The sequence below is a fragment of the Tinamus guttatus genome, unplaced genomic scaffold (assembly GCF_059628265.1).
Source record: "Tinamus guttatus ecotype Peru unplaced genomic scaffold, ASM5962826v1 Tinamus_guttatus_pri_ptg000025l, whole genome shotgun sequence".
In the NCBI taxonomy this organism is placed as follows: domain Eukaryota; kingdom Metazoa; phylum Chordata; class Aves; order Tinamiformes; family Tinamidae; genus Tinamus; species Tinamus guttatus.
In genome coordinates, this window is record NW_028288559.1 from 740,199 (window position 1) to 806,462 (window position 66,264).

At 40.4% G+C, this 66,264-nt stretch overlaps 1 protein-coding gene across 2 annotated transcripts; it reads right to left on the reverse strand.

The window, feature by feature from the left end:
- Window positions 1-32,305: 32,305 nt before the first annotated feature.
- ICE1 (interactor of little elongation complex ELL subunit 1) lies at window positions 32,306-57,832 on the reverse strand. 2 transcript variants are annotated; one of them, XM_088525940.1, is made up of 20 exons: window positions 57,726-57,832; window positions 57,284-57,342; window positions 55,616-55,651; window positions 55,165-55,182; window positions 54,372-54,483; window positions 53,426-53,502; window positions 52,777-52,814; window positions 51,866-51,948; window positions 51,557-51,596; window positions 51,407-51,466; window positions 49,577-49,666; window positions 49,435-49,488; window positions 46,579-46,949; window positions 41,203-45,957; window positions 39,800-39,968; window positions 38,133-38,293; window positions 35,930-36,120; window positions 34,533-34,639; window positions 34,135-34,233; window positions 32,306-33,236 (listed from the first exon to the last, which is right to left on the reverse strand). In XM_088525940.1, the coding sequence occupies exons 1-20, from the start codon at window positions 57,795-57,797 to the stop codon at window positions 33,055-33,057; spliced, it is 6,774 nt and encodes a 2,257-aa protein (XP_088382066.1). In that variant the 5' UTR covers window positions 57,798-57,832; the 3' UTR covers window positions 32,306-33,054. The 2 variants fall into 2 exon arrangements, with proteins under 2 accessions (XP_088382066.1, XP_088382071.1); XM_088525945.1 differs by lacking the exons at window positions 49,435-49,488; window positions 49,577-49,666; window positions 51,407-51,466; ... (7 more) ...; window positions 57,284-57,342; window positions 57,726-57,832 and having other exon boundaries at window positions 46,785-46,943.
- Window positions 57,833-66,264: the final 8,432 nt, after the last annotated feature.

Below are 66,264 nucleotides of genomic sequence, written 5' to 3' on the forward strand. Positions count from 1 at the left end.
TTCAATAAAATCCAACAGTTTCTTGACAGTCCTCCTGGGACATACTCTGAAGAGTAACAAGCCTCCTTCAGACTTCTACCACCCTGTTATAAAATGTAGCCCTAGGGTACTGCTTAGGGCACTGTCTCTGTAGGAAGGACAAGTGTGATTAATGTTGCCTTATAGATTGCGTCTCCAGACAGCACTAAGATCAGTTTATATCTCCAAATATCTCTGAAAGACACAGATGTCTTCCAGAGACATCTGTGGTGAAATAATCTGATACTGCTGGGGAAAAAAGGAAAAAAGAAAGGCAGCCCATCTATCATGGAGCAGGATGAGTGTAGAAACTGAGTCCTGGTAAGGCCAGAGGTCATTATACAAAACTGTGAAGGTTGGGGTAGAATTAGCCACAAGCTAGGCTTGGTCTGTGAATATTGATGGCTCCTGAAAAGATTATCCCACCAGCACTTTGAACAGGCACAAGAAGGCAGGAATGACTAGGCCATCCCACTGCATAAAGACATATATACCTACTAATATTCTGCAGTAATGTTGTATATGTGGAACCCTTCCTGTGAAACTGGTTTGGCTAGTTCACTCAAGGAGACAGATGCAACCGAGACCCCGCAAAATTTGGCGTACAGATGCCATTTTCCTTTCCCTTTCCCTTTACATTGGGGTTCAAGAAGAAAGGCTGAGCTGATCTCCTTGGTTTCCCTTTCCTCGTCCCTCCTTCCTCATCCTTCCTCTCTTCTGTAGTTTGAGGAACACCCTTGCATCGATGTACCTCCAGGATATCCAGAACCTATTTGTGAGGATCTGGATGTGTTTTCTTCTTCCTTTATGGACCCCATCCAAGGCCTACCTGCCTGCAGGACTTCCTTACCAATCTACTACTGGCCTTCAGTTGTCCTACTGCTAGTCTTTATAGCTGTCTTCAACACTATGCAAAGGAAGGAGGTTGGATGGGCACTGAGGGATTATCCTGCTGACTGTGAGACCTGTTTCTGCTCCATTGTTCACTTAACCTCTGGGCAAGGCACATCTGAGAGTCATCCACTCCCTCGCTGGGCACTTTCTGGTAACAGATGCTGTCAAATGCTCTCTTCAGTGTTCCCTTCCAGTCCCCACATTTGAGTTCTCGGTCCTCAAACGCTTCGATTTTTAGTGCTGGAACATGCCCAAGGACTGTAGACTCCTCCTAGGAGGTCCGCCAAAGAACCTCCCTGTGCAAAAAAAGAGAGTTGGATATATGAGTTGGACTGAGAGACTGCCGCATCTAGTTGCAGCCCAACAGGATGACTTTGCAGTATTGCTGAAGCAGACTGCGCTTTGAATGATGCTACTAGACACAGGCAAAATTGCCTGTGAAAATGGAAAACCAGAGCAAAATGCCAGCTTAAAGTGTGTTAAGTGGCAACCTGGCCTGCAAAGCAGGCTGCTTAATGGCTTCCTAGAGAAGGAATAGAGCATGTCAGTGGCAGCACATCAGGTGTCTAGAACAAAACAGAGATGTGAGAAAGGTTGTGAGTGGGCATTCATACATTAAATTTTCATAGCAGCCGAAATTGCATGACCAGGACAGAGATCTGTCTATTGCTTAGTGGACTGCAGTCACTAAGCAACTAAGAGGACATTTTACCCTGAAGAATTTTAGAAAGTAAACCGTGATGAGAACAGAATCAACAGATCACTGCCAAAGGGAAAGGAAGAAAGAAGCAGTTGATGGTGAAGTGGCATGTCTGACCTCAGCAATTTAACAGCGGGATAGAAGTCTCCCAAATCTGGCAGTGGAGTGGGGAGAAAGAAGGATGGTAAACAGGGGATCCTGCATTATGCTTCCCAGCAATGCTAATACCCACCAACCACCATTTTGAACTTTACCATGCAGCTAGTGAGACTGCTGGGGCTCTCGCAAGTGGGAGGCAGAGCTGTCAGAAACACGGCACGTGCGTCGTGGCGATAACATCAATGACGGCACCATCTTTGAAATAGTGGTGTGGTGGACATGTCAGTACGCCTGCAGAAAGGCTACTAGCCGCTCCTCTCCAAGCTAATGAATGTATGGACCACCTTATTAATCCTACAACGAAGGTACTGTTGGCTGGTCTCCAGCAGGAGGTTTGGTCTACAACCCTGCCATAAGAAAAACAAAACTTAAAATAGATGAAAATCCTCATTCTTTTTCTACAACTGGGCATCTACCACATATTTTGGGGCTTCTGCAGGGACTTCAGCAAGGAAATTTTGCCTTTGTGGCAGACGTCACCAGAGATTTTAATTTATTTTGAAGTGACTAGGTAGCCTTGGTGTGCTATTGATGACCTAAAGAGCTTTATCCCAAATCAAGCAAAGAAATTATTAAATTAGGTCTTCCATGACCAAACTAAATTCTTCCAAAAGCTAAGTACAAATGACTGACAGATGCCACCCACTCATACTCTTTTTTATAGGAAGGTGGAGGCATAAGTACCATACTCTGAACCAGTTCTCTTGTGCTGAGTTCTGTGCATAAGCTAGGAAGCTATATCCCAGAAATGTATATTGATTCCTTCAACTGAACACAGCCCACAGATCCTGCATATTCCTGCCAGTGGAAGTAAGTGTGAGGAAGCCTTGTGTGTTTTGAAAATCCACTTCTGCTATTTGAATGCCTCTTCCTTGTGAATCTAGGCCTTTTGCCTTTCCCAAAATGTACAACTGAAATGTCTGGAGTCTGGCCCTTACTTCATGAACTTGAGAGAAAGGGATTTCACTGATGTGAAATATATGTGCATATTCGATATTAGGTACCTCTAATAAATTTGCTCCAAGATAGCTTTATTTAAGAATAATTCACAGTATCAGCACCTTAAGTCAATCTCTCATTTCTTCCTGATGTATTTTATTCAACCAGGAGCTTGGCTGTGTCAGCTATTTTAATTAACACTTTAAGCTAAGCCTTCACCATCTGTTCTCCTTTATAATTACAAATGTAAAGAGAATCTCATTCTCAGTAGTGTCATTAAAATTCAATACATTAAAGAAAGGATGTAAAATGCATGCCATTTTATTCATTCCAAGGGCACTCATTTACTATGTTCCTTTTCAGTGTTTCTCTCTCATTTAGGATTGAAAGGACTGAGCAGTGCGAAACAGTGCCAAAATATTTCCTTGACTGAGCTCTTGGGACTTCCTTTGAAATTGCTGATGACTCACATGAGTTTATGAATCACTTAAAAGAAATACATACTGTAGCAATATTATTTTGGGCCAATAAAAATCACTTTCAGGAGGATTTCGTGGATTTTTTTTTGTATCAAATTCCACAGCTTCATCTGTTGTAGGAGAAAGGGGTATTCATCAAGCTCATAGAAATATAAGCAGGAGTTAGACTACTGAAAGATGCAAAAAAGAATCACAGAAGTAAATGAATTTCCTTTAAGTATTGTGGCACCTTTACTTCCAGTAATGCTGCAGGTGCTTGGAAACCTGCTCACTTGGGGTTTCTTTTGTCCTGCATTGACCCAGCAATCTGCAGAGCAGTCAAATTACCCTTTCCATCAGCATAGTCAGAAGATAGCTTCCAAATAGAGGGTTCTAATCATTCTTAGGTACCCAGTTCCTCAGAAATGCCTCAGTGCTTCCCACATTCTCAAACCACCGTTAGCACATTATCAGACGTGCACCAAGAAGACAAAGCTGAGAGAACAGTCAATAAGCAGTTGGAACCATGGCGGGGGAATTCTTTCTGCAACATCAGTCAAAAAAATGTTGTACAATAAGCAAAGAATTCTCTCCTTATACATTCTTCCCATTACATTCAGGAAGAGTTTGTGTTCTGAACAGTCTTTACTGATAAAGAAGAGCATCTGTGAGAAATAATTCTATTATCAGTTTCTCTTGCTAAAAGAAAACCAGCAGAGGACTGCGAATACTGTCCATTTGAAAGGCACTTTCCCTGGCACTTACCCAGAGCCCTCAGAGATTTTTTTTTCCACTTGTTCAAGTACACAGAAAGAGATGGAGGCTTTGAAGACTTTGTAGACCCTTCATAGAAAGGGAAATATATATGTATATATTTAATAAAATGAGTTATACTGGCTATTAAATTTCTACTGTTTTGGGATGTAAACAAAGAAGACCCAAATACATATAGTATCCAACAGCTATTCAACAGAAATATTAGGATTACAAGTGTTTTAACTTGCCCATGATTAGAGTCTGAAAAGAAACAGAAACAATATACTGGAAATTAATTCAGGTAAAAAATTATGCAAATAATTTTAGATTCTTTATTGGCCCAAGTTTCTATAGCAATTGGTCATTTGTGATATAATCATGTTCTATTAATCAAACTAGAAAAATGAGACATATCAAATGCCAGTAATAGCTATGATGTTTTATCTCTTTAGTCACAACAGGTAATTTCTAGGCTGTTACACATTTCTGTTTCAGTGTGCTAGAATAGTTGGGAAATATCTAATGCCATTCCAAATTTTCTTACAAGAGTGAAAGATGTAAGGTAAAGACTCTAGCACTCCTGATTTTATGCCTTGTAACTTGTGGACCTCTGTCATACAAAGAATGTCAAAATTACACAAAGCTTAACTCCAAAATTCTTCTGTTCAAAGTAGAGCTTTGGAGAGATGAGTTTCAGACATCCCTTCTAACCCACTAGCTTCACTGTTCATATCAGTGGAAAAAGTCATCCTAATGCAATGTTCAGAGCTATTCCGTTAAGATACACCATCAGGAACAGGAGCTGAGATCTTGCTCCTGCCCACCAGCTGTCTCATAGGAACTAGGTCCCGTCCAAAAGTGTGGACTCAAGGCTGTCGCTGTTCTCACTCTGGTGTGCAGTCCCTTGACCATTATTTTCTTTCCCACCAGATGGTGACATGGTTTGAGAAGTTGATCAAATAATATGTCTTGGAAGGGATGTTTGGAGATCAGCTGGTCCAGCCTTCTCCTCCACCCAGCCTTCCAAAGCAGGGACAACTTTTATCAGGTTGTTCAAGGCTATGAGTGAATACCCAGTTCTGAATGCTTCAAAAATGGAAAGTCCGTAACGCATATGGGCCACCTGTTCCAGTGTTTGACTGCTTGACAGATGAGGCTGGTCAGTCTATGTATTCCTACCAGTTCTTTGCACAGATGGTGGTACTTTTGTATAATTCAATTTTGTTGTGAAATATTTCTGTAGTGCTGCAAATAAATTTGTATTTCCTAAATATTGTATTTCCTAACAAATTTCCTAAAAGCTAATGTGACCTGTCTTTCAGACTGGACACCATCCTTACTCCTTTGAGCAATAACAGCATTGTCTAAATAATTTGTGTGTTTACTCAACATCTCAGCATGGCTATGTCAGCTATTATAATAAGATCTCCATAATTCCTCTCAGTGAATCTGAGCCATGCTGATTTACCAGAGACTATTCTCAATCAAGGCTGAAGAACTGTAATGAAAAGTACACTTTTTTTTTCTGAGTTAGTACAACCCTATTATCAAAATGCTTGTACTTGAATGTGATAAAAGGAGAACAAAATCTGAAGACTTTCTAAAAGCTTTCCAACCGTGAGTCACCAGAAGGAATTTACTGGCATCATTTTGTTCTCCAGCATATATATATAAGCTCTTACAGGATGTTATTTTAGTATCAATTGGACATTTTGTAGTGTGTTTTTGGTAAAATTTCTTGTTTTCCTGAGTGTATGGGAATACTTTAAAGGTAATATAGTGATGCTGCTCTTTAGTGCCACTAAATGACTGATTCGATAGCCTGAAGAGTAGTTGACCTATGGACTGCAGAAGTGCCAATGAAATTGGACCATAGCTATAGGAATATGGATTTATATATAGTAAAAATCCTAGCCATGTATAAGATACCAGGGTTATGTACTTATGATTCCTCTGCATTGTATGAGGAATTTTAGGCACCTTACAAAATAGTACAAATGGTATAAATTACAGAATGTTGATCAAGTAATTATTTGAAGCTAATAAGAGAATTAACAGTGTCTTGCTCCGTGAATAACATATGGCATGTGATTGATGCATTTTTCCATTTCTGAGTATGGGCATCTAACAACTATGTTCTATGTTTTTTTTTTTTTTTAACATGATTTTTGAAAGTGCCAGCACTGCTTCTGAACACCTGTTTTATCGCAGTTAGAGCTCAAGTTCAGAATGGCATACTCTGGTTCAGGAACAAGCAAGGTTGCAAACAGCTGAAGTCTGGGATTCTGTGGCCTGAGACATTCCTCAGTAGCAGGAATTCCTGATTCCCCTCCTACAAGCTTCTCTGTTCCTGTGTTTGTTCATTCTAAAACTTTCTAACAGAAAACTTTCTTAGAGACCAACAATCAGGACTGTTCTTGCTTTTTCTCCTGTTGGCTCCATGCATTTTGCATTATTCTCCACACAGCATGGAGGAATATGTCTCCTCTCTGCAGCCTTGAGGCCACTTTTATGGGCAAAGTGAATTTGGAACCTTTAGGACCCCTCCACACCACATTGTTCATGAGAGAAAGATGGATGTTGATACCACTTTCCGAGGCAAATCTAAACACAGAAGGGGTCTTAGCTACTTCTTGTTAGTGTGGGCATCCCGGTTCTTAACTAGGAGATATTTTAGCAGAAGATGCAGAACTTCTTCAGTGTAGCATTTTTAAAACTTTCAAGTTTATCTAGGAGATGACTACTGAATTTCAAATGCTTTCAAGTTCAGTTAGCTAAAGAGGAGATGTTTTCTCATTCTTAATTATGAAGGCATGAACCAAATATTCATCTATATATTGTAACAGACAGTGAGATCCTCTCCTGTTGTTCTTATTTATGTAATTGCAGTACCATTGGAGTTGAAGAAAGTTACCCTTTTCTTATGGCCAAATTTACTTCCTGTTGAGAACCTTTTAATTAATTCTAACGTTCAGGAGATCAAACATCAGAGAGAGGCAGAAGGGACTCTTAAGGTGTCATTCTGCCCATGCTCTCTCCTGTTGAAAATTACACCTAGGAGAAAAGGAAGCCAATATGTAGAACCGAGTGATTCATTACAAGTATTTCAGAACTCTGAAAGCACCTATGATTAAAGCTTTTAGAAATGTATTTTTCTGGAAAGAATCCTGTGGTTCAGGTCTTCCAGTGTGGGCAGACTCAGTTTCACCCAAAACAAAAATGAAGACAACAGCAACTTTAAGGAATGTTAAAGTCTTCCACATTTCTAACTGCCCGTGAGCTAATCAATCTCAAGAATTTGCATATTTGCATCCATTTTCCTTAAGCTTTTCGAACTGGCAATTGAAGACTGCGATTACGTAGATAAATCTCAATCTGTGTTCCTGGTGGATATGGCAGTTGTACATTGGCAAAATTGTCCTGAAGCGAGTTAAACTTCCTAGTGATTTTGGCCATAAAGGGAAATTTCTTAGTGGCAGTCCATGGAGAGGCCTCCCAAATACATGCAAGCTCCTCTGCAGTCCAAAGACCAAGAGAGTATTTTAATTTGTTTTAAGCTTTTCTTTCTAAATCACAGAATCACCAACCAGACCTGTGGTTAGAGAGTCAGTGCTTGAGGTTTTGTTGTGGGGAAGTTAATAAAATCACACATATGTTCCATCAACATAGTGAGTAGTTGAAGGACAATTTTCAGATGTGTGTGTGCTTGTATCGTTGGTTGTTGATGATTGTTTTAGAAGCCCCAACAATTTTAGAACCCATTTTGCCTCTTAGACAAATAGCCCAGACATGCTTGCATAGTATGTCTATCACCATTAAGATGTACTTACATCACTGTTGTGTTTGGAAAACTCTTGCAAGTCTGCTTGCCATTGAGCATCCACCTGTGTCACAGTTACCTTGTTTCTTCTAAAGGTCTTTCTTGCCACTTTATGTAAACTGCAAGTGTCTTGGTTTGCAAGCCAGGTCTCCACTTTTCTTCTGTTCAGATCAGCAATTCACATTTCAGGAGGAGGAGATTTTTATCCTTAAAGCTTCCCACCTCACCAGGGACATAGTAAATGGCTACTTAAAAAAAATGATTTGCTTTTGAGACTTAGGAAGATTAACCTATGCTTAACGCCACTGTTACATTTGGAAAACAGTTGCCTAGCCATCAAATCTGCCTGCCATGAGCATCTGCTAATGCTGCAATCATCTTGTTTCTGTTAAAGTGCTTCAGATCAGCAGCTTGCCTCTTAGCTTCTTCAAGAAGGGGATTTTCACCCCTCTGCTCCAATCATCCCACTTCCCCAAGCATCTAATAAATGTCTTGTAGCAAAGGGGTGGTGCAGACGTGCCCACTAGCATGCTGCTAGACCACATGCAAGAAATCAAACATTAGACAATCTATTTAAGAAGTCATGGTCAAAGAAACTTAATAATTGACTATTAGGGGTGATGGTTGCCACACTGGCATATCTCTAAGGATAAAGAAACACATGGTATTGTCAGAAGCTTTAAAGGCTCTCCCAGATGTGGGCAAAAGGATCTTCCAACCTTGCCAGCTGTCTCTGACACCCGCCTGCAGGTTGAGTTTCTAACTCACTGCCTATCTGTCCTTTCTTCTCATACTTGTGGACTTTGAGCTGTCTAAATCAAGCTGCATTGCTCGGGCTGGGTGATGGCGTCTGGGAGTCCAGCACAGAGGATTGCCCTCTCCTTCACATGAGAGGAGAAGTCTGGGAGTCCAGCGCAGAGGATTGCCCTCTCCTTCACATGAGAGGAGAAGGCGACATTCTGCATGTGGCCAAAATCAAACCCCAACCCTAAATTCAAGCCCTAGCCTGATCCTAAACCCAAAAGGAACCCTAACCCTAATCACTATTCCTAAGCCTAAACCTAACCCTAATGCAAACCCTAACCCTAAATAGCATCTCTAACCCTAACTCTAACCTTGAACCCTAAGGCCTATCCGTAACCCTAACCATAATCCGAAACCTAACCCTAAATCTAACATTAACCCTAAACTCAAAATGGTGTCCCGAATCCAAAATCCTAACCATAACTGCTAACCTAAACCCTAACCCACAACCTAATCCTAACTCTAAACCCTAATCCTAAACTTCCCAATCCTAAAAATCTCCAGCTCTAAATCCTAAATCCCAATCCTAAAATTGGGAATCCTAAATCCTAATTCCCAATCCTAAAATCCCCAACCCTAAAGCCTCACCCTAATGTAATCTTACACCTAAACTGAACCCTAATCCTAAAACACCATCCTCAGCCGTAACTCTAACCTACGCATAACTGATTTAGATTAAAAGGCTCTGTCAAATTTTGGAACTTTAGACTTCTTTTTCCTCACAAAGTGGTAAGGGATGTTATAAATGTCACCAACTCCAACAGGTGCCAGGGCCCTGGAAATTTCTCCTTTACTGACTCTGGATTCCAGAGGGCATCCTAAGACCTGGAGATCTCTCCACCCGCAGCCACTGGATGCATTTGCTGCTTTCCCATTTGTAGTTGCAGTTGGTAGCAAGGCTGAGTGTGCATGCCAGAGAGGCACACACACCTACATGCACACACAGAGGATGCAACCCATCTGATCACACAGACTGCTAAAGACAAGCTGCTGCCTTTAGCACCACCCAGAACTCACTTAAAATTTAAGTATAGAGAGCCCAGTCCCATTCCTCTTCTCTGGCAGTTGGGATTGCAGTTGGGAGAGTTGAGACTGGGATGTGAAGAGGAAAAGCACATCCTCACTGCATACCCATTTTCACAGACCTGCTGAATAGCTGCAGGGCTTCTCGATCTGTTTAATACCCATTTGTCAGCTAGTGGCTGAAGAGTTTTTGTCTTTGTTATTGTCTCTATCATCATTTGTCCATCAATATTTTGATGGACACAGTGTGTTTAATGGGAACACTCAGGAGCACATCCAAGCTGTACATGAAGCCCCAAATCATCATCCCTTTTTCTCATCACTTTGTGATCTCTCTCCTTACCATTTTGAGCTAGTTGAATATAATTACACAGTCAGATCAAAACCTGTTCTGCTAGGGAATCCAGACGCATGCATATATGGTGCAGGTGTTCATCAAGTTGATTTTGCAAGTTTGAAAAATTCAGGAGTGAAAATTACAGTAATCTTCTTTATTTGCTATCTTGCATTTTCTTTTAAAATTGGGACAAAGTACGAGTTACTATTAAAAAAAATCTATATTTAAAATCTGAAATCCAGAACTTTCATGAACATTCAATGTTTATAGTGGGATTATCTACAAACTGCGTGAATCAATAATTTCATTTATTGATGACAGTATTAAGGAACCCTCATTACACAGCTGTCTATCTAGTTTTACAACTTTTCTAGACTTGGGACTCAGGTTTAATACAAGAATGATTCGGAAGCAAGTGAGGCAAATTGGCATCCCATGTGATACTGAGCATTCAGAATACAAAACAAAAGACCATATATTCTGCAAATGAAAATATCTTATTATTGAAAAACTGGCTATAGGCTATATTTTTCACATATACATCACCTGTGTGCTAGTTTATTATTGTTACATTCACTAGCTAGAAACATCGTAGATCAATGAAACATTCTTCACGAGCATTTTTTCTTACCAGGGAGAATTACTGTATTGAGGCAAGAGATTTAATTAATTCTGAAACAACTAGAATCCTTTGTCACTAAAAAATAAAAAATAGGTTTTTTTTAAAAAAAACCACAGGAATCTGCTAAACTTTTGCCTGGAAAAAGATTAGAAAATTATGACCTCTCAAACTAACTGTCTAATATGCTGAAATAAAGAGAAAAGGTAGAATTTGAACAATGAAAAATACATTTTTCTCTTTATTCACTTCAGTTACTGTGGTTTTATATCAGTGCAACTTAAGCAATTAAAAGTGAAAATGAACTGAAGGAAGAGAATACTGATTCAGTCTCTGTATCTCACCCTTGTAGTTTGGATGAATAACAAATTGGAATTGCAAAATAATCATCTAGTTCTCCTTTTTATTATAAATTTAAGAAGTTATCTCTCCTAACAAAGACTTAAATAGGATGCTCAAGTATTAAGCTGTGAGCTCATGCAAGGAAACAATGATGTGTTTTGTTGATAGCAGGTCCATTTGCAGGATGTATTCCCTAGCTGTGTATCATTCTCCAGATATTGTATCTGTTAATTCCTACCAAATTTCCATGAGAAATGGATCATTACTGACCTTGCAATGTAAGATAAGAAAGAAGATGACAGAAAGAAGAAAGAAAAATAATTTTCTCTCCATTCTAAATTTATCCACTCATATCCATTCACACCTCTCTCCATATCTAAAGCTGGAGAATGACCTTTGATCAGTTGTACTCTTCCCAATGAAAAATATGTGTTTGTTTAAACTGATTTTTAATATAAATCAGTCTTGTGCAGGATTTCATACATAGATTTCATATGTGTTAATAAGAATAGGCAAAAATTTAAAACTGCTGGTCACTTCTGACTAATTCTTTGCTGTTTGTTTTGGAAAAAAAAAAAAAAAAAAAAGCATCTAATTTTACCGCATTAAGCATCTTTTGCTTTGAGTTGATTTTATTGAACTGAAAAATAAGAAAATACAAAATCCAGTCTTGTGTGTTCTTCAAGGATGCTCTTGCCCTATTTGAGGAGCTCAGGAAGCTGAGTCTCAGTATTGAAGTTCAGAAACAATGTTCTTACTCATTTATAATTTCTAGTTACTTTTAGTTAACAATTCAGTTATATATTAGTTAAAAATGCACTTCTGAGAAAAAAAAAAAGGCAGAGATATTTTTCACTTGGGAATAAAAGGAGGATTTTCAAGCACGAATCAACACTACTCAATCAGTAAAATACACACTACTTTCTAGAATAAGAAAAACCAAGCACTGATGAGTAGAACCATGATACCAAGAATATATATTCATATATATGTATTTATATATATCACTAACACTGAAGCTATAAGCTATATAAGCTATAAAGCTTATAATGCTGTCTCGCAGTGATATTTTTCTCCTTCTGCCCTAAACTATCTACAATACCAAGCTCACAATCTTATTTAAGAATTCGCAGTCCTCAGCATTACGTGTCCCTCAGAAACATCTTGGAATATATGCCTCTGCTAAGCTGTCCTGCAGAAGATTTTTTAGAGGGGAAGCTACAGTGGAACCATCTGTTTCCCTTTTCTTCCTTCTGAAGAACTTCTGAATCTAAAGGCATAGCGTCTGTAAGAAAAGTGCAGAAAAACACTCCTGGCACAAATCTACAACACCCCAAATGTTAGTGCCTACTCAGGTCATTTCAGTTATTGATATATCTTTTCCCTCACCTCACTTGCTGAAAAAAACTGATTTTTACAAGGTGAAAGTCGTGTTTATTTACTGTGTAAAGATAGCTAAAAAATGCAGTACAATGCTCATTTTAACAGTATAATGACCAACCAACCTGCACAGATTGGACTGGAGCTCAATCTCTAGCACAGAGATTGAGCTTCAAACAAGCCATGTAAGTAACCCAATATCTGTCTTTTTTCATGCATGTCAAGGAAAAATAAAATAAAAAAAAAAACCCTCTATTTCACGATATAACTGTTCCAAGGAAAGGGTAACACTGTGGACAAACAGCTCAAATTCACAGAATCATAGAATCATAGAATGCTTAAGGTTGGAAGGGACCTCTAGAGGTCATCTAGTCCAACCCCCCTGCACACGCAGGGTCACCTAAAGCACGTGGCAGAGGACTGCGCCCAAGCGGGTTTTGAAGATCTCCAGAGAAGGAGACTCCACAACCTCTCTGGGCAGCCTGTTCCAGTGCTCTGTCACCCTCACTGCTAAGAAATTTTTGCTTAAGTTCATGCAGAACTTTTGGTGCTTCAGTTTGTGGCCATTACCTCTAGTTCTGTCAGTGGCCACCACTGAAAAGAGGCCAGCACCATCCTCCTCACTCCCTCCCTTGAGGTACTTATATACACTGACCAGGTCCCCTCTCAGCCTTCTCTAGGTACATCATCAACACAGTGAAACATAATTTCATTAAACAATACTACAGGATAGATTAATCTTTTGTATTTTTTTTCTACTGCTCTTCAAGCTGATCCTTCCTGTAGGACTGTAGAAGATGTTAATCCCTTCTCCTGAGTCTCTTTGCTCCCATCTTGTCCCTATGTATGCAATATTAGAAATACTCATATGAGCAAGTGTTTCTCCAGGATAAAAATATTAGCATCATTGACTAAGGCAGTCTCTTCAGACAAAGATCATAAAAGTTTTTAATATTCAGATGAATCATTTTTCTCTTCATGGCTGTATGACTAAGAAGCCGCATTAGAATTGTGCAAGTGCCCACATAATAGCCAAGAAGATTGATCTTAATATTATCTTAGTATCAGTTGAGGAACTGCATGAGAGAAATCTAATGTTTCATATCCTAGCCATGACTTCTGGTTTTCTCGCATAGGGAACACCACAGTAATTATTCGGCAAAGATCTCTAACCTCACTATCTGGTTTGAAAGATTGTTCAGACATCTCCTTCATGGATGGTGTTACAGAAGAAGTCATTGTATTACAAGATCTGACCAAAGAGGCTAGAGGCAAGAATACTAGAAGTTTTTGTTAAATACATTTATATTGTGAACGACTATAGCCAGTATAATAAGCTGTAAATACTTTTATATCTTATGCTGATGATTAATACGTCCTCTTGAAGAATCACACAGACCAAATGAGCTGCTGGCTGGGTGCTGCTTTTTTTTGGTGGAAGAAGTAGAATCTCAATTCATTATTCTCCTTCTCTCAAGCACATGCTTTCTTTTATACTGTTTGTGTTTTACAGCTCAAATGTTAGCACCTTTTGCTTCAACACAGATGGTTAATTTATGACAGTCTTACTAGGTTGTGTATATTTGGTGAGCTTATCCTGGTTTCAAATGAAAGCTCAATATAAGTCAAAATTTCCATATTAGAAGTTAGTCACATTCTCTGGAATACTACACCTCAGCAAGAAGAAGGCTCCTTACCTGCAGCTATCAGCAAGAAGTTTAATACTCTGAAAATTGAATGATGTGAAAGCTTATAGGGTGAGTGATTAAGAAGTCCATGAGTTCACATATGGCAAGAAGCAGTACGCCTGTCTAGACAGGGAAAGTTTTTAGCTATTTAGTGGTTTTAATGATGTAGCTATTTTGAGTGTGCTTATATCTGAGGTATCTGTGGCTAGAAAACTTCCCATCTCCAGTTTAAATATATTCAATTACCAATAATTTGACTTTGCACTGATAGTATCTTCTAATATAAATAGCTCCTCTCCCTCTCTATTAATTTATTCTATGAATCCTCAAATGCATTCTTAGGAAATCATTATATCTTATCTTGTGAATAAAACAGCAAAATCTTTTAATCTGCCTTCTTAAGAGAGCAATTCCAATCTCACTCCAGCCATTCTTTGCATTTGTGCCAGCTCAAGTTGTTGGGGATTTTCTGAATATAAGTTTTTAAAATATGAAAACCATACACCATATGAGATCTTCTTTATGCCTTGACAGCTATATTATATCCTCCCTCTCTCTTCTGTCCCTTGTTATTCCAATGTCTCACATAACTTGTCAAAATAACTGTGGAAGCAGAAGTCTGGGCCCAGAGATGCAGAGATTTTACAGCCCAATGGAAATGGCAGACAAGCAAGTCAACAAGGAGCGCTATGGGAAAACACACACACAAAATTCCAAATCTGTTGTTTACCGCAGGAATAGCGGCACAAATACAGCTGTTTTTATTATTTTCTGAATAGCATGGTACAATCTGAATGCTGATATGAAGCTGGCACTGAAAATGAGATGAAGAAAACTTGTATCTCATAAATGTTGACAGAACATAATCACAAGCTATGTCTGGTGCTTAAAAACTCCACCCCTTCATGCAGTATTTAGTATTTACCCCTTCCCTGTATTTACCATACTGAAAAAGTGACAGAGAACCACACTAGAGATTAGGAGAAAAAAAATCTTTCTTTTACTCTTCCAGACAAACAAAAGTAATTTCCCTCAGTATCTTCTTTATAACCTAGCTGTGCATTTTATTAATCAATAAATCTCAAGACGAAGGTTTCCCAGAGGGCCTGGTAGAGATATTGTTTTCAACTAAGACTGCTTTAGCTCAAGTGTGACTCTCCATTCTGTTACACTGGCTAGAGGTGACCACTTAATGACATTTTAAAAGTTTATGCTGCTCAATGGAGTCACAGCGAGGTTTGTCAACCAGTGTCAGAAATGTCTGCAGCAAAAGCTGATGACTTAAAGTTCACACTGTGTATTGGACTCAGGACAAAAGCCAGTTCACGTTCCTCAAAAGTACAAGATCATTTACACATACCGGAGTGGATTTAGTGGCCTGATTTAGCTTTTCATTTTTAGTAAAAGAATTTTGGGCAATTTTCCTCAAATATGTTATTTAACTAATACAGTAATAGCCAATAAATGATAGGACACAGTTCCTTAAAACACAGCAATATTAGGCAGTGCGTTTCCTGGTACCTGAGTAGCTCTCAGTATGGATTGGTTATAAGCAAAGGAAAAAGAAAAAATGAAAAGGAATAAACTCGAAGGGAATCTGAGGGGCGAAGGAAAGGAGAGAAAGGGCAGTGAAAGAGAACAGCTGTCATATCTTCTTAAGGGCAATGAACAGTGCCAACAGAAGGGGGATTCTAGCAGGCACCCGCCAGCCACTAAACCAACTCCTCCACATCTCCTTACACCCCCTTGCATATTCCCTTACACACAGTAATCTTCTCACGTATCTTCTCCCTGAAAAGACATTGAGGGAGCTGGCACATTATTGCTGCTAATACTGGTCCCTGGGAGCAGACAGGAGCCACTGGAGACCACTTCCCTTGATAGAAGCAGCTGCCACCTGAGCTCTATGATTAAAGCAGCAGTGTTTTACAGCCCAAATTGCACAATTACAGCATTTTGCAATTCAAATGCAAGTGGCAAAGATCTAAGAGCACACTGCTTTTAAAGCTCCCTGCACTTAGTGTCCCTGAAAAAGTGAGCTTAACAGCTTGCTGATGAAGATGCTATAGCTTTACCAGCTACAGCTTTACACTAATGTATTTCATTTCTAATAGTCATTTCAGGAATTATATCATGGAAAAATAAGAACTAAAGAGATAGAGATGAAATGTTTCATAATTCACACCAAGCATAAATAAAACTGCTAGGTTTTCTTATATATCCGATTTTCTACAGATCACCCTTATAATCATGCATCAGTCAGCAGGAGAAAAAAATACATGCTAACTTTTGCAAAACGTGACATATCAATCAAAAAAAATCAAAGGTCAAATGCAAGAATTTTGAAGGTTTCTGATATTTGTTGGTTTCTGATTCATAAACCTTCCCTACACAACACCTGATTGTGTGTCAAGGTTAATATCAAGAGGTATGAGTTCAGCTGTTAGAGGAGAGAAGGGAGAGAAGGGCGATGACAGGATTAGTTGGTGGATGTCTTCTCTTCCCTCCAGTTTCCTGAACCCAGCTGTGCAAATCTTCCACCTTCTGTCACCCAAAGCAGTTTGTAGGTTACCCTGTGAATGACATGAGCCAGAATACCTGCCCTGTAAAATAAAAAGAGGAGTGTTTACTGAGTAAAGCTCAAATCAGAAAAAAGGATTCAGGTTACTGAAGTCTTAGTTACATTTTGTCGTGCTGAAGCAATTATAAAAGCTGCATTTTTGACTATGGCTTTAGCTTCCAAGTTTATTTAACTTACAGCAAAGGATGTCAGCCTTTAGACACTTAAGCTTGTTTGTATTGCCTCCCCAGTTACATGGTACACAATATTCTTTGTATGTTTTAGACAAGGAAGGTTAGATCTGTAGTCCCTTAGCTGTCTATTTGGCTACCTACAAACTAATTCAAATGTTTGAAGAGGTTTGGTAACTGTAAACAAGACAGTTTCCATAGCTGTGAAGGTACTTGTTTACGTAACTATGGCTAGTAGGAGCTATTTATATCGACCTGAAAGGCCTGAAGTAACTTAATCCAGTGGATTGTCTCTTCACGATTTACTATAGTTCATAACACAGGCAACTATTTTGAATTTGGTTCCAAATAGAGTGAACTTCTTGATTTTTAAAGGCGTTTCTACAAGGCAGGCTTCTGGGTAGAGAGCTGAAAAAAATATATGTGTGTATATATATATATATATATTCACATACATGTCAAGCATATTCCTCTTTCTTTAATAATGAGCCTTAACATTACACCTATATACATGTGCTTGATTATTTGCCTCTTTCAAAAATTTCAGCTATTAAATATTAATTATCCATGTAGGATATTGTTTCTATTAAATGTTGCTGAACACAACCAAGTGAGTTTTTTAGGTAGATCCCCCTACCTGTAATTTTAGAAATTCACAGTAATTACTGTAATTAATAGGGGTGAAAGATGGAGTTTTGGAACAGAGAGTCTAGCTGAGCCAAGATATCAGTACCAGGAAAGACATTTCTGCCTGAAAAGGCACAGGATTGAGTCTGGACCTTCCAGAAAAAATATCACTGGCCTAAAAGACTTTTTGCTGATCCAGAGGCAAAGGAAACTGAGGCAGTGATATCCATTATAGGTTTTTTTATTTTTATGTGCTACGAAGTGTTCCTCAAGATCCCTGGATGAAGGCAGAACAGGTTCTGCTTGGGCTCTGGAACTGAACATCAAGGTGCTGCGCAGGAGACAGCCGTCATCAACATGGAGCACAGCCAGATCTGTTTTGTGCAAAAGAGTGAATTCAGCAAGTCTAGTCTGAAAAACATTGCGGAGAACATATACCAGCCAAGGGTCATTAGCCACAGATTTTTGAAGGTTATTACTGACGTAAAAAGAATGATACGGTTCTGACACACTCCCCATTTACAAGATATATCAAACTGCCATACTACTATACAATTCTAGTGTTGCATTCTTTATGTTGATCCTTGTTTCCACAAATTTCTTTAGGGTGAGCTGAAGAAACTAACTTGAATGCTGCAAATGCTTCACCTGCACTTTTAAGAGCTTGATTAGCAGTTCCTAGCTATGGAATAGAACCATAATTCACAGCATTGACTCCCACTCTCTTCTACACCTAACTAATATGTGCTGCTGGGCATAGCATAAAAGACTTATTGACAGCCTTGCAACCAAAAAAAATGAATATTGTAACTTTTTTTTCCAAGAAACAAAAGATGAAAGGGCACATGATGCTGTCCTGAAAGGAACAGTGTGTCTTCAGCAGAAAATAATTGAGTGGAAGGAGGTGGTAATTGCCTTCATCTCTTCAGTACACATATATTTTTCTAAGTTAGTGGCTGCCCTCAATTCATTATATGCAGAATGAAAAGGAAGACGAGGGAGAATGTGTGACTGCTCCTGAGTGGAGCTGGCATCTGGTGACCAAGGATATGGAAAAGGTCAAGGTGCTTTCTTCACCTTGCTTCTTGCTGATAAGATTTGCACTCAGAACACTAAGCCTCTGAAACAAGAGGGAAAATCTGGAGCTCAGATAAGGGGTTTAAACTAATCGGATATATAAAAAATAATGGGACCATATGAAATACATGAGAGATCTGGCCAATGTCATTGTGTTGTCACTCTTGATTGACTTCCAAAGGTCATTGCAATTAGGGGAGGTTCCTGACAGCTGGAAGGAAGTAATGTCACTCCTATCTTCAAGAAGGACAGGAAAGAGGATCTGAGAAAGTATGGCCTAGTCAACCTCACTTCAGTTCTTGAGTAGGTAGTGGAACAAGAATCTTGGAAACCATTTCCAAACATATTAAGGACAAAAAAGTGATTGGAAGAAGTCAGCATAGATTTACAAAGAGGGGCAACATGCCTGGCCACCTAATAGGCTTCTAGCATAAAATAACTAGTCTTCCATAGCATCGCCATTGACAAGGATGACAGTGAGGTAGACTGAAAACTGGCTGAATTGTTGGACTCAAATGGTCGTAATCAGTGGCACAAAGTCCAGATGGAGGCCAGGCACTACTGAAGCCCCCAGGGTTGACACCAGGCCCAGTACTATTTAATATGATGACTGGAATGATGGGACAGAGCGCACCAGGAGTTTACAGATAATACAAATCTAGGAAGAATGGCTGATACAACAGATAACTGTGCTGCCATTCAGAGGAACCTCAGCAGAGGCAAACTGGTATCTCATGATGTTGGACAAAGTCATACATATAAAATATGAAGTCACACACCTGGAAACGAAAGTAGTTTTGCAGAAAGAGACTTAGTGCCCCACTGGGCAACAAACCCTTGCAGCAAAGAAGGCCAACAACATCCTAAACTGCATTAAGAAGAGAGTTGCCACCAGATCATAGGAGGTCATTCTACCCCTCTATTCAGTGCTAATTAAGCCACATCTGGTCTATTATGTCCAGTTCTGGGCTCTAGAGTACAAGAAAAATATGGATATGCTAGAGAAAGTTTAGCAAATGGCTGCAAAGATGATTAAGGCATTGGATCATCTATCATACAAGGAGAGGCTGGCAGAGCTGGGATTGTTTCACATCAAAAGGAGAAGGTTCAGCAATAATTTTATATATGTTCATAAATATCTGTTCAGGAAGAGACATAAGGCAGGGCCACGCTTTTCTCTGTGGTGCCCAGTAACGTGATAAGAGCAATGGGCACAAATTTAAAGATGAGAAATTGTTCTTAAACGTAAGAAAGAAGATTTTGTACTGTGAGGGTGATCAAATACTGGACAAGGCTGCACAGAGAGATTGTGCTAGCTCTATCCTTGGACAGAATAAAAACCCAACTGAACATGGCCCTGAACAACCAGCCCTGGTTGATTTTACTCTTAGCCACAGGACTTAAACTAGGCAGCGCCCAGAGTTCCTTTCCAACCTAGATATATCTGTAATCTGTGATATGCAAACACAACTTTTGCTCTTACTATGTCTTTTAAGTTCCTTATTTTCGTCACAGGAGTCTTCACTTGGTGGCAAGAGTGGCTTTTCTGGCTTGTTTCACTTATGCTTGTACAGGCATTAGGAGTGAATCAGATTTGATCCATTTGATTCATTACAAAATATAGTAATTTACTGCCAGATTAAATGACATAAGTAACAATATACAGCACTTGTGGAATGAATATGTTCTTGTCCATGACTTCATAGTTCAGGCTTCCAGTCACAGGACAGAGCACAGGGGGAGTTCCTGTAAGTGCACAATGGTCCTTTACTTCCCCTCACACATTTGTTCAGCCCCTCTTCTTTTTTTTTTTTTTTTTTTTTTTTGCCAAATTCCAGTATTCTTCATGTCCAATTGACTATATCTGAAAGTTCCCATCGCAGGAAAACACAAGTTGATTGTCATCCATTACTTTTCCCAGTCTGTTTACCTCTCTGGCTGACCAGTGCACGAGTCCGTTACTAGAAATTATATGCACATAAGCAATGTGGATCTCTCCAGTGGCTGGCCTTACATATACAGTCCACCCAGTGGCTGCCTCCTGGATGCCCTTGTCCCTCATTGCCTCATGTGCAGAGACGTAGAAGCAGGTGACTCTCATAGTAAAAACCCCAGCTCTTACACTCTCCCCAGTAGATGACTTGGACTTTCTGATCTGTCTCACCGTCATCTCGCAGACCCTCTGGTCTTTCCAAGATCCAGCCCAGACTTACAGCTACCATCATACCTGGCTCCTACCGCCTGGCTAATCCAGTTTGGCATTCACTGGTGGTTGTAGATTGACACACTAACCCACATAATATTCACCCACTGCCATCTCTTCAGTTGCTGGCATTCTATCCGGCCTGAAATTTAGGCACCACAAAAGCCTAATTCTTATGACTGTAGCACTTGGGTGCTTGGAGTTGTATCCACAGTACCTAAATTTCCCAAATATAGCAGATACCTTAGTTATATTTATTTTATTTAACTGAATCTAGAGAGTCTCAGGAAAAAAAAAAAAGGTTGGAAGGATTCTCTGGAATTTATCTTAGTCCAGTGTTATGCCCAAGGCTGGGCAAACTTCAAAATCAGGTGACTCAGGGCCTTGTCTCACTGAGCCTTGAAAATTTCCAACGATGGAGATGCCACAAGTTGTCTTGGCACCTTTTCCAGTGATTAACCACCTCTTGGTAGATGTTTTTTTCCATCTGGATTTTTAAAAATTCCCATACTCAAAATTGTGATAGCTGCTTCTCATCTTTTTTGTTTGTTTGTTTGGTTTTATTTCATTTCTTAACCTATGAAAAGAGTCTGGATCTTGTACTACTAGTACTGTATTGTATCAGCTCCTCTATTACTACTACCTGGCAAGATACTACTGAAATAATAGGTAGATAAAACTTGTAGGCTTTATATAAAACCTAATAAAAGGTAGATAAAATATTAACAAGCCTGTATTATTTTGAAATAATATCCTCGCGTTGTAATTTGAGAAGCTTTAGCCTATGTTCCATACTGACATTGATCCTTAGCAGGTAAAAGCACTTCTGTACTCACTAGGCTTAATGCGTGCCAGTTGTCCCCTGACATTCAGTAAGGTGCCCTCAAGCCTAGCACTAAATATATACATAAAAGTAGAATCAAGGACCATTTCTATCACTGCTGTCATGAGTGGATGCTGTCTTTCAACAGCTTATGAAGGGAAAAGATACCATTCTGATACTTTAGCCAATGATTGGAACTACATGGTCTCAATACTTTTTCCTTTATCTCATGTAGATTCAAATTTCAGTCTAACCAGCTTTGCAACATTTAAACTTAGGCACAAACCTTTGGTCCTTTCCTGAGATTATATTGGCACTGTATTTGTGTCTGGTCATGTATCCCACTGATTCTGATCCTGGTCCACTGATGTGACTCCTAGCTTGGCCTCAGTGTCAGAAATGCCTGTCCATCACTATGGACTTTCCTGGTGACCTAGACTCTTGGCTGAGCGTGGTTATCATCACTGCACATGCTTTATTCTTCTTGCATGATGTTACCCTCAGCTCAAGGCGCACTGTCCCCTGTGGAGCAACCTTTCGCCCCAGGAAGATCACTGTCCCGGCAGGAAAAACAGAGGCTAGACTGAAGCTCCTGTGAGCATATGACTCCAGAGAAGTTCCCTGGTTGTCATTTTCAAATGAAAACTGTTTGAAATATTCTGACAAGGACATGAAAGATAATTTCAAAGAACTGATGTTTAATAGTTAGGCATGCCAAGGGCAGAAAAGGACATTTCCTACATTAAATGCTCTGTGAAATATGTGATAAATTCATGGTCGTAACGAATCATAATGAATGGTGATCATAATGAATCAATCAATTTCTCAACCACATGAATGAACCAATCATTCATCATTCTGTATCTTTCTCATTCTACGTCTTTAGGTATCAGTAGTTTTTCATCTACTGGTAATGCATGTTTTAGAATATAAGTTTCTCAAAGGGACTAATAAACGTTCACATTTGCCACTCAGTACTTTACATGTGGCATTCATGATCCTGAAATGAGGAATAATGTAGTGTAGTTATTTGTTTATTATTTTCAACTTCTCGCTAGCCTGGTTTCTTAATCAACCAAAGAGTTTTCTATATTCACAGTTCACAAGGAAGAAATCCTGCAATAAAATGCGTGTATTTCTGTGCTACTCCAGTAAGGTTATGAACCAGCTCAAAAATGTTGGTGGTGCTTTTTAAATGAAAATATATTTGATGTAATTATCAATGTGTTCAGAAGTTCTTTCTGCAGTTGAAATTCTAGTGGAAGACTATGAAGCTGATTAAAGGTTTTTGAAAATATTCCCTGGTATGCCACATAGAAGAGCATTATTCATAGTTGCATTTCTGTGCTTCTGTTGCTATTTTCCCTGTTAAGTAAGAAAGCAGTGTTGCTTTTTATGTTTAGGAAGATAATATCACAATTTTAAAGGAATGTAGAAGTCTTCAAAAATGCTCACTTCTGTAAATCTACTAGATGCCTATATGCTTCTTTAGGCACCCTAGACCTACTGGTGGCAATTTAAACAACTTTATATAGACACAAGCAGGTAATAGAAACAGCTGTGTCTCACTTAGCAAAGATTCTTCTCCTAACAGTTTTCCTATTTAAACAATATAAGCAATTGTTTGGAAAAAATATGCATGTGCTTCTCAGATGGAAGGATTTGGAAGAATTTTTTGTTTTGTTTTATTTTGTTTTCTATCCATGTAGCCAGATGTAGGTGCTGCCTAAAAATGCAAATTAAGGAGAACAGCAAAGAGTACAGGAACACGTACAGGTTATGTGCATTTTTGTTGGGTATTGTTTTTTAGAATTCAGTTTGCCTAGGTGTTCTGCATTTTTCTAAATGCAGACTAAATACAATTGCAGATCAGATTCAAGTCTCACTGAAACCCGTTCAAGTCTTTTGAGATACTTTGTTAGGTACTGAAACAAACTGACAGTCATTTTATGGGCTCACATTTACATAGCCACAATAGCGTCTCTGTGAAGACATTTTGCAATCAAGGTCATATTTTTGAATTATTTAACATTTCCCTTTGGAAATGTTCCAACATTTTTTTTTTCAGGTCAGAAATGATCGCAGCAGCTGAGCCTGAAGTACCTTAAAAAAACTCAAGGAACAAAATTCACTCAGTGGAACAATTCTTACTATTTTGAGTTTTGACTGTAAAGAAACTATCTTTTTAAAAATTCACTTTTATACATATAGCTTAACAGAATAGAATAGAATAGATTTAAAAATTGTCATTAAAATCAGGTAACAATATGCATGCTATTAATCAAATTTCATTTTCCTGAGAGATTAGATCTGTAAGGAGGCTGAAGTAAAGACCTGCTTTTTTGACTAATGAGTTTCTCTTCCATAAGTGAATTAATAATGCAAATTATTCCTTCCCTACTAATACAATACATTCACATTCTTCCTTTGTTAAATAGTTTCTTTTTTCTTTCTTTTTTTTTTAAAGAATATCCTGTATTAAGGAGATTCAAGTCAAAATGAGTGAGTTTGCCAAACAGAATAAGAACTAGACTGTTATTGGAGTCTGGACTGATGATAGAACATAATTAGCAAAAAAAAAAAAAAGGAATGTATTTTGATCTGGAAAGCAGAGGGGCAATCTGTGAGGGCACAGAGAGAAAAAAGGGAAGGAAGAAATCCAAGAGCAAAAGAATTTAAACGCTATCTGTTTAGCAGATACATTGATCTAATTATTTGTCATAAAGCTGAGACTACATGAAATCTCAGTTTAAAATCTGTTATAAGCATTAACCAAACCATCTTGTCAATGTAGAAAATAATACTTTACTAGCATATTGAAGTTACAAGCTTATATCTTCAAAACATTAGAATCAAACCTTGGAACAGCAGTGATATTCCTTTATTAAGAACAGAGCTTAAGTACTAGAAGAAATTCTTCTATTTGGTATTTCAAGCTAGACCTGGTTTTTACGTTTTTGGGGAGGTTGTTTTCTCAGGACAAAGGGTTTAATTTTGTTTATTTGCTAATTTTAACAAAGATATTAAAAGAATGTGCATGAGACCATTCTGGCATAAAAAAAAAAAATCCTATGGTCATATTAGCACCTCATCATTTTTATCATGCAAATGACCTTGCTTCATGTATTTTTTTTGTTTGTTTCTTTGTTTCTACATTAGTACAACTGTAGATTTTTAGGCTTTGAAAGCTTTGATGATTTGCTGCAACTTCATGTTCTTCAGATTGTTTTATAAAAATTCTAAAAATCATGAAAAGGTTTTTGGGTTGGTGCTTTTTGCACTGAAGCATCTGAAACCATTGTCTTGCCTTGTTAAGCTTTGTGTAAAAATCAGTCTGAATTTTGAGGTAATTATATCCATGTACAAAGCAAAATTATTTGAAAGACCTTCACTGAGGCAGAAAACACTGCAGATTTATAGTGATAAATAGTCTGATGAGATGATCCATAGAGAGAGATTTATCAAAAGTCACAGTAGGAAAACTTGACAGATAAAATTGTTTTCCCACAAAGACCTAAGAAATCAGAATCATTCTTCTGGGATTCTGTTCTACCTGAGTTTAAGTTCCTGAAACTATTCAGAAGTGTGGGACGGTTAATGTTTTGTCCATGTGGAAGAATTTCAGAATAAAAAAGAAAACTAGGAACCTTTTCCTTAATCTTAATCCTTTGTTTCTCTCTCCTCTCTTTTTCTCTTGTGGCAGTTGTTTTCCTGTGTTTGTTTTCTTTATTTGATCTATTCTGCTTTTGCTTCCTTTGCCAAACTCATTATCAATGCTTTTAGTGTCAACCTTTGCCTGTTGTTGTTCTTCCTCCATGCCAGACATTCTGGGGGAATTTTAATGTAAGAAAGATAAGGAAACAACGAGTATGTAAGAGCCCAGAGCCTGGACAATCACCAAAATGCCCAACATGGTACAGAATCAGAGACTGTAGAGGTTGGAAAGGACCTCTGGAGACCATCTAGTCCAACCACCCTCCTCAAATAGGGTCATCTGGGCATACTACCCAGGAGCCAGTCCAGAAGGCTTCTGAGTGTTTCCAGAGGTGGAGACACCAAAACCTCTCTTAGCAACCTGCTCCAGAGCTCTGTCTTCCTCGCAGTAAATAAGTTTTTCCTCTTGTTCAGGCAGAACTTCCTGGTGGAACTGTTTCAGTCTGTGCCAATTCCTCTCATTCCACCCCTGAGCACCATTGGGAAGAGTCTGGTCCCATCCTCTTTACATCCCTTCAGATATTTATGCACACTGATAAGAACCCCCTGAGCCTTTTTCTTTCCTCCAAGCTGAACAGGCCCTTGGGTTTAAGCAGAATTTCCTGTATTTTAATTTGTGCCTTGTGCCTTTTGCCCTTTCACTTGATCCCATTGAGAATAGTCTGGATCCATCTTTTTTAATCCAGCCCATCAGATTTTTATACACATCGATACCTCTGGAATCTTCTCTTCCTCAGCCTATTCTCTCCCAGCTCTCAGCTTCTCATCATATATCAGATGCTTCAATACTTTAATCATCTTTGAGGCCCTTTTTGCTGGATCCTTTTCAATATATCCAGATCTTTCTTATCCCTGGGAGCTCAGAACTACCTGTCCCTTGACAGGAGGCAGAGCAACACAGAAAGCTGCAAAATGTTAAGCCATAAAACTATTGAATCTGCAAGTTACAGCTGAGATTCAGTTATGAGCATAGGTATAACAGCATATATCAAATCTCTGCATGAGACCTGCACTTTTCTCAGCCTTATTGCTTTCTGAGATCACATTCATTTACTCAGTAGGTCTATTTAATTTCAGGTTTCCTCATATACAGCTATGTAATTGGGTCAACTATGGAAGAGTGTGAAGAGGATTCAGAGCAACTTGTTAGGTCAGAAGAATGCCTTTTCTTTGAAATCAGTTCCAGGATGTGATATTTCAATGAAACTTCTAAAACCTAGACACTCCATAGCTTTGAACTGAGTGTCCTGTTCTGCCAGCTCTTTTCAAAGCCTCAGTGAACGTTTAATAATTGAAATTGTCAAAATATTCCAACAGGAGACGACACGTGCAGTAAATGAACACTTTGGTTTGTGATGACCCAGTTTCAAGTTTTTGTTCCAAATCAAGATCCTTCCCCTGTATAAGCAGAGCCCTCCCTGTGTGCAGGGGATCTCTCTCCCTCCATTCCCCCAGCCCTCACTGAATTTAGATAGTTCAGTGTGACTGACTTTCTTCACCCTTATTTACTCTTCTCCAGTTTCTGTGTCATCTGCAACCTCTCTGAGTGATTAGATATTATCTCCTTGAGTATTTAAAAAGAATGATGAATAATATCAAGCCCAGAACAGAAGCAACTAATCTACAAACTTATTATATGTTTGTACTGCCAACTTTTCTTCAGATCAGAACCTCCACAGGCTTTTAAGGCACTTGGCATCTCTTTTGCTGATCCTGGATAACGCTGGGTAGTGTCATATATATTATATATACACACTTATTTTTAAAATTAGAGTTGCAGTCTCCATGAACGCTTCTCATAATCTCTTTTATCATTAAGTCATAATCTCTTTTATCATTAAGTAACATGCAATTTTTATTAGCTTAAGTAAAGCTAAAAACACACCCTACAAATGCTTTTGGATTATCAAAGTTGCTTTTGTAGCAGATATGGAAAATTAGCTCCCCTGTATTAATGACAGGGAACTCCTCAAGAAGAGGAGGAAAATCAGTGGCCCCATTTAAATCCCCCTGTCCTCGTCTGTCCATTGGACCATCTGCAGCGCCGTGCCACTGCTCCCTGGTTGCAGTGCTGCTCCCCCAGCACCAGGCAGGGACAGGATAGGCCTTCAGGAGCTCTCGTGTAAATACAGACAAACCGGAACTCCACAAATGTTCACTGAGAAAGTGAGAAACCAAAATCATCGCACAAATACTTAGAAAAAAAGAATACGTCCTCATTGCTGAGCAGCAAGATCAACAGTTAAAATGAATGGCATTATATTAACAGGGAGAGACACAGTCTGGCATTGGTTGTGATTGCAGATGTCACTTCATACTTCTTGGAGAGGCTCCTGGTCAGGTAGAACCTTCTGGAAGGAGGAGGCAACTCCCAGGAGTGGCAGTCACATATGAGGTGAGGCAAGAGATGACTTTTCCGCTACTTCCCAAATTGCACAGTGTCAAGCTCTACAGAGCAGAACAGGGTACTGATCCGGCGCTTTTTGTGCATCAAATGCGATCTGCTTCCAGCCTGCAGGAAGCAGCAGAGGAGCATGGATTGATGAGGCTTCCGTGACAGCAAGCAACTGGGCCGCTGTGTTCTCGCGGGTCTGCGTCCTCAGAGGTGCTGCTGGCCCAAAAACTCACTCTGTGATGTGCTGACGCCTCCCAGTACCTTCTACGCGTTGTGTGATGTCTAAAGCAAAGAACACCTTGGCTCTCTTACACAGTATATGCTGGTCAAGAAGATGACAGTCACAGGATAGACTACCAGAAGAAATGGTGAGCTCTAAGGTGATGGAAGACCATTTTCCTGTGGATCCTGAGGAAACTGAGCAAATTTCATTACAACTCAGAAAGCTTCAGATTTACAGATTTTTGCTTCTTACTGAGCTGCTGGACACATCAGGATACATTAGGAAGAGGTTTCACAAAGCCGATTTTGTGTTTTCTCCCTTCTGGAAAACATCTTCTGTAATTAAAGGCAGCTAGCACCCAGCTTTTGAGTTTTAAAGCACTTTGTAGTCTTTGCAGATGCTCACTTTAAGAAAAGCTCTGGGTTTTCCTTCTAGTCCTGTCTCACACATTAGAAGTGCAGCTTTTGAAATATTTATCAAAATCAATTGTCCAAATATTGTCCAACAAGATGAGTTTCTTGTCCAGTCAGCTCCAAGTTGAATAAAAACCCTTCTTTATTCCTCCCCTTATGCTTATCTTACAACCTGAGAACTCAAAGAAATTTTAAATAAACATTGCCTTGGGAAACAAATACTGTAAATGTATTTTTTCCTTGAAATATGCACAACCAGTGAGACAACAAGCTCCACAGTAAAAAGCAGTAGGAAAGTGTAGGGAATTAGCTCTGAATGCACCGTGTTATGCAAGCATTTCACCAATGGCATTCAAAAAAAAAAGGGAACCGAAGGAGTCTCTGGTTTCAGGTCACATAGTACAGCTTTGCCCACCGTACATGAAGGATGCGTTCCTAATAGTGCAACAGCTGGTGATTTGATGGATAGCAAAGCAAGCTCTTTCCCATAAGAACTAATGTAATGGCAGAAGGAAATGCATGTAGGCCTGAAGCGTCTGTGCAATTTAAATGCACAGGGACAGAATATAATGGTATGGAGGATGGGGCCACAGGAGCACAATCATCAAATTTGTCAACTGGAGGAGATGCTGGATTTCAGAGGCTGAATTTTCAGAAGCAGGCACTTCTCCAGAAAAGACCTCAATGGCTTGGTCTGGTGAGACTTCCTAAAACCTGATGCCCATCATTCAGTGTGTGTGTTCTTGCTGCCTCTCCCTAAGCTGTCACAGTTACATTATTGTCACCAGCTCTCACAGATGCATCAAGATCAAGCCAGTCAATCAAGGGTGAAGGATAAAAAATGTACTAATTGACAACAGAAGCAGCAGCACTGTTTAGTCAGTGGCAGAATACAGAGAGAAGGGATGCATAGCAAGCTGTGCTGTGTATAAACTCAGGCGCTTTTCCCTGAGATGAGCAACTTACTGTTTAGAATCTCCATGGTTGAGAAAAATAGGATCAAATACATGCAAAATATCTGACCATAGAGAAGGAATGAAAAACAAAATCTTTTCCCTCTCCAAGGCTTCATAATCCTGTGATAACCATTAGAGATGGTGAATAATTTCAGAAATCAATCCGTGGTTGTAACAGAATTTCAGTTCAGAAGCATCTAAGACAAAACAAGTTATAGAACTTAAATATGGATTTGCAAAGTTGAGATTTGGGAGCTCTTGCATCTCAACTGAGAGTTGCAGACTCTCAACCTCTTTTTTGTGTGTCAGGGTCTGCATGTGTAGGTCAAAGAGGACCTACAAAGAAGACATAATAATCTTGATGTGATTTGTTCATACAGTCACATGGAAAGATGTTCCATCCTCAAACACCTTTCTCCTGTCTCACTTTGTCCTCTCTGGCTGCCCCTTTGAAATTCCCACTTGTTTGTCTGGCTATAGGGTCTGAGCAGGCAGAAAGGTCTAGGGCCACAGTGTCAGGAGACAGGGCTGCCACTCTCATTATGTAGCAACCTCTGCAGCAATTTGAGCCTCTGCTTAAATCTCTGGAGATTTTATTGGAGATCACGGGGGACTTCTGGGAATCCCTGAAGAATTGCTGCTAATAGGCAAAGAGAAGCAGGGCCAGGCAAGGCTCTAGCCTCTTAGGAAGTTAGGGATGAGGAAAGCACCCACTGCAAGTTGGGGGATGACCTACAACTGGGAGGAGTGGCTGGTACAGCAGAGGGTCGTGCGGCTGTTCAGAAGGTCCTCCGCAGGCTGGAGTGACAGGCAGGGAGGAACTTCATGAAGTTCAACAACAGCAAGTGCAGGGGCCTCCACCTGAGGAGGAAGAGGAGGAACAAACTCTTGCTGTACATACCTTGTGCCCATCTGGAATTACTTGTATGGGATGCACATTCTTTAAGATAAGAGGGAAAAAAAAAAAAAAAGGACAAGGGATGAATCCCTGCATTTGTCCCAGGAGACATCCAAAGGCACCACAAGAGGCAGACTTTCCAACAGAAATGCCATGGTCTTGATGAAAATTTAGGGGTGAAGATTCATCTTTGCATAGTTTTACTTCAGGGGAAAGGAGAGAAAAAAACCAAAGCAACTCCAACTTTCGAAGGAGTAAGGGAACTGCAGTGGTAGAGCCAGGCTCTGAAGGAGCACAAACCTTAGAACACACATCAACAGCAGTTCTTTGCATCAAAGCCAAGCCTCTCAGCAGCACTGGGAACAGAAGAGCCCCACACCTACTAGCATGAAGCTGAAAAGTGACTAGGCCCAAGGCAGCACCACAAAAAGTTGACATTGATACAACCAAAAGGACTGCATTATAAAGTGGTGATGGCAGAAACCTGTCTCACTGGACTTTGCCTTTGATGTGGCTGGAAGGAACTGTTGTCAGCAAAGATTTTCTTTGTGCAGAAGGATGGCGTGAGAGCGTCAGAGCAACCAGAGAGGCCTCCACTGTACTGGAAGTGAGAAAAAGGCAGAGAGGAAGAAGACATCTTCCAGCACTTCTCATCTGAGCTTTCTTGAACTAGCAGTTTTCAAAAGGATCGTAGACAAGGCAGAGTGCTCTAAAATGGCCTCAAGTGTCCTGTATCCAGAGACTTCATCTTTCTGGGATGAAACTCCACACCTTGGAGAGATCATGCTTCAGCTGCAATCTCAAAGAGACCTCAGACACATGGATCCAAGCTGTGACAATGTAAAACCATCAGGAATCAGAATTATATACTGGGATATGATCATCACAAGTGGCACAGAAATATATGTTTGTAATCAAAACACACAAAAGGATAGGAACACTAAATACTGCAATTCGTTGAGAAAATGAGGAGCAAGGCAGACCTGTTGCACCTTCTGCCAGCCCTCAGAAAGAACGTGCCAGCCACACACGCTGCAAAGAGAAGGACCGACCCAGAAGACAGCGTGGAACCAATGTGTGACTTAGGAACTTACTTCTACAGAGAAGCAAAAGAAAGCACAAGGGTAATTCAATCAGTAACCATTTTCTCATTTATAAAATACTTGACTTCACTGTAAGTTTTAAATTGTCAATAGAGGGCATTCCAATCCTTCATTTTGGATAAACTAAGCTAATGAAGGTAACAAAAGCTGCTGGGATTTCATGCTTCTTGTGAACGTTCAGAAACAGTAGTGGGTTGATTTTACTGCCTAAGTGATTAATTTTACTTCCTATCAAGAGTCTAAAATAGAAAGCATTAAGATATAGAATAAGTTCTTATAAGATTCTGCTCACAGCATAAATAATTATTAGGTTTTAGGCATTCACCTGAAGCAGATATAAAGCAAATTTGTACAGAACTAAAACTTTACAAAATTTGTAATTGTAATTACAAAACCAACGCGCCCCCCCTCCCTCGAGGAGGGCAGCGCCCTGCCCACTCAAACTCTGCAGCGAGGGGAGGACAGTTTTGTCCTTGATTAGCAGCTCAGCCCGCGCCAGGACAGACCTCCCAGAGATGGCAAAATGCACCAGGCGGGCGGCGAGCCTGCGGGCCCTGCGGAGCAGCTCAAACTGTGCAGCCCAGCAAAAGAAACGGGCAACGCAGGTGGCCCAGATGTGCCTTACAATGACCAAAAGACTGTAAGGAGCTTGCTGCGAATCCAAGATACTGAAGTAACTGAAGACAAGCCTGCAAGCAGGGGCCTGACTGCAAGGACACAATGGGCGGGAGAAAAAAGTTTAATCGGTAGGTTGGTTGTTTCACTTTGAGTTAAATACTTGGTTATCCAACTCACGGCTGGTGTGAGGGGAACAAAAGACAGAGCGCTGCAAAGGGGTGAGGGAAGGACTGATGCAGCTCAGGGGTCTGGCTCGGTCCAGGCCCCATCAGAAGGGGGACCTGCGCTAGCACTGCTCGTGCCTTCATATGGTCACAGCTTAGGAATAAGCACAAGCCCCAACCCATTCCCACTGCCCCCACACCAACAGACAATCCTGAAGAGCTGCAACAGAGTCTACAGAGCCTCTTGCCCGCAGTCCAAACTGCAGCTCTGTGGACAAACCTCACAGGTCATTTTCTCCTGCACCCAAAACTGCATGCACGAAAGCTACACAGAGCCGCTCATTCTCCACTGCCTACAACTGATTCTGTGTCTATTTTATAGAGAGACCAGCGAGAACACAAACACGTTTGTATTTTTTATTATGAAAAGTACAAAAATGTTGAGTATAGTGAAGCTATCATTAGAAATTTGAACTTTTTTGAACCAACTTTCTATGTACATGCACAAGATTCCTCAAGTGGAACAATATCAAATGTGAAACACATTATCAGGATATACCATATATACAAATTCAGAGATTTAATACCTCTGTTACTCTATACACGATTGTTATACAAAAAGCCAATTCCTACTTGCCTTAAACAAGTATTTTAAATTAAACTGATGAGACTACCCACATAAAGCAGAGCAGAATCTGGGTAAAGTCCTGCTATCTGAACAGTGACTTTATAAATAAAGTACAAAATAATAGAGCAGGTTTCCAGCCAGGCTCAGTCTTCTATTGTGGCAAATAGCCAGTGCTCTAGATTGAGGGCAGGCAAACAACAAACTTCTGACATCAGATCATAAATCTCTCAGGAGAGGAAAAAGGTCGTCTTGGCTTTCAGATCACTGAGGAGTCATTGGGAAAAGCAAACCACTTTGCTGTTGTAAAACCTCTCACCCCTTGAACACAAAGGGGAAATAAAAACAACTGAGCTTGCAATTAGTAAAACAAACCCCAAAACAAAAAGCCCAAAAGCCAAAAAACCCACACTGCATTACACTCCATTTCCCTCCTGGTCTTTCTTATATTGTTTTTAACTGGTAACCAACCACTGCTTAATAAAATAAGGCACTTGTCCCTTTAGAGCAGCTTCTTTCCGTCGGTTTTAGCTTAAGCCCGTTTTGCACACGGAGGAGATTTCAGCTATGCTGCTTGTGACAGCAGAAGGGATGCTGTTTGGAGCTGTTTTTTCCCAAGCACGGATGGCCTCAACAATTCCCATGGGATTGCTCGCACCCAGGTCGCACAGTGAATACACAGCTGCCAGCTGCACGCCCCAGGGCACATCTGCAAAGAGGCAACACGAATCAGCAAAGACAGCAATGTTTTGGGGATACTCGAGCCTTAAAACAAAAATAATAATAATAATAATAAAAATCCTGTTTCAGCAGTTAGAGAAAAAACAAACACAGTAAGAATCAGGATGCTTACGGCCTGCTAGTTGCAGGTAAAAGCCTTAAATTCCATCGTATCTCAGTTTTGCTAACACTCTCTAGTTTTCTGAACTTAATAGGTTTTGAGTATTTGACAAGGAACAAGAGACTCGAGCACCTAGTGATCTAACTCTGATCTAGGGAGTCCAGCCTTTACAAGAAGGGTCAGCTTTACACAGGAGTCCGAGGCAGAAACCTCAAGATATAAACTACCTACCTGCAGTAACTAGAAACTGGAATGCAGAGAAGCCACGAGAGCAGCTCAGGACCTCCCCAGCATCAGTGAAAGTTTCACTGCAAAATGAGACTGAGCATGTGCTTAACATGCGGGATAACTGAGCAACGTAGGTCTCTGCTGCCCTTACTGGTTGCTTCATCCCACAGTCAGGAATTCAGACCGGCCTGCAGCCCTCCACTGCTAACCACCCTCTTGCCAGCAGCAAGGCAACCGTTCAGGCAACAAACTAGCAATTCCTGCCCACGCCAGGATCACCCTTTCAGGTATCCCAAAACGCTCTTACGTGTGGCAGCACAATGCCAGGCTGGCTGCATCCCAGTTGTATTCCCACGTTTTGGTCAGGGAGCAAGGGCTCCATTAACCAGGGATGTAAACTCAAACCCGTTCTGCACTGACATACACGTGCACAAGCAGGCTGCTTTGGCAGGTGTCCCTCAGGTGGGGTGTTCTGCTCACACTGACAGAACTTCACACACTGCAGGCTTTTCACTGATTTCCCTCAAGCAGACATTACCTTCTTCTTTCGCATGCTGTACAAACAACCCAATCACAGAACTAATATTCCTCACAGCGGAAAGATATCCTTCCTTCAAACCTATCTGGCCCAGTCGACCTAAAAAAAAAAAAAATGTTAATAACAACAGTTCTCAAAACCTAAGTATATGCATAAAAAATTTTGAAGAAAGTGGGGGGGGGAGTGGGAGAGAGACGAGGGAAGACAACCTGCCCTTCCTCTCCAAAAAAAAAAAAAAAAAAAAAAAAAAAAAAAAAGGAAAAAGTAAGGAAAAAAGAAAGAAAAAAGGGCACAAATATTACAAACATTTCAATTCACTTCTCGGGCACCCTGACACTTCCAGAGGTCATACAAATTTCTACAAAGCAGAAATTCAACCAAGAATTCAGACCACTTACCAATTAGCCTAAGTGTTGATGCTATCATAGTATCAGGAATGGACTGAACCACTTCATGACCTTTTCTGTTTTTTATCCATTTATCCATACAAGGCCAAAGCACTTTGCTGTGGAAGACAAATGAATTTGAAAAACTGATACTGACCAAAAGGGTAGTGCACAATTCATGGAATAGTTCTTCTATCTTTTTGCATAATTCCAACTGTATTTGAATTCAACTTCTCGAGAAAAGACTTAACAATCCAAGCCTTCACAAGCTGAATAATGTAAAGGAGCTTTTAAAATGAAACCATCAAAACTGACCTGCCAGAGGAATCATTCCTGTTTAGAATATTATTCCCGAACTAAAAAAAAAAAAATTCATCCCTTTCCCCGCAACATTCCCAACCTTCAGACTTCATGTACATCTATGAAATCATACTACTTCGAGGTTTCATGTCAAGATGCTAGGCAAGCTGCTTCGATCAATGGAAAATAACATTTTGTATATTACAGATGAGATCTGATAGTTGTTTTTAAACCTAAAAGAATTTGAGACACAGTATCTTTTTTTTTTAATCTTAGAGCTAAGTTTATCATCAATACAACTCTGCATAGGTAGTCAAATCTGTATGAGTTTAGTTAAAATTATATACCTTTCACTGAAGCCAGTTTGTATTGAATCTAAAAGTATTCCACAAAAATGTGGAATATCTGTATCGTTAGAAAGCTTGGCTATCATTATTAACATTTATTTCATATTAGGTAATTAGGTTACATATTTTCACAAACACATTATTTTTAGAGATATTACTACCTTAATGTAATCCCTATGTACAAAATTGTGGCTCTCAAATATAGATATAAAAATGAAGTCTTTCAAACTGAGCTAAGTATGGTAGCAACCTACATTATAAGATTCTAAGAAAACATAAGAAATGTAAAACATTAATTATAATAGTACGAATAGGTGTATTAGTTAGTAAATTAGTTGCACTAGGAAACACTAGTTGTAAAGCAACTTCATTAAAAAGGCTTATGGAAGCTGAAAATAGAATAGCACACTAGTGAAAACCACCCATACTGTTATTTTTGAGCACCCAAGCAGCGTAGTTCACAAGTTCCACTTTAGTTTTTCAGTAACTGGAAAAATCATGAACTAAGTTCAGAGAAGACAACCAAGCATTCTGCTTTCTTAACAATTAGTGCAGCTGAAAACCCTTCATGTATAGCCATTTAAAAAATGAAATTGTTAAGCTGGTTTTCATGGGGTTAGTTGACTGGAGCAGTACTGTAAAGGCCTACGTTGCTCAGTGATCATACACACATGCAGGGCAAACATAAAAACAGTCGCCTCTCAGTTATGAAGAAATAGAGGAAAACTTGACATCTGAAGAAGCTGCTGCTTGCCACGATACCTTATGACGTTGTCATGTGTCCAGTCCCACTTCAGGTGGGAGCAGAGGAGATCAACAGCAAATATGAACTGCCACGCAACTTCATTCAGGTCCTCTCCGTAACGCTCGCTCGGCCGGAATTCTGCTTTTGGACACGACTGCATTTCTGCAAGCAGGCTTGAGACCATATCACCAGCATCCGACGGCGAACTCTGGGATTTCAACAGATAGTAATCTTAATGCCAGAAAAATTACCAACCCTGAAACACACACAAATATTCCACTTTGACTGCCTACAGCAATTGCTCTTCTTATTGCAGCTTATCTGACACCATTAATTCAACTTTGGATTTGGCCAAAATGAAACAAACTAAAAAAGCTCATCATACAGGAAAATGACTCACCATGCACCCTCTCTTCTTTCTTTCCCTAATTTGGGCATTTTTGTCTCAATTAAGCTAAAGTATCAGAAGAACCACTTGTCAGTGCAAAAAAAAAAAAAAAAGTGAGACTAGTCCTGCTTAATTTCTGTTTTTTTTTTTTCTTTTAATGATTTCTAAAGCTGAAATTTGTTACAATTAACTGTTCACTAGTGGCTAATTTCCAAATAAAAAAAATATATAAATTAAGTAATAATAAAGCACTTGTAAAACAATCAGGAACTCATGTAATCAGCAAGCCCTGCAGAGGTACGTGTCACTAAAACGGCATGCCCAGGCCAAGAATTAAATCTTAACTCTACACAAATTCCAGTTTAGCGAGCAGAGTAACTTCTCATGATGCATCTCAAAACGCACACGCTGCCAGCGAAGAGCAGCAGCTCCCACACTGCACAGAGCTTCACGTCACAGAGGTGGCACGAGGGTGGAGAATTCGGGTTTCCGGGAGCTCCCGCTGAGCCGCGCTCGCTGCCAGCCCGGGTCTACGAGCTGCGCCCCAGCCAGACGGGGAGCACAAGTCCTTGGCTAAACAAGAACTGCAGCATCGCCCACACCGGATAGAGCAGCAGAGCCGAGTGCTACAGCCCCAAACTGACTCAGCAAAAAAGCACGGGCAAACCCATGCCTCCCAACCCACCCCCAATAAGCCTGCACCAGATCAAAAGGCTCAAGGGTTGTAATTCCCTTGATACTATATGAAAGGCACAGCTGGCTTCAGAGCTAAAAGAAAAATAGTAATGCTTTTCCAGCAAGTACAACGCTTAGAGGCCATGCTGACAGCTACAGTCATGAAGGCTGACAGGGAGCAGCACACTCAAGGGAACGGGAAAGCCATAAACCAAGATGGTTTTTGTTCACTTCACGTTCACAGACATTCAGTACTTCCTCCCAGCACGCCTGGCATTCGTATGGGGTCTTTAAAGCAAGTGGGGCACTGGTTTTCAAGCAAATGCACAAGTCTCACACACTCCCGTTTCCAGAAGCAAAGCATGTCTGGCTTGCCATCTGCACAACATAAGTTTTCTCCAACTGGCACAAGTGACTCTGAATTTTTCCTGCACTTCTCTTTGTAACGTCTCTGTTAGGTAGGAAATGTTAGGCCTGCTTCAAGCTGACAGAAATTTGATGGCTTCCCAAGGTCATACAGCAAGATCTGGGCTCAAAGGCTTAAACCCAAAGCACAGAAGTCCTTAGGTCTGTAACATCCTGCTCATCCTTCCTTTACCACCACTTCAGAAAGCAGTTTTGCACTGACCACTTCAATCCCTTATGAAACTGGGGTCACTGGCATCTTGTGGTAAACAAGGATTAACAACCTCCCTGAGAGAAAGATCGTGGGTAAAACAACTGGGGCTTATCTTGAAAACTACTGATGTGGGCAATTACTGGTTACATGGTGAACTACAGAAGACAGAAAAGCCTAATGCTTATTTAAAAAAAAAAAAAAATGTTCAGCGTATATTAGAGTCCTAGTTTTGTGCAGGGACAGAACACAGATCTATGCCCTGGGTCAAGAACACACCAGTAGAAGTTTAAAAACAATGCTTGCTTCAAGGGTTTAATAGAAAGATTACATTCCTCATGGCTAACAAGGAGAGTGCTGTATTCTAACAGGGTTCAGACACCACAGAAAAAAGCCTGAAGCAGCATTAGCTGTGCAGCTGTACAGACCCTATGGCAGCTTCCCTGGGTATCTTCACACCCTTCATCAGTAGCAGTTGCCTGACTTGGAAAGGGGACCAACACACACAAAAGCTGATACAGGCAGTGAAAGCAGAAGTTACCTGTTCCCAGGGCAGATAAGCGCTCAGGCAGGCCAGCACCTCATCCTTGACACGCTGCCTGATAACTAATTGCAGAGCTTTGTTAATCACACCTTGGAAGGAAAACATGTCAGGCCACACAGTTGTGATAAATAAAATCAATTTCTCCGAGTTGGGAAAGTCTAAGAGAAAAGAAAGAACAAAGCAAGTTTTTAATATTAAAAAAAACAAACAAACAAGCAATTGAACATTCCCTTTGGCTTCCGAGGTTAGTCTCACTTCATCCTTACCCTACTTCAGCTCACCCAGCAGAGTGGTCTTGAAGCACAGGAACTGGATGATTTTAGGAGCAAATTAAAGTCCAAGAGACCACCCAGGAGCCTATGCATTCCGCTCCCATGGAAAAAAATGAAAACTCAGATCACTGGACCAAGCTAGAGCTAGTCCAGAAGAAAAAAAGTCTTGACATGTGTAACACAAACATCAGCTCCTCAATACAGACACTTCATGCTAATATCTCACACACATACATTTATGGAATTTACATATTTAAAACCTTTTTTTTTTTCCCTCCAAAGAACTTCCATGCAATGTATTCATGAAATTTGACCTTGCTCAGCTATTTTCCCAAATCCTGCCAGAAAAAAATATATGTAAGCTAATTTATATGAAGGGCAAATGTCAAAACTCCTACTTCTACAAACAGAAGGTCTGCTGCTGATACAACTGAAGGAACCTTACAGAATGAATTCAGAGCAAGTATCAGTACAATCACATTCAGTGCAAGCCAGAAGTCATGAAAGTCCAGTTCTTTCCTCCTAGGCACCTACTGCTTCTCCTATCCCTCAAAAACCCTGTGTTTCACAGCGCATCAACTGTGGTTTCTATATAGTTTATATATTTGCACTGAAGGAACAAACATATGCTTTGCTCCTCAGTAAAGGGTTGCATGGGCATAACTGCTACAAGGAAGAGCTGCAATGAAAGGTGCATAGAGTACTTTGTGCTACAAAAGGCTGTATCCAGAGCTACAAAATTAGGAAAGGATAAAATACCAGGCCATTCAGGGAAAGCTCATAGATCCTTCTGAACACTGGAAAGGAGATCTTCTAGGCAAACTAATATTAAAATAGAAGCTGAGTGTATAGACAGCAAGGAATTAAGAAGTGCATTGCAATATGCAAGAAAAAAAGATGTAACCACAGCTAAGAATGAGGGGGGGAAAAAAAGAAAAGAAAAAGAACCCATAAGATCAGCAAACTAAATGCCCTTTTCAGTTAAGCACAATTGTTAAAATTTTTTTAGAAGTCACATTAGAACTGGACAGCATACAGAAATACATCAAACCAAGCACCAAACCAAGTGCCTGACCCCTGGTACTGCTTTAAGCCGAGCTTTATTACACTTGCTTTATGAATCAGTGCATGCTTACTTAATAACAATTAGAAAAGACACCAATAAACAGGCAGCGAAGAATTCCCTGAATTCAGGGCACTATTTTAGGAGAGGGGGAAAACAAAACAAACAAAAACAAACACACAAACACACACACACACACACAAAAAAAAAAAAAAAGCAAAGAGCTTCCTAAATCAAAGAGAAAAATGAGCTTTTTACAAAAGTAAAAAGCCCTCCACAAGTAGAATCATTTTGCAACACCACAGCAACATGACCAAGACATACTATACCTTCTTTGAGCAAGCTATAGCAGAACAGGCGGGCTCTTTCCAGGTCTCCCAGCTGCCGACAAATTCCTACATAAATTCTACAGAGAGCCTGAGTGAAATTGTGATTTGAAGTGGTCTTATGAGTCTTGAGTTTACTGAGAACGGTGTTCAGCAGTGACTCTGCTAAATGCTGCAAGGTACAAAAAGAGGTCAAAACTATACCAGAGAATATAGTAAACAAGACTTACCAGTGTATTTGCAAAAATACTGTTTATTAGTATCAAAATGCACCTCATTAAATCAGAAAATTAGTAAAAGAAAAAATTATAACCAAAGCAAGAACTGACTTCCTATAGCAAACTTACCTTAAGCAGATGCAGAATGGGAATGCTATTCTTTAAATGGAGACTGCTAAAGAATATGACTAAAATTTCACTTTCATAAATAAAATTAAAAAATAATAATAAACAAAAGAAGGATGGCAGGCAGAGAAACCCTAATAACCAAACCTAAGCAAACGAAGCCCCCTGACTTGGTTGCTCCTGGGGCTGCCACAGAGGGACAGGCAGCCACTGCATGTGGGGCACGCCAGGTCAGTGAGCAGCAGAGCTACCCAGACCTCTTTAAAGACTGGCTGGGATAAGGTGACTGCCTGCAGGGCTTGCTATGGGATGAGCAGGGGAGCAATAATTTGGGATTATGCAGGACTTACTATAGGATGTTCAAGGCAAAAGCTAAAGGCTTGGGGGAGCCAAGCTGAGAGCAGCATTTTTCTGAGCGCTGAAAACACTGAAATTGAACTGAAAAGAGGCAAAATGCTGTCGTGGGTCAGCTGGTAGATTACCCTGCTGCAGACTTCCAGTCACCTTTGAGAATGATAGGGCTACCAAGGCAAGCATTTTCAACTCTGATGCAAAACAAGTTCTGAGAAACAAAGTAATAAAAGATTTCTTGAATAACATTTGTTTGAATAGCTCTGTGTACCATGATAATTAAGGTGAACATGGAACAAAACGGTATGCCACTATAATATACATATATAAATGCATGTATGTATGATGCAGTTTATATTCTTAATTGAAAAAAAAAAGGATGGATCAAATTTCATACTTTGAAAACTCATTCTACAGTTAACTCCACTAGCTACAAATAAGGATGTAGAGTTAAAAAATGCCTTATGCAAATATCGGGGAAGCAAACCTGTTTACACGTGCAGTTTCGCATCTTGGACCCCACTGAACCATGACTTCATTTCCTATTAAGTTCTATATTTGTTAGAGTTACACAAGTTCAGAATATACTCCATAACCCTTTGAGAATACATTTCAGCACAACAGGCTGCCCCATTGAGGGTTTAACCCCTGCACACTAACACTCCTTTCATCCACACAGGAGTCATTATTCAAAGCCAGAATGCTACATACCTTGTTTGTGACACCAAATTCGTAGACAACTTCTTTCTCTTCATCTGTCATTACTGGAATCTTTGAGATATTGCCTACGTACACGTGACTTCGAATAACAGGTAACAAGTCGAAACAGGATTCAGCAATTTTCTTCAGTGCTACAGTAACTATTTGGCAATCAGCATCAATAACCTTCTTTGCTGATGAAGATGCTTGTGCAGTGGAGCTGGACTCACTGATTTCACAGCTCTTGACATGCAAAGGCCCCTGCTCTTCAGGCATTTTATTTTCAGCCGTTCTGACAGCAGCAGTGTCACTGGGTTCCAGCTTTGGCGATTCGCTGTCCAACCTCAGCCTCTTTGCACTTCTTGGCATTGGCATTAGTGTCCTTTTCCCAGCACGATTCAGCGCGCTGGAAAACAGCTGCTGGTCTTGAGTGTCTTTGGGTTGTTCTTTGCTACTGTCAGCTTTCAAATTGCTGCCAGTTTTAACAAAAGCAGTTGATGTAGATGCAATTGCTTTGAACCCACCTATCTGGGTCACAGGCCCCGGCAAATTGTGGCCATCTGGAAGGGCGCTTCGGTTGAGCTGAATATTGCCTTTCAAAATGTTTAGTGTTCTTGCCCTTGCAGACAGCTCCGGATACATAGTGTCCAGGATTCTCACAGAGTTCTCCTGAGCAACAACTGGAGCAGCACCCTCAGCTGCACACAGAGGGAATCTTCCTGGAACAGGAAGCGCATGCTTTGGAATGGAAGTACAGAATTTCAAAGGAGAAGAGAGAATTCTTCTACCTACTGGCATTTCCGAGGGAGATGGAGGGGAAAACAAAAGGGCGGACTTGACTGTCGGAGTATCTGTCAATGGAGACATGAGAGGAGGAACTGGAGTTTCACGCAGTGGGGATATCAGGTCGTCAAGAGGAGAAAGCAAGGAGCATCGATCAGATGAAGTCATTACTGGGGATGCAGAACACGCAGCTCTTGGAGGAGTAGCAAGCAAAGGCAGCAGCAAAGGTGGCAGAGGAGGACCCATTTCCTGCCTAATTTTATTTATAGTCTCAGATGAACATTTTGTGGGCACAGACGTATCAGCATTTGCAAGAACCGGCTGAGTCGCCTTGGCTTTGAGGGTGTTTTTCCTTCCCTTACCTCGAGCCAGCCTCTTGGACAGCCTGCCATGCGTCACCTGGACGGCTGTCTCAGCTGACGCAGTCAACACTTCAGATGGTTCCTGCACTTTGCTCTTCAATGTATTGTTCTTTTTGAGAGAAACATCCACACAGGAACCTAACTCCAACATACATGGCTTTTCAGGAGTTTCTTTTTCCAACTCGGAAGGCTGGCTGAGTGTCTGAGAGTTGCACACTGCTTCGGATGGGGCTGGGTTTGGAGAAGGTTTGGCAGAGCAGTTTTTCCCATCACTATTCAGAAAGTCTTTCTGAGCACAAGAGGTACAACTACAACGAGAAGGCTGAAAGCCACCTTGCACAGCATTAGTGTTGGTGTCTCTCAAACTGCAGATAGTTGGAGTTTGACTATGATTATATTCTTCAAGCATCGATACCCCTATATCAACACTACGTAATTGACTTTGCTCCACATCCAACTGATGTTTTCCAGAATCACTGCCTTCTAAGAAATTGCTAAGTGCTAATGTTCCTGTATCCGATTCACTGTTTTTTACAGCAAGTCCATATGTTTCTGAGGATGTCATTAATGGTAACCTATCTTTTGGAGGACCTGGCATTGCAAAGCTTTCCCCTGAAGCTCCAGCTTTTATCAGACTTTCCCCCTTGCTATGGACTCCCTCAGCACCATGAGAATCACCCCTACATTCCCAGGCACCCTGGGTATCTTCAGAGGTCTCTAATAAAAGTCCTCTTTCCACAGGAGGTAAGTCTTCAGGACAATCTTCCCCGACCAAACCTGACAACTTGTTTACAGTACTTGAAGAGGAGTTAGCTTCACAGTGTGCATCCCTATCTGTTATAGTATCTGCACTGGGTGTCTCCATCGTATCCGGGGGCCCTGTGGAATGAAGTTCACATACTTGGTGGCAACCAGTGTCAGCGATTGCACCAGTTTCCACAGCCTCCACCACAGTCATCCTGGAAACTCTCAAGTCCTCTCTGAACATTGGAACACAGTCAGACGCTTCCACAAACCTGTCTTTTTGTACAGGACAGACTTTCTCTTCAGATTCACTGCTCTGTTCTAGGATTTCAAAAGCATTTTCAGACTTTTTACTGTCACTTCGCTCAGGTTTCTCAACACTGTCCAATTCTTTACTTTTTCCTCCAGCTGTTTGTTCATCAGTTCTAGACGGATCTGTACCAGCTTCCCACACAGAGGTCCTGCATCCTAATTCTTCACAAAGCTTTTGGAAACAGAAATTATCAGAGGAGTTTGCATCCAGGATACGTGGTTCTGCTGACAGATGAGGTTCTTTATCCACCGGCTGTTCCTTCTCACCTGGAATTTCCACTTCATTTTCAGGCATGTATTCCCTCTCAGGGCAGTCCAGTTCTTTGCATGAACTCTCTTTTTCAGCAGGTAGGATCTCAGAGCTCTCTCCCATGCTTACCAGAGAGCAGTTAAACACATTACATATCACATCCTTTTTATCTCTCCCATTTTCCCATATATGGGCGTCAGTGGTATTTTCTGTGAAATTAGTTTCAAACCTGCCAACTTCCTGAAGACTGAAATTTGGATCAGTAGGCACTGGAGACTCCAAGCCAATTTTCATTTGAATGGGAGGATCCATTTCCTCAGTATTTACGCACACTGTCTCCAAAACCTCTTGAGTAGAGGAAGCCAATCCACCATTAAAATGTTTTTCTGATGTAGCCTGGCACATGATCTCTGAAATCTTCTTCACAATACCGTCTTCACAGTTAAGTGAACTGGGACAGTTCTCAGTCACCACTTCCTTGCTTTGCTTATTTAGTTCCCCTTCTATTCCACTGTATTTAAAACTTTCAGTTACTGAGAGGTGATTTGAACATTTTTCAAACTGTGCCCGAGAAGTCAGTTTGCCTTCTGCTAAGACAGGTTGGATGGAATCCACTTCTTCCATTTTCAACGGCTCACTGCTTTCCCCTCCAAAATCTTTTGGTTTAACTTTGAATTCAGTCTCTTGAGATTCAATCTCTATGTTCTGAGTTTTGGAAAATGCACAGTCTAATGCACCGCACATGTTTTCACCTTGTTTCATTTCACCATTTCCTTCTGTAAAATCAAACACAGGAGAGACGCACTTAGATTCCTCATCTTCTGCGTCAGTAACGCATGCTGTCTTTTGCAAGGCCAGTGTGCTTTTCAAGTCTGACTCCTTTTGCAATAAATTATTGTCTTTTTCTTCCTCGTGTAGTTTAACTTTTAAAGAATCCCCCTCCTTTACATCTGGCAATACCCCTTTTTCTGCTCTATGAAGTAATTCTGATGATTCAGCTATTTCTGGAACATCATCTTTGTTCAAGCTCAAGGCTAGTTCAATAGTCTCAGGCTTGGGAGCATTCACCTCTTGCATCTTGAGCTCTTCATCATCTTTTGGAACAGGTGAGCAGGAAGAAATCCTGTCCACACCTGCATTTCTCCCTTTGTCATCTACATACAGTGAGTTTCTGATTTCTTCAGTAGCCAATACAAGCAAGTGATGTCTGGAAACGTTACAGGTCTCCGCTCTGCGGTCTTCCTCCCCTTGGTATTTTTCTTTAGGCACACATTGTTTCTTCAGTATCTCTTCCCCATCTTGTCTCATTTCAGAGCTCTGCGAGCGAGCAGAGACCTCAGGAGCTCCAGTGTCTCCCTCAGTCTCCACGCTCTCTCCGTGACGCTGCAGCATGAGGTCCTCAGCAGGCTCTGCTTCACAGAATTCAGAATTACTGCAGTCAGACTGCATGTTTTCAGAGAGCCTCGCCTCCTTATTTGTCTCTGCACAGGATCCTTCTACCTGTGCTGCAGCTGTTACTTCCTCTCCAATTACCATTTGTTCTATGTTTTCTTCTGTATCACTTGCCTTATTATTTACTTTGGTTACATCTTTGACTCCATTTTCAACTACTTCATTCTCTGCCAAAACAATAGATTTCTCCTCAGAATTGTCACTTTGAAGCAAAAAGACGCTTTGCTCAGGAGGCAAGGGAATATTTTGGGGAACAGACACAGCCCCAGTAGTTTCTCTCTCTGATGATGAGTTAATGAAAGCAGGAGATGGTTCACCAGCGTTTTCACACTTACCCTCGTAATCAACAGCTCCAATTAAGATTACATTCTCCTCTTTTTGCTCTACCTCATCACATTCTTCCATCCAATTCTGAGGTGGGAAACCGCCTAACATATGAACAGTTGAAAAGGTTCCACATTCAGTGGGCATGTCCTCAATATCTCCTCTCTCTTCTTGAATGGCTTCCAGATTATGTGCTGTTATGTCTGGTAGTTCTATCTTCTCAGTTTTCACATTCTCAGAGTTCTTCTCCAAGAGCTCTTTGCTAGATTCCATGCTCATAATTGAAATAGTCGCCTCACGTTGCTCCGTTGAAGCATCTCCCTCCTCCTTACTTAGCATCTCTGGACCAGCATGAACAGTCTTTTCACTGCTTCTCAGGTTACCCAAAACTCCTGCATCAAGAGCATGCTCTTCACTCAGGCCGAGTACGTTACAATGCCAAGGCTGAGCTCTGCCTTCTTCTAAAACACCCTCCACTGCAGAGACACCGCAATCAACCTCTTCATCGCTGGAATCCGTGACCTCTCCAAACAACACATCCTTCAATTAAAAATACAAAGAAATTAATTTTCTTCAAGCCCCTTATCAAGTCCAAGGCCTGTATTTCTCTCAACAAATACAATGGCAGCCCTGATGCACAGTGACTTAGCAATACAAAGGCTGATGACTGGAAATAAATTCCTCTTCACCATTACTTTTCACAGTAAGTGGGAAGCACATTTGTGAACAGAAACGTTTCACACTTCTTTGCCTACTAACTTGCATTCTAAAATTACAAACAAACCAAAACACTTGAAATAGTTCTCCCTCAAGTTTCATGATTTGAAAGTCTGTTACAAGAGCTAGGCTTACCCCATCACCCCCAAATCAGGATTGTAAGTCTGTAGCACTGGGAAAAGAAGTTATAACAGCAATTGAGACATTATCAACTTTGTTTTAAATATACTTCAGAAACAAGCAGTATACTACAGAGATCAGAAAAAGGTATATATGTATATCTAAACACAGAGACACAAAACCCCATCCAGTGCACAGAAGTAACAGATGCTCAACCACCCTCCCCCAGCAATGAGAGGAAACGAAAAGAGCAGCATCCCAAATTGTTAAGTTTTACAGTACTTGACCAAGTTACTGCCAATTCACGCATATCCTGAAACTCACCTCTGTAGCTAGTGGTGAAAGCTGCACTGGAGAAAGCAGAGCAGGGAGAGGCCTGGCCCAACTTAAAATATCCATCACGTTTCCACATGGGCTTTTTTGCTCCTGTTCAGAAAAGTCTGAACTGCTGTGTGCCCCTTCTGTCTGTACTATAACATCTATAGTTTTGTCCTCACAAAAAGCACTATCATTAGTACAACCTTGCAGACCTTCTGCAGTAGTCCCATTTTCAAGATGGTCATCTCCAAGGGGCTCTGTACCGACTTGAAGCTGCGTGGCAGCTACAGATTTCTGTTTCTCAGCACTGTCTAGCACAGAATGCCAAGGCAGCACTTTGTCAGGTGTCCTCATCTTGGGGCGAGTTCGTACAGTTTCTAGGAAACAAAAATATTGTGAAGAAATTAATATGTTTTCCTCCGCCTTACCACTTTTTCAAGAAGTGGTCCCATAGACCATAACCAGCACTTAAAGTCTCTTTGAGATATATTTTCCCTAGAGACATCAGATGTTATTATTCACAAGTATTTCTTTCTCGATGCAGAAGATATATGACTGCACAAAGAACCGCCCCGTGATGCACCACCAAGACCACTCTTTGCAACTCTTCCAGCCAGGAAGAGCCACACTGGGTCAGACCAGAGGTCCTCACAGCTCGGTGATGTGTCTCCAGCTTTAGCCTAGCACCTGGCACTCACTGAAGCAGGATAAGCATGCAGGGACATTCCCCTCTCACCCTTTGACTCCCAGCTTAGAACAACCTGACACTTCGAGCCAGCAGCTGCGCTTTTACCTTTAAATCAAAACATGCAGGTTGATCACATCCAGCCTTACACACAAGAATACACCTGGTTTTATGATTTCATACGTACAAGCTTTTAAAGTGTTCATTCTTTAAATTTCACTCTTCAGCTTATTTGTACAAGATTCTCTGTGTATTTACGTTTGTTAGGAGAACAGAACTGAAAGAAAGCTTCCTACAAGTGTTTTTTTTCTGTTGCTTCGCTTTTTTAAGCAGAGAAGATGGGTGTTTGAACCACTTGTAGAGGAAAGACATTGAGAAGCTGATAACCCCTCCCAAGCAATGACAACTAAATCTGTTTTATAGAGCTATTACAGTATCAAGAAAGTATGTCCAAATGTTGTGTGGGATTCTGAAATTGAATTATGTGATTTTGGAACAGGAGAAAAAAAAAAAACTTCCAGTAAACCCCCTACCAGCTACCCCCATAGAAACTGACAATTCGTAGAAGTCCAGCGTGCCACATGGAACTAGCACCTACTGTGGAGTACTTGCAATTTTTGTAAGACTTTTTTTTGAGTCTGCTCCTATTTATAGTGCACAGAAGTAACACTGGACAAAGTTTCAGCCACTATCTGAAGAAGTTATCAAACTTGTTTTTTGCATGTCCATGTACCATTATATATTAAAAAACAACACAGCACATAAATATATTTTATCTTCCAAACCAATTTGTTAAACTGGCAGAAATGACACATGGGAACAGGGAAAGCATCCTTCATCACTCCTATTGCTGTGGCAGTTTATCCTCTGCTACAGCTTGCAAAGACACTCCAAAACAGCCCATCTATAAGAAAATAGATTCAAAAATATTTAGTTCAAGACATGAAAATGGCCTCTCAGAGATCTGTTTCCCAGTAACCTTATAATAACGTTCTGTTATGCTGAAGGTTCAGGTAGGAAAACTCATCAAAACTCCATTTCCAAAATTCACGTCAGTCACTTCATGCAGCAGCTCAACTGTTGCACTAGGAATAGGGACTATTCAAACAAAAAAGCCCACCTTTTTTCTCCACAGATAAGAAAGCTCTGAAAAGCTCCTTTAATTACAACAACACCTTAGAAGTTTTAGGATCACACACTACTTTACTGAACTCTTTCACTAGAGTTGACTGCTGATTTGCACCCAAACGTGAAACTGTCACCGTCTTGGACGGGAACTTGAGGCAAACTCCTAACTCATTAACATCGTTAGCATTTTGATCTTATGAATCCTACTCGCCAAGGTAATGGCCCCTTTCATGAGGCAAAGCAACACAATGGCTGTCCTGCACTTAAAGAGAAGAAAGGATGGGGAAGAAAAAAAAAAAAGCAACTGAAAGCATCATCTACCTCTCCAATACCCAGCCATCCCAACAGAAGTAAGGCAGGGACCGACTAAAACAGACTTCCACCTGTGAAACCACTACAAACTCTGTCAGAAGCGAATGGGGAAAAACAGGCAGCTCAGGCCCTAAATCTAACGCTCCACTTGCCGGGGGAAGAGGATGTCACTGGAATATGACACTCCTGAAGTCACCCACACGACAAGAACCAGGACGGCAACCTCTGCAATGTCTGACCCTTGGTAAGGAATCACATTTGGAATCTAAGGGGACAACTGCCTAGCTTAGTTCTGGAGCTGCAGATCTGCCAATCAGAGGCTGACAGATGCAAGGGTGATAACCAGGCTGACAGATCTATCCTTGTATTTTGGCACCTATAAAGTGGACTTCACTATAATTTAATCTGTCACTGGATTCATTGGGGTCTAGACTGGTAGCAGATGTTCAGACTTAACAGGGCAAGGAGAGGGCATAGCTCATCTTCAAAGCTCTCAATAGGGTTCTTCTCTCAGGCAGTATCTGGGCTGACTAAACTACAGAAAACCACAGCAATATAGAAAATAAAAATAATGGGTTAGTACACACACTGGAGAAACAGCTACAGAAATACTCATGCAGCATCACAGTTCTTACTCTTCTTGTGTTACTGTGTTATGCTAACAGTACCCAATCTGATGATATATTCAGTAAGGATAAATTGATGTACTTGCATTAATTACATTCACTGGAACCTACCTTGTGTAACAAGGTGTCTTCTTTTCTCAGGCCGTGCCTTATGCTGACCAGAGGCTGAGGAAAGAAGTTAGCAATATTTATTTTTGATTGGAAAAACTGAATAAGCATCAAGAAAACTCAAACATTTTGCATGCCATCTCACCCAAGATGTAATCATTTTCCTGATTCTCTCTTTTTCCTGTGGCACCGTCAATGCATATCCAGAGTTCTTTCAGTAACAGTTTTATTTTTTCTATAAAAAGAGATATTTTTATAAAGTGAGGAAAGCCTCAATTGCTTAGAGAGCTAAATATTTATAGTTTTGTTCTTATTCTGCAACAAAGAGTGGATAACATTCATGACAGAATTAAGTAGCCCTTTTAGCCTGAGAGGAAGAGATATTAGATGATATAAAGGAAATAGATCTGTACTGGACATATCTACACAGCAAACTGAAGCAAGAGCTTCAGAATGCTTTAGTTTTTCCTTATATAATGACGATGGTAAAAAAAAGTTGCAGCAGCCATCAGCATAACCATCATGCAAAAGTGGATTTGAAGAGAATATTAATATAATTAAGCAGCTTCCATGAGAACTCAGCTGATGCCAAGGTAAACGGAGGAGGGAGTGTTTTATGAAGACAGTATTTATAACACTTGCCTTCTCTACGCCCACAGAGCAGTAATTTATTTCAGTCTTATCAATAATTAACAGGACACAAATGTATCTGAGCTGAGGATCAAGCTACAGCATTAGTAGGTATTGCCTGGATTTCTAACAGCATCGTCGCTGAGGGATGCGACACCCCCTCATTCCTGGAGCAGAATGTGACGGATAGAGACCAAAAACCCAACCACATCACAGGGACCTCAATCCCATAAGGCAGGACTCAAGATCAACAATCATCAGCTCAAACAATTAGCAACTGAGAATTTGCGGCAATTCTGTAAGCCCAGGACAAACCGATGTATCTTATGAGAAGATATATAATAAAAATAAAAAATAACTGCACATAAGAAGACGACAAGCCTGTTTCTGCATGATGGCTATTAAATATTCTCAGATTACAGCTCAGATCTTAATTTTCCCATTTCATCCAAACCAAAAGATTAAAAGACGAAAACAGATTCATTTTTAGTACAATCTAAAGGCAGCAAAAATGTACCAAGACACGCAAGCAGTGACAATGTCTCTTCTTCAGAGAAGATGGATTTGGGGTAACAAAATTCATATATAAATATTGCAAAGCATGAAGTAGAAAAGATTTTATTTTGTCTGAAATCTGCTTTCAAATTTTTTATCTAACTGGAAGAATAATATTCAAAAGCACTTCTAGTACTTTTAAAAGAGTGCAAAAAAGAAAAAAATACACGCAGTGGATTGAATTTTGGCCTCTACCCATCCTCAGTTTAAGTTAAGGAGTTTGTTTGAATATGCAATTGCACTCAGGGAATTTGCAGTGGACATTTCGAGTTGGCAGTAGAAAATTCAGCAGGATGAAGAGGATTTCCACCCTACTCAGACAAAAAGCCTCACAAAAGAATATTAACTGTTGCAAAGTCTATCTTGTGTCCTTTGCTTTCCACGTTTCCTTATGATCTCAGGGAGCGTCAAAGCTGAAGACAATGGCACGGTTTATACTTTCCTCAGTGGTTACATTCCGTTTTATAACTGCAAATCAATTTGCCTTTCACATGCCTGAGGCAGACCACAGGCATCTTAATGACTCAGGCATCCTCCTTACTGAGAGCACTGAGAAAACTGAGAAGAGTCCTTTAATACATTAGTGGCTATGTTCCTTAACCAGGACAACAAATTTGCATCAGCTACATCTGCTCTTAGAGAAATTCTGTCATCATCCTCCAGTTCCACATATGCAACTCTCAGCACTCCAAAAACAGTTTCAAGCAACATATAATAAACTAATTTCCAGGCAACTGACAAATTCATAATGGTTTATATCACAGAGAGGAAGGTTTTCTAGAAATCATACCTTTGTCTATATCTGTTGTAATATCTTCACCAGAACTCTGGGTCTCTGCATGTTTAACAACTGAAAAGAGAGGAGGGGAGGAGAAAAAGAAAAGGTGATCGAACTGGACACTACAGTGCAACCTGAAGATAACCAAAGTGAAACACTTACGCTTTTTGCACTTCTCCTTAACAGCACCATCAAGTTTTCCCTGTTAAAATTAAATAGTGTTAAGCTTTCATGAAAAGAGATTTGTAAAACATCTGTGCTTACTTAAACTGCCTGAGATTTAAATCTACATTTCAAATGGCATGCCTCATTGTTAGCCAATCAAGTATCTTCTAAATTTTAGATTTGTTCACTCAACATCCTCAAAAACATAACTTCACTATTTCAGTATCTGTTTTATTTGCATAATCTCCTTTTTTTTTTTCCCAGAGATACTGAGAGAAACTTCATCCACAAACAGAGCAGTCTTACTTGTGCCTTCTTTAGCTCCTTCTCAAGCCCCTTCTTTTCAGTTTTCAGCTGTCTGAAGTCTTGGGTATGCTTTGTTGCAGCCTCTTCAAGAAAGAGAACCAAAGTTCAAGTTAGAAACTAAACAGAGGGGACTACTAATTTAAATAATAAGGGTCATCAGTTTGCAAATCAAATTACCAGAAAAAAAAAGAGCAAGGAGTGTGAAAAACCAATCTGTTGAAGTTATATTTTTAGCTCAATTAGACTTCATGCTTTATGCATAAATCATCCATGTATGTTCTCTTGCATTGCGTAGCTAGTGTTCTAAGTGACTATAGTACATCTACTACTTTTCTTTCTTATACATCAGAAAGAAGAGCGAGTCACACTGTAGCATATATAGTTCAGTAGCATATACTGTTGCATATAGTACAGTAGAACAAGACTGAAAGGGGCTAAGAAGTAAGAGGGAAGTGGATTGTTTTCCACGTGCCCCAGAGGGGCTTTGAATCAAAGCTCATATTGTTTTATGTAGCTCTCCAGATAATAATAATAAAAAAAACACCACAGCCACCTGCATTAGATAGATGAATTTGAAACCAAAATAAAAACAGAGAACCAAGCCCCAATTGCACAGAGCGCCAAGTGACATGGCCTGGTCTCAGAGCTGGCCCTGCTTGTAGGGGATGATCAGACTAGACGACCTGGTGAGGTCCCTTCCAACCCGATTCACACAATAAGTCTAACACACTCGACTGACATGATTTTGTAGAAGGGCTGAAACAATTCAGACATTTTGCACAGTACATGGTAGTGGCTTGCCTCAGGGTTCTCAAGTAAAACCTAGACAACTTTCTACCTCTCACAATTATCTCTGTAGATAACAAAAGAACCAAGATGGACAACACCGTCAACACAGGATAGAAAATTACCTTCTAGTTTCTTTACTTTTGCTTCCAGTTTCTTTCTCCTGTTCAAAAATATGATATTAATACATCATTGTTATTAGAAAGTTATGTCATACAAAAAAAAAAAAAAAAGAAAAGCCTTCAAAACCTGAGCAGATTCAAATCTCTCTCTCCCTATGCTCAGACACTCAACAACCGTTTGGACAATCAAGCCCACTTGAGTGGGAAGTTGAAGGGAGGGAGGGAAGGGTTTTGTTTCTTCCTTAAGAAAAGTAATAACAGGCAACCAACTTGTCATATTTCCTTGCAGATTATCTGCAGACCAAATCACAGGAGCGCTGCACTTATAAACAGCAAAGAGCAGTAGCAAAAAGCCAAGACTAAGAACAGCTTAAATCAGCACACAAAGAAACCACAGCTTCTTCTCCAATCACATCCTGTTCTTAAAACCCTTCACTGAACACTCTGCAACAGCTGCCTCAAGACAGGATACCAATTAATCCAGCCTTTTCAGAAAGCTTGTGGCAAGACAATTCTCGCATCAACTCTATGCTCTAAAGACCTCACAAGCATAAAAGTTTCAGTAAAATGGAAAGCACAACTAGCAAGGTACAGGAACACATTCGGTAAGGTAAGCCCCAAAAAGGAAAAAGGTAACAAAGTAATCACTCACACTGCATCACTTTTTACTATTTCTTCTTTAATTTTAACATATTCCAGTTGACTCTCTTGATAGATCTTGAGAGAACTCTACAAGGAAAGAAAGCGTAGTTAAAATATGTCCTTACGGAAGATAGGAAAAAGATCGCAAAGAGTTTACCCACTGTAACAGCAACAACTGGAGAGCCAAAAAGATACATCTTCTAGGAAAACAAGTGAGTTGAAACATCAGATTATATTTGTTCTTTAAAGGCACAAGTTTTGACAACAGCAGCAACAATTCTGGAGTCTGTGCCTTTATCAGTTACTTGGATAGGAACCCAAAGATGAAGTCAAGAGCACTATACACAGTATCCTGCTATTCCTAAAGAGGTACCATCAGGACCTCCACTACAAATGCTTGCTGAGGAAAAGCTGTTCGAAAGATTAAAGAACAGTACTAACATATAAGAGAAATTAGGCAGAGTGATAGGACAAATGTTAATTTCCAATCTTATAGGGAGATTAAAAAAAGAAAGAAAGAAAGAAAGAAAGACTGAGAGGTTTGTTCATTTTTATTCTTTTGAATAAGTAATAGTCAGTATCTACTAAATACCTGTATTTGGGGGCATTTTAAGTGTCAAAAACTTTTCAGAAGCAAAACACTACTCTGGACAGATCTTATTTAACCTAATAAGGTTGGAACGGAAACCTAAAGGCATTTGAAAATACAATTTTCCTTACTGCATAAATCACAGAAATATAAAAAAATAAAATCTGATCACAACTCACAGAAACTACAAAGGGCTGAACTTTTCCCCTATATAGGTTTCACTTCCCTTTAATTACGATGACTCAAAACAAGAGCTGCCTGTTCTAAAGAGCTGAAAATAACAACCAGGACCATTAAGATGAGAATTAAACACACACAGTTCCTTCAACAGAAAAAGTGAAAAGTTAGTTAAAACTTCGGAACACACCTTTTTCTCTTCCAGCTCTGCTTTCAAAGAACCCAACTCTTCCTGACACTTTTCCAGAGGCAGGATTTTTTGCAGCATCTGCTCTACTTGGCAACGAAGAGCAGAGATTTCTCTGAAATGGAAAGCGACATTAAAAACAAAACAACACAGCACCATGGGTGTTTTAAAGCCTAAACTCAGTGTTTACAGGGCTTACTAAGGCCTAAACATTAAACAGAGCACCAAGTCAGGTGCAGGCAGGCTGCACGTGTCACACAGTACTGCCTCCCAACATCCAACATCGAGATGCCAGGAATGCATCCACATGAGCAGTGCTGTGAAACAAGAGTCTAACTGCAAGCAGAATACAGTCTGTAATGATGCTATGCTGCCTCTTCCTGTAAAATCAGGTAGAGTGTAAGGAGTCCTGCCACAAACTCTCAAGTCAAAATGCATCAGAAAAACAGGGCTGCCCCAAATACTTCTATATGTGAAGGGCACCAAAAGATGAGCTCTTCAGCTCCACTTGGTCACCTTATATCCTTAAGCAACAAAGTCCAGGAAAAGATATTAGCCCAGCTGTGCCCAAAAAGGTTGCACAGTCTGTCTCTGTGCCCTGCCACATCTCTCTCCTCAACAAAGAATAACTTTGCAAATTATGGCCTAGAATGGTTGAGGAAAAGTATCAGAGCAAAAGTTTAACATAGACCCAGAGCAGCTGCTATTACAGTGACAGGCTCTTAAAACTGCCTAAGACACAGAGAATATAGTACATTTAGGTAAACAGCTTAGTTTTAATTGTATTCTTCCTTACCTTTCAGCAAACTGAAGCTGTAATCTCTTATTAAGGTAGAAACTTACTGTATATTTACTGTATTTTCCTTAGGTGTATTTAAATCCAATCTTTGCTTGCAAAGAAATACAAAATCATCAACTCCCTCCAACAGACAACATATTTTAGAGAAACATTTCAATATGTTTGAAATGAATAAGCAGAGGCACTAAAATAACTAAAATAACACTAGAGCTTCTTCCAATACAAAACAAAATGTGAATCATTCTCAACAACACAGCTTTAAAATAGTCCATATTAATTCATGTTAGGCAGTCAGCTCTTAAGTGCATTAAACTTAATTCCAAAGCCCTGTTTTCTATGAAACCTTTGTAAACTCTATTCATTACTACAGAGAAATATCTTCTCTTAAGTCTAAAGCTCAAGACCTCTTATAGAATTAGTATATCCAAATTTCATATATAAAAGGATATCATTGCATTTCTGTTGATACTCTGTCAGCAAACGACTGCAAGAAAGAAAAAAAAGACATTATTCATAAAAGTCAGATATACAATTCTTCTCGGATGATTTGAACAATTATGCCTTATAACAACTTTCCTTATGCTTTACAGTAGCAGGCATAAGACTACTCTACAATTGTTGATGAAAGTCAATATAAGCATTTTGCTTCAATAAAATTCTCTAGCCTCATAACAGACCTTTTTAAAAACAAACACACATATACAAAAATCTCTATATATGATATATAGATCACACAGATCATATGATCATATATATGATATATAGTCTCATATATAAAATACATATATATATGGCAATTACACAAATTTGTAATGAATTTAACTATTTGCAGCATTTTTACACAAGCTAATAGGTAAAGTACATAGATATCTATCTATACACGCACACACACATACATATCATCACATTACACCCAAGTTTCTGAACTAACAGAATGTTTTACTAGGAAAGAATTCACATTAGCTGAAGAAAAGGATTTAAAAACACACAAGCAAAACAGAAACACACACACACACCCCAGCGTGAGAAAGCTATTAAATACTATTCTCCTAGCGGTCATAAGAAGAATGTAGCATTTATTCTTATGCAGGGTGTATAGCAAGACAGCACAACACCAGGGAAGCTGGCCTCCTTTGCTCAAATTATGAGTTTTAGAGTAACAGAGAGAGAAAGGACGTGGGAGAGAAGGCCCATGACAGTTACTGCAGTGCAGAGAGAGGTGTGTGACTTTCTTTTGCCAGAGCTGACTTGTGCAAAAAGGACAGGGTCTGAGCTACAAGTATCTACTGAAGAGGCAATTCCCGCAGGGCAGGGATAAGAGGGCACAGAGTTTGAAAGCATCAGAAGGAACCCAAGCATGCCAAGAAAGGAGCTTTGAGAAAAAGGGTCTCACCCAGTCAGTGAGGGTTCTTCCATATCCTTCCTGGAAACTGAGCTTCAGGACTGCAATTTAGACTAGCAAAAACCCGACTAACATGTATCTGGGAAAGAGTACATGAGAACCAAACCCTTCCAGCTGGGAGAGGCTGCAGGGACATCTGACCACAGCATGAAGCTACACACACAAACATTTCTCCACACATCCAGATACTGACAGCGACTGAGAAAAGAAAGGGCAAGCTATGACAGGAGAGAAATCAAACTATTCAAAGCATTAAAACACCATCGTTCTGATCACCACTCAGCCTCATCTTCACATGTTCTCATATTTAATGCCAACAGCATTTTTACGTGTTACTGCTGCAATTACATTTTCTTTAAAAGGTTTGTATATGGCTATGGTCAAGTTCTGGTTTTCATACTACATTGTTCGCGAAAAATAAAAACAAGTCTCTTCAAAGAACTTACTCTGCTACATACATAAGCAAGTCACACAGCTACACAAACAGCCCTGTTCTTACTACCCTTACACAAAGGCATTGCAGAGCATGAACAAATCAGCCTGACAGGCTAGATTTAGATATTATTCCTGAAGGAGTTATACAACTTTGAGAAGGATTTTTTTTTGCATTAGTGAACATCTACTTTCCACAGAATCACATTTGCTATATTTCTTTTTTTAAAAAAAAAAGACTTAACAGCAATAAAAAAGTTACACTTGTGCAATTGTACTTACTCTCCATCAATCATTTTTTGCTTCAGCGCAATTAATGCAGCTACATATTCATTTAAATTCTGTAAGGAAAAGTCTCGAGTCGGTAAAGCGGTTCCACCCAGAAACAGCAGCCTTCGCCGTAAACACCCCAGAAACGGCGGCGCACGCTGTAAACACCCGCTGAACCCCAGGGAGCTGCTAGCTGCTCGTGCTCTACACGGCGCAACAAGCTGCCTCTTTCTGCTAACTCGCTCTTTCAGCGAGAGCAAATCTCCGCTAAGAACGCGTTCATAATCACATGCACGTAAGGAGCGCGGGCTCCCGCAGAAAGCCCCTACACCCGGGCTTGCCTGCCAGGGCTGTGCCCGAGCGACGTTGCCCCCTCATGACTCGCTATTTCGAAGCGCCCCCCGCGCCGCCACGCCCGCGCCCCGCCGCCCCCCGCGGCCCCGGCCGCCGCTACCTGCTGCAGGAGGCCGCAGTTGGCGCAGGCCGCGGCGGTCCCCGCGGGCAGCGGCGTCTCCCCCGGCATCATCGTCGCCGCCGCGGCGCCCCGGCCCGGCCGCCCCAGCCCCGGCCCTGGCCCCGGCAGGACCCCGCCTGCCTGCCCCGCGGCGCCCGCCGCGCTGCCTGACGAGCGGCGGCGGGAAGGCGCTGCGAAGCGCTCCCTGCCCCTGCCCGTGCGCAACGCGCCCTGTGAGCACCGCTTCTCCGCGGGCTAAGGGGCGGCTTCCCCTGCGCGTGGCGCCCTCCGCTGCGCGCGGCATCTTGCCCCGGCGCGGGCACCTCCACGGGCGCCGCTGCGGTCCTAGCGCGGCGAGCGGCGATGGCGGCGCCAGGGCCGGCGCCCCGCTCCCTCTCCCGCCTCCCGCGAGGCGGCCGCGCGGTGCACGCCGGGACACGGAGTCCTAGCGCGGCGCCGCCGCGGGCGCCATCTTGCCGGGCAGCGCGGGGAGCGGCGTAGCCCCGCGCCGCCGCGTAAACGGGCAGATCAGTGAATTAATGAAGTAATTAACTAGAGAGCCTGCATTTTAGCCTACTCTGTTGAAAAGGGATTGCCGCTTTGCTTGCCTTTTACCTAATCATAGAATCATTATAGCTGAAAAAGACCTCCAAGATCATTGAGTCCACCCATCGCCACCCTGCCTGCTAAACCATCCACACGTTTCTTGACCACTGCCAGGGACAAGGACTCCACCACCTCTTCCAGTGCTTCACCACACTTTCCACATAGAATTTCTTTTAATGTCCAACCTGAATCTCCCCTGGCACAACTTGAGGCCGTTTCCTCTTGTCCTGACCCCACAACAAACCACCACACTTGCAGCTCTCTTCAAAGCTTGTTTTTGCCTGCTCAGTTTTTTTACTTCGTGTTGGGCTGAGCTTTGAGCACATGTATTATCTGCCTTGTTGGACAAGAGTGTCAGAGTATAACTGATTATACACAGAAGGTTTTTTCTTTAAGAATTTTTTTTTCTGAGGGACTCGCAGCTACAATTGCAGTAATAGGACTCATTACTCTCTCGCTACTCTGATTTTTTTGAATTGCAACACCCAGCAATTTCTGTGTTCATCATGACATTATGTTTTCTCAGTCTGTATACTACGAGCTCAAAATATCTCTAGCTGTCATCAAAATTTTCCAGAACAAGAGGACAAGAGCCCCCCCCCCAACCTGTTGCCATCCAGAAACGCACAATTCTGAGCTAATAAATAAATAAATAGCTATCTTACAAGATAACCTGCAATGTAGCCTTCGTAGCAATCATATTTTTGGATGCTCAATCCATTGTGCCTAGGTCTGGACTGTCTCCCAGATTGTACATATATGGTATTGTGACCAGCTCTAAAATCATGGGTCTAAAAGAGTATGCTCTAAAAAGTATGAAGTTGACAAACATCACAATACATTCTAAAACAATATATGAGCCTTTTTGTTTTATGATAGGGAGAATTATTCCAAAATATAGCTTCAAAGCTATTTATAGCTGGAATAGCCGTAAGCACAGAATCATGATGGTTAGAAAAGACCTTCAAGACCATCCAATCCAGCCATAAACCCATCCCCACCCTGCCTGCTACGGCATGTCCCTAAGTGCCTCATCCACATGTTTCTTGAGCACTGCCAGGGACGGGGACTCCACTAAGAGGCATTTGTCCACACTGATATCGAAAGCTGGTCCTTGCACCTATTTCAGACTTCCTAGTGCTGGGAATATCACATTTTCACACAGGCAGAAACACAAACCTTTTACCTGCAGAAGACCCAGAGACTACTCTCTTTCAGTGGTTCACTAACCTATACCACTTAGCTTCACTGGATAGCCAAGGAGTCTGCAAACTGCAGTTTTTGCAAGAATATCGGTGTATTGTTTTTCTCCCTCCCTCCTCCCCTGCTTAAATATTGTAATTGTACTTGTGCAAAGAGTACATTTAATGATTTTTTCAAATGGTTGTTGCCATATATCGCCTGAGGCAGTTCCACAACATGGAACTACCTGCATTTCTGCACTTAAAAGTTTTCCTTCCTCCTTATGCAAACCCTTGTAAGTAAATAATTAGTCGTTTGTTTGGACAGTGGAACGCTAATGTTTTGGAAGCAGGTTGTTGCATTAAAAGGGAATGGAAACAAAGGGAAACTTGTGAATTAGCAGTTGTCAATGTAGTTTCATCTCTATGTGTAATGTTTCTGTCAGAAGTGATTTACTTTTGAAACACTTTGGAAAAGCAAACATTTGCATTTTCAAATGAGTATGTTGGTTCTAAATGGCAGGAATGCTAAAAACAGTAAAAAAAAAAAAAAAAAGAATCTCTGGCAAATAAAATAGTTACTACATTTCTCCCATAGCAAAACATCTGAACCTGACTTGCTACCTATGTGCTCAGAGTATTTTTTTCCAAGAGCATGGTATCACTAAGTAAAAATGCATTTAGTGTAAGTTTGTTCATCAAGTGATGCTGTCTCTCTCCTTGGTAATGATTATGAGAAAGTTATTTCTTAAATAGGGAAACAAATCATACTTGCACAGTTTTTCACACACTCCTTTCTGGAAGTAAATGCTATGAGATCATGCAGGTTTCATCCATCTTTGCAAGATAGTATTTTACATATATCGCACAGATGGAAGCAACAAAATAAGTCTAGTGCTACCAGCTGCTCTGACAATTTTCCAGTCATTTTCTTCCAAGAAAATGCTTAAAATACTGAATTTCTCCTTGGAAAAATAGATTTTACTTCATAGCTGCTAATTAATACTTTTCAAGTAACATATCTCTTTCATGAGCCGTTTCTTTTTCTACAGTGCTATACTTGACAATGCTGTACATGAAAGGAAAGAATCCTATGAAGAGCAATTTAGAACTTCAGTAAAAAAGGAGTCGTGAATAACTATTGCTGACATAAAATGTACTAAAAATACTGACACGGATGTGATGGTACTGAGGTAACATCATCTAGGAGTTAAAGTGATTACTGAGAGTTCTGCTGTGATGCCTGGATCATATAGAGATTTGCTGTCAAACTTCAAAAAAACAGAACCTCCCCCCCCCCTTTTTTTTTCCTTTCTTATGCGCACAGTAAGGAAAGAAATTATGTATCATGGATGAGTAGTGCAAGGCTTTTGACAATGTGAAGTATATAGGAGCTGGTGTTCGAAAGCTGCAGTGTGACTGACAACACATGGGGAAATGCCATTTGGAAGGCAATAGGACATTAAGTCCAGGCACAGGGCATCCTAGGGAAGGCAGAAAATTTAATGCAGTCATGTTCAGAAACAGATTCTTGGAAAGCGGCAGGATTTATATCAGATGGTCACATCTCGTTTTTTTACTTTTCCCTTCTTTTTAGGTATAGCACAAAAAAAAAAAAAACCCCGAACAACTAACAAAAAACTGACAAAGGAGCAAAGTATGTTCTGAAGAACAATTTTATAAGCAATATGAAACTGGTGCTTATTTTTTTCTTAACAAGGAAAAATAATACCTTTTTTTTCTGCCGATTCCAGCATATCCGTATTTTATAGCTTCCTAATATCCTTAAATACTGGGGCTACTCAGAGTAGCAGTCATCCACATGCAGAATATGTTAGCAAGGATCCTTTGATGCTGATCCGAGAGGAGAGGCACATTACAGAGTGTTCTTCCACTGGCCTATTTTAGAGTTGTAAGAGAGAGAGGGTGGGATGAATCACACACCATAAAAATACCTTTTTCTGTCCGCTGATTTATAGGCATCCAGAAGACAACTTCTGGTGTATATACCATGTTTGAACTCATGAATCTCACTGTAATATTCTCTTTTTAGAGGGCAAGGGAGCGGGGGTTCTCTGTTGGTACCTTTGACAATAGTGTCAGGAATTTCATTTGTCAATGCTCATTTATTTTTTTCTGACGTAAGATGTGACTGATAACTTCAGGTTCTTAGTTCATAATTTCCCCACAAAAGAGCTACTAAAATAGCTAAGGTGCTAATATGAACATCCACCCTCCCCCCCCCCCAAAAAAAAAAAGTTGTTTTAAATTACATAGACTAAAATAAGCTAAATGCATGTTCTATAATTAAATCCATGCTGCATCATTTCCTAGCTAAAAATTATTCTCAGTTTGTGTGTTATGTTTCTCCTGCTTCTACAGTGGAGAGTAATTGTACTTTCTGGAGGGAGAGCAGATTCCAGGGGCTGTGGCGTAAGGCAGGCAGAAAAGGTGTTGTAATTAAGTCACCTCTCAGGTAAGCACATAAGACTTCCTAGGGAAGAGGGAAGAGTGTGCTATAGCAAAAGGGCATGAAGCTCACGAAACATAAGTAAGCAATAAATCCCTCTTCGAGGGTTCATGCAGAAAGCACCACTTATAAATCTTTTTATCTGTGTTCTGTCTAGTGTTTAAATTGATATTTCCATAAAACCTGTGAAGAATTTCATCTTTTGGAGGAGTTTAAGGAGATGACCTAAGTCTCCAAATTTTGGCCACCTCAGATACCTAAGTCATACAGTTCCATCACTGAATGTGATTTAAATATTGAAAATGCTGAGAGAGCAGTATAGTTTCTTCTACTTGTATTGACCATTTTGTTTTGGCAGATATAAACCAATGAACTGGTAAGTTTATTGTTAGCTATTACATTTATTCAGAACTGGTGTAACCCCCTCTCATGTTTTCCCTTCTTTTGTCTACAGCTGTGAGCAGTCCCTTAGGAGGGGAATAACACAGGACAACAGCACTCGACATTAGAAAGCCCAGTGCAGTAAAAGATGTAAGAGACCCAAAGTGCTCATTAGCTGTAACAGCATAAAAACAAGAAACAAAATTAAAAACAGGCTGTAACGTTATATGCACAATAAGAGAAGAGACCACACAACTAAGAAAGATTGTACCAACTGTGTAGATTGAATAGTTTGCTGACAAGCACTGTTGAGTGATGATAATGATGGGGGATGCCAGAGGTTAGAATACCTCAGTTTGCAAACCCCATAGGGATTTTGACTGGGTCAAGTGGCAGATGAGTGTAGATTGTCTCCAGATGAGTCACTGGATTTATCTTTAATTTAGCAGAAATACAGTTAGGCTCCAGGGAGGGAAGAAAAGGCTTACAGTGTGATTTGCAGGTCAAGTTCTCTTGAACTTCAGGAAGCGGACATGGTTGGCAGGATGGCCGCCTCATCCTGCTACAAGTCTTGGTGTGCAGGCTGGGAGATTTGCCCAGTGTTCCCTAATTCACTCAGATTCCCTCATTCCACTAGGGAATCCTGCAAGAGAGAAGCTCTACCAAGGGCGGATTTCCTTTCGCTGATCTGCTAGCCCAGGCAAGGAACTTCAAGCTGGTAGGTGAGCCTCAAGCAAACCACCTAGTAAAGATGTTTCTTACAGTACAGCAGGATAGAGGAAAAACAAGTGGAATTTCTCATTATTTATCACTAATGAAAGGATGAACAAAAGGACAGGAGCAGGAGGGGAAAGCAAACAATATGATATAAAGCCACGTGTGTTGGGTAAGAAGGATAACATGCCTTTTAAGAAGACCCTCCTGTCACAATTGTTTTTTGAAGAAATGAAAGATATGCAATCGCATTGTCATCCATTTCCTCCTCCCTGAAGAGCTTATGATGTGTATTGTTGGACAGGGAGCTCTTGTGGAAATAGTGATGTTTCCCTTGGTAGTATGTGGGCTTCACAGTTGAATTTTCCAAAGGAAATCCTAAGAAAAAGGATATTCTATCTGAACTCTGAATATCAAAATCTGGATCCATTGTATCTATGTAGCCCTCATGGACCAAACATGAGAAGAGCTCTGGTGTGAAGATGACAACTTCAAAGCAAATGTTAGGAAGTAGATATTAAAGACTAATCTAGGCAAGTGGTTTTATCATATATCACACCATTCCAGGTGCTAAAATGCTCAAGAGTACCGAGATGAGTACTGCTGAAGAAACTGGTGACAGTTGTGTAAAATATAGACCTATTTTTTTTCCTAATAATCTTTAGTAATGCAGTATCCTGTATTAGATAATGCAGGTTGCTCTCTGAGGTGATTTTTAATGACTATTTATCTTATGAGTGACAATTTTATAATTGAAAAATCATGTATCCAAAAGGAGGAAATTTTATATTAAATCTCATCTTAGCAGGCAAATAGGGTCAGGCAGAAAGAAGAGGAAAAAGAAAAAAAAAAGATTTATACAAGTTGCTTACAAAAATCTCACAAAATGGAAAAACATTATGAAGAAAGCTAGATAAGAGGAAGGCTTTAAATAAAAAAATCAAAAAGGAAAGACACACTGATTTCATGATTTATGAGGATAAAATAAATTCCCATGAAATTACTGATTAAAAAAAAAATCTATTCCCATGACAGAAAGCAGAAAAGAAGAATTATTTTCTTGTAGTTGAGATATTCGTCCTGAACTGTTTTGACTCGCACCAAATGTTGAATCGAGTAACCCAAGTAAAGGAGCCTTCATTGTGGATTCAGGACTAGCTCATTAGCTCTAATGAGACTGGTAGAGGAAAACTAAAGACTGAGGCACATTCTTCTGAAGCTGTACACTGATCCATAATTTATTGTCTTGTATCACTTGGCAATTGCAAATTAATCTTAGCGTGCTCTACACAAAATATGTCAATCTTGAGCATCACGTAAGAAGACTATCAGTCAGATTTGACCACTGAAAAGAGACCAGTAAATTTGTGTGCTCCAATTTTTATGAAGCTTAGATGAGATGAGAGCATCAAGCATACCTGTTTCACTTACAGCAATCAGCAGAGAAAGCTAAATTAGAACTGGATGAAAAAGTAATACGAGATTCTTCTCAACTTACTTCTACTCCATATTAACAAAATATTTAAAGACCTGCATCTTATGGTGCTCTTGAATCTCTGTTTTAGAACAAGCACAGGATTCATATTATCCTTAGAAATGCTGTACAGAATTCTCAGCCCTTTGAAAGAGGAGGCTAGTATTTCTGGATATTTCCCTAATGGCCTTCCAGTCAAAGTTTCTAAATCTGGTGAGATTTTCAGTGTAATTGAAATTGTCTTTGGGGAGCAGTAGTTACTTAAAGCTCCATTTCTGCAGACAATACAAGGAAACAAGTAGATGTTTTTAGGATGAGGGGGAGTAACTCTTACAAAAGGCTGTCCTTTTTCCTACCTAAAATTAGTGACATTAGCTATGAAAAAAAATAGATACTTACTGCATTTTTGAAACTAAGATGATGTATTCAAGCACATCCAGAAAGCTGGTTGTGTAGGATGATAACATTTGGACTGTGCAGCTACATTTTGTATCTGTTCACAAGCTATGTGCAGAATATAGAAAAAGCCAGTGTTCTTATCTGCTCCTGCCCAAGAAAGGAAGTGTTTGAAAAGCCTAGAAGCAAATGGTTTGGAAGCACAATGTCATGGAGTAGAAAGGGCCAGCTGCTCCCTAAGGGGCAGGGAGCCAGCAGCCAGAGTGGGATGACTTGACTTGCCATCCACAACACCCAAACGAGGCAAAGAGGGCAAACCCAGGGCTAGATTCAAAGGAAATTCCGAAGCCAGGAGTTCAGATCTTCAGGTAAATCTGTGATGATGAGACAGGTCCAGGATTCAAGCTGGGGAGACATTAGGATGAGGCCTGGGGAAGGTAACCAAGGTCAAACATAGTCCAGCGATTGCCGTGCAAGTGCGTAGTGACAGGGAAGGAAGAGAAATGAATGTGTTTGACAATGGTAGAGCCATCTGTCTCAAGGAGATCTTACCTATATTGGCACCAAGGCCAGCCTGGGAGAGCAAATGGCTCCAGTCCAGATCTATTCTCTTAGGTGTTTTATTGCACTTTGCAAATATTTCCTTTTTTATAAATTGAAAGTTTGCGACAGCCCTGTGTTGAGCAAGTCTGTAGGCACTTCCCAAGAGTACATGCTCGCTTACTTTCTCTGTGTAACATTTTGGTATTTCTCTCAGTATTTCAAAATTTTTCATTATTATTATATGTTATGATGCTCTGTAACCAGTGATCTTTGACGTCACTATTGTAATTGTTTTGCAGCGCCATGAATCGTGCCGAAATAAGGCATTGAACTTAATATGTTGTGTGTTTTAAAAAAAATAGGCTATAGGTGTCATAAATAGTGATTCCTCTGATGGATCTGAGCAAAGTGAATTGGAAATCTTACAGAAAGGATTCACCATCTAGATGCCATTAAGAATATTTGTGATTCTTGGGAGAAAATCCAAATATCAACATTAACAGGAGTTTGGAAGAAATTGATTTCAACCCTCAAGGATGACTGTTAGGAGTTTGAGACTTCAATCTTGAGGCGGAGGAAGTAACTGTAGTTGTGGTGGAAATAGCAAGAGAACTAGAATTAGAAGTGGAGCCTGAATGTGACTGAATTGCTGTGATCTCATGATAAAACTTCAATGGATGAGGAGCTGTTTCTTATGCATGAGCAAAAAAAGTAGCTTGAGATGGAATCTGCTCCTGGTAAAGATCGTAGAATCATAGAATGCTTAAGGTTGGA

Bases quoted from the DNA above. Each gene is read 5' to 3' on its own strand.
- ICE1 (XM_088525940.1), bottom strand. From the start codon at position 57,797: ATGATGCCGGGGGAGACGCCGCTGCCCGCGGGGACCGCCGCGGCCTGC. The intron at 46,950-49,434 runs GTAGGTTCCAGT...TTTGTTTCCTAG, and splicing joins AAGACACCTTGTTACACAAG to AAACTGTACGAACTCGCCCC. The intron at 39,969-41,202 runs GTATGTAGCATT...TGTACCTTGCAG, and splicing joins AATTTGGTGTCACAAACAAG to CATTTAGCAGAGTCACTGCT.